Here is a 72,089-nt window from a genome sequence, read left to right on the forward strand (position 1 = left end):
AATTTTGTAGTACTCATATTAATAAAAAGTAAAAAGAAACAGGTGAATTAATTGTAGTAATATGTTTTATGTACAATCTATTACATTCAAAATATTACAACTAATGGTCAATATAAAAATTAATTGATGAGATAGTTTACATTCTGTGTTTTGTACAATCATTAAAATCCAAGATGTATTTTACCCTTACTACACAACACAATTAAGATTAGCCACATTTCAAGTGCTCAATAGCCACGCGTTGAACGGCAGCCATAATAGACACGTAGACGGTGCAGACATAAGAGATCCTGTCATTCCCTGGCTCAAAAGTACTTGCTTCCTACTGCAGGTTCTATCCCTGCCTAGTGTGCATATTTTTAAACTTTTTTTATTGTATACTATAATATATATATACAAAGCAAAGAAAGAAAAAAGCAATAATTTTCAAAGTACTCTACAACAAGTAGTTATGGAACAGATCCCAGAGTTTGTCATGGGCTACCATACCATTATCTCAGATTCCCCCTTGTAGCTGCTCCAGAACATTGGAGGCTGGAAGGAACATATATATATTTTTATCATCACTTTTTAGTGTGCTTTTTTTGTGTGTAAGTTCCGTGAAAGCAGGTGTTTTGATTGTCTCCATCACTTAGTGTTTAGAATAGTGTTTAGCCACTCAGTAAATATTTGCTGAAAGAGCTAATTATTCAATGTGTATGTATGTTCTCTATGAGTGACAGAGCATTGAAAATGGTTTGGAAGAATATACTTCAAATGATAGCAGAGGTTACTTGGAGAAATGGTGAATTGGAGGTTGTAATCGTAAACAACTTCATCAGTTTGTATTATGTCTTCACTTTTATATATGTTTTCATTTTTGTATATATTTTGAGCATTACTTCTGTAATGAAAAATTGATTGAAATACTTTTTAAAAAGAAAATAATGGCTACTTGTAATAAGAAGAGCTAAAGATGAAAAGTCAAGAATTAAAAACAAAAGAACTAGGTTATTGCATTCATTTTCTATTATTACAAAATTAGAAGCTTAGAATAACACCCATTATCTCACAGTTCTGAAGGTCAGAAGCACAAAATGGGTCTCACTAGACTAAAATCAAGTTGTTGGCAGGACTACCTTCCTTCCAACTCGGGGAGAATCCATTCCCTTGCCTTTTCCAGCGTTAGAGGCTGCCCACGTTCCTTCATTCATGGTTCCCTTCCATTTTCAAAGCCAGCTATCACATCATTCTGACTTCCATCCTACATCTCTCTGACATGCCAGCCTCCCTCCTTCGCTTATAAATAAGGACCCTTGTGATTACATTGGACTCACCCATGTAATCCATGATCATCTTCCCATCTGATGATCCTGAACTAAATCCCATCTTCAAATCCTTCTTGCCATGTAAGGCAACCTAAATCACATTTTCTGGGGATTAGGACATAGCCATCTTTGGAGGGTCATGTTTCTGTCTATCACAGTTACCTTGACAGAGTCTACTGACTGGTGGCATGTACATGGAATCAGCTGTGTGCTTTGAAGTTCCACCTGGGTTCTGCGATCACTGAAATGAAGCCCTGGCTCCTGCTGCCAACCTCTGACCCCTGGCCCTCTCTTCAAACTGATCCTTTTCAGAAATCAGTAGAAGTTGATCTTGGAGTTCCTGCTATAATTGTGTGTGTGTGTGTGTGTGTGTGTGTGTGAAATACATATACAAAAAAGCAAAAAATTTCAAAGTACATTGTAACAAGTAGTAATAGAACTGATTTCAGAGTTTGGTATGGGTTACAATGCCACAATTTTAAGTTTTTTCTTCTAGCTGCTCCAAGACACCAGAGACTAAAAGAAATATTGATATAATGATTCAGCAGCCATACTTATTTGTTAAATCCTATCTTCTCTGTTATGACTCCTTCTTCTCCTTTGCTCCTTCTCTTAATCTTTAGGGGTATTTGGACTATGCCCATTCTAACTTTTTCATGTTGGAAGTGGCTGTTGATAATAAGGGAATGGGGGGATGGAACTAGTTGATGATCTGGAGAGGCTGCCCCTCTGGGTTTCAGGATTTATCTAGCCTAGGAACCCATCTGAAGGCTTTAGGTTTTTGGAAAGTAATCACAGTGCGTGGAACTTATGTAGAATCTCAGGTAGAGCCCTAGGTGTTCTTTAGGGTTGGCAGGAACGGTTTTAGTTGGGGGTTGGCAAATCATGGTAATTAGCAATATCTAGCTAAAGCTTGCATAAGGGTAGCCTCCAGAATAGACTCTTGGCTCTATTTGAACACTCTCAGCCACTGATACCTTATTGTGTTATGATTCTTTTCACGCATTTGGTTAGGTAGGCAGTGTTGAGCCCACAGTGCCAGGACAAGACTCATCTCTGGGATTCAGATTCCACGTTGCCAGGGAGATTTGCGCTCCGGGATGACCTGCTGTAATTTTGAGCAATCTTTTCCACTCTTTCTATGAAAGCTGGTTGTATTTCCCAACCTTATGTGTTAAGCTGGTTATATTTCCCAACCTTATGTGGCCCTTGATAATTCCTGACTCCTAGGGTTCATTTCTTCATGTAATCCTCTCTCTTTGAGCAAGAGCTGGACTAACTGACATGCTTCTAATGAATAGAATTTGGCAGAAATGATGAGGTGTCATTCCAGGATTTGGTTACAAAAAGACTGTGGCTTCCATCTCCAGGGTCTTCTCTAGCTCTCTATCATGCTTTGATGGAAGCCAGACACAATTGGCGATCTGCCCTATACAGAGACCCATATGACAAGGAACTGATGTCTCTAGCCAACAACCAGGGGGGCACCTGAGGTCTGCTGACAGTCTCCTGTGTGAGTTTGGAAGCAGATCTTCCCATGATGGGGCCTTGAGATGACTGCACCCCTGGCCTTGGGAGCCTTGAGTCAGAGACACCCAGCTGAGCTGTGCCCGGACTACTGACCCACAGAAATGGGAGAGAATAAATGCGTTGCTTTTAAGCTTCTAGGTTTTGGGGGTAATTTGTAACACTACAATAATAACTAATATAGGTTGTTTTCCCTAAGATATAATTTCCTATAAAGGACTAGATAATAAATATGTCAAGTTTTGCGGGATACGCATGTATCTCTGTCTTATTGTCTTCATTTATATATACTTTGCCAATCGAGGCAAAGTTTAGAAGCAAGTTTTTTGTTTTGTTTGGGGAGTGCTGTTTTTCTCACTACTATAAGCATTGACATTTATACAAGTGCATGGAATTTAGTAGATGCTCAAAAGATATTGGTTGACTAATAACATTTTGAGAATAGTACTGGTCTGAGTTAGAGAAGCTCAAATTTTTCATTTGACTATGCCAACACTCTCTGTGTGGCTTTAGGCAAGTATAAAATGTTAAGCAGAAATTACAATAAATGAATGGGTGCTACCATTGAGCACTAACTTCAGGCCTGGTATTGTGCTACGTGATTTATAAGCATTACTTTATTTAATCCTCATGGCAGGCATTATTATTAGCTCTCTTTCATACATGGGGTTTATTGAGGTTCAATTTCATTGTATGTAAAATGAAAAGGTTGGGGCCAAATAATTCTCAAGGTCTCTTTCCCACTCAAAACTTCCAAGATATCTATGTCTTTCTATTTAAAAGTTCCATTTATTTATCCATGACTTAAAAGAAGAACATAGAATTTCAAAGCCACTGTCACAATTTCAGACCTCTACTTTCAGATATATGACCATTTCCTTTATTATATTCTGAAACGTTCACCTCAGTTTGCTATATCTTGGGTAAATTCTATGGAAACAAATTCTCCACAGCACATTCTTTCCACTTTGAAACAACTTCATATATGCATACTGAAAGTATAAGCTTAACCCTTGCATTTTAAAAGAAAATCCATGGCCAAGTGATTTTTAGAGTACCTGAAAAAAGTTCAATGGTAATTATTGGTTTTCTATTAGTAATGGTATTTAGAGCTGTTGTCACTAAATGTTCTTTGCTTCTAGCCAAATAGTCTTTCTTTAAAAACTTGTCCCAGTAAAATTGGATTAAGGAAAAGTTTTATGAGACTCACTACTTACACCTAGAATCACATCCTTGAAGGCTAGAAAAGGCCAGAGTGGTAACCTGATACAACCTTCTCATTTTGTAGAACAGGGGGAAGAAGGCTCAGAGAAGGTAAGCTGTTTACCCAAGAACACACAGCTAACATGTGGCAGAGTTGGAAATTTGAACACCAGTTTTTTCAATGCCAGAGCCCATGTTCTTTCTACTTTATCAGACTCCTTTCCTGTGCACTTGAAAGACAGGTTCTTCTTTGGGATTTTGTTTGAAATACTCTTGTTTTCCTCCCCTACCACAACAAATATGACAGATGATCTTTCATGTGTGCAATACACTCTCATGGTGTTTTCAGATCATGGTAAAAACCAGACAATATTTTGCATGAACGTACACAAATAGTACCCCAGACCACTTGCAAGTACTGCCATAATTTGTAAGTGACACAATTATGCAAGAGAATATAAGTGACAGATTAAGAGAGCTATAAGCACTTTCCTGAGTTCTAAATATGATAATAATAATAATGAGGTTGAAGAAGAAGTTGCGCTCCAGGAGGGCAGAGATGTTTTTTCTGTTTTGTTCACTATTAAGTGGCATGATTAGACACAAGCTTATAAGCAGCCATACCTGGCACATAGTAGAAACTCAATAAATAATTATTCAATGAATGAACCCTATAACTTGTGTTTCCTTTTCCTCTTCATTTTGTAGATGAGGAAGTCGATGCTTTGTCCCTTTCCTAGGACCACAAAGCTAGATGTGTGACACAATGGCATATAAAATGTGTGATATGGGAACATATCAAAATGCAATTATGGGGCGGGCAATCATGGCTCAGTGGCAGAGCTCTCCCCTGCTATGCCGGAGACTCAGGTTTGATTCTTGGAGCCCGCCCATACCAAAAAAAAAAAAAAAAATTATGTGAGCATGAGGCAGGAGGGATGACCCCAAAACTTTTCTAATTATTTGAATACTTTTATTATTTCCAAATTTGGCTATTCTTGCTATTGTAGAGATATAAGGGATATCTGATTGGGATACACCAGTGTGCTGGCATTAACCTGTCAGCAATGCAGAGGCATCAGGTATGGGGTCCAGCGTGCAAAGGCATTTAAGGCAGCTGAGTGTGGCCCCCGTGTTGCTGGAAGGCCAGGGGCTAGGTATAGAGAGGACTGTATAGCAATAGGATGGGTCAGGAAAATACAGAAACCCCCTCCGAGTTATACAGAACCATTAGATAATTCTGAGAGGTACCCCACCCCCACCCCCCCTTCAAGGATCTCACTCACCAGAATATAATGAGTAGGAAGAAACCCAATCCAGCCTGGCAAGTTCCAAGTGGCCTCCAAGTACCCCCCAGCCCAGGTAAGAAAGGCTATATGGTGAATCTGCCTGACCCCATGGGTATTGATAGGATTCTTTTCAGGGGAAGAGAAAAACTCGATCTGGGATTTACCTGCGGCTGTCAGAGGGGATGGCGTGCACTCATGAATAATCCAGAAGGAATTCAGAACCCTGGAGTGTTTGCTGCTCGGTGCTGGAACTCGCTAAGCTGACAGTGAAGTCAGTGTGGTGGTTGTGACCTGTGGGGTCAGTTTAAACCAAGGTCCCTTTCCTGCTTCTCCTCTGCAGCAGTTCAGCGCCACCATAATGCCCTGCTGGGAAAGACTGGGGCAGAGGGAGAACTGGGGAGAGAGGAAGTGCTAAGGTGAAAGACACCGGAGACAAGGTCTTGCTTTGCAGAGGCCAAGCTACTGGCTGCTGAGCAAGCCAGGACCAGTCATGTCAACTATAGTCTCACTTGCATCCATGAGCACCTAGTACTTCCACCAAGGAGAAACAAATGCAAGTCTAGGGGGACAGGAGCAGGGGCAGGGTGAAGAGAAAGAGAGGACTCTGAAAGTGGGAAGGGCAAGGTTGCCATGAGATGAGATTGGTAAGGAGGGCAGGGGCCCTTGACTACTCTTGGCCACTGTATTGGAATTGCACTCAAGAGGCTATGACCACATCAGGAGATGTACAGAGGCAACGCGCGGAAAAGGAAAAGATTACTGAATCGGTGAGGGTTTAGTCTGAAGGAGGAACTTTTGTGCAGCAGAAAGAGCAGATTTTCAGATTAGAGATACTTGGGTTCAAATCGCATCTCAGCCAGTTTCTGGCTGTCTGACGTGGAGGGGTCACCTCTCTGTGCGCAGTTGTGTCATCTGTATAATGAGGGTGACAATGACGCTAATAAAATATAATGATAGCAAATGTTTTGGAGCATTAAGAAAAGCCAGATTCATAATATGTTATAGCATAATGTATAAAAGTTATATAAGGATTCAAACTGTGTGGGCTTGAGTCCTGCCTCTGTGACTAACTAACAAAGTAAACCTGGGAAAATTGACTTCTCCCACCTCTAATTCCTCATCTGTGAAATGAAAATAGTAGCAGAACCTGATTTTCTACTTAAGAATAATCATCACAAAATAGTGGCTATTATTATTGTTAGTCAATAGGAGTAAGTAGAATAATATGTAAAGTAAGTCACATAACATAAATCCATGTTAATTTACAGCTTTGTGAATTTGATTTCTTTCCTTTTTCAGCTCTGTGAATAACTAACTTTTCAAATCCCTAGCTTACCTAGCATTGAGCTCCATACCGAAATCTCTACAGGCCCAAGTTGTCATGGGTTTGTAAGTCACTGTAAAATCCATCTACCTAATAGAGCTGAGGAAAAGGGCACCAAGTCTGGCACAGTGCCCTGGGTGGCAGCAGATTCTCTCCAGAATCTGCCCAGCTTCCTTCCTACAATGCCATGCTGGTCAGAGCCCCTGTACGTATTGCTGTACCAGACATAGCTGTACCAGAGAGAAGGGAAACTCAGTCCCATTTGTGGGGATTCCCACTGCTTGTGAGAAGACGAAGATCAGGCAGCAAAGTAGACTGCTGAATTGATTCTGTAAAGACATGGTCCACCCCATTCAAAGCCAGAATTTTTTCCCAGACAACATGCTGATTCCCATTACATTCTATGGCCAGCCTTAGAAAACCATTCCCTCCTTTCTAATCAGTTTCAACCCACCCTTCAAAGCCCCATGTTGGTAATACTCTACTCACTGCTTTCCTGCTAATCAACAAAATTCAGGAGTCCTTTTATGCCTGGGACACAGTGGCTCAGGTTACAGCATTTTGCAGTACACAAAGCACTTTGGCATTCTGTGGACTCCCTAGAATGTAGGCTCCTGGAGGCCAGAGAGTTTTGCCTGCTTGGTTTAGCTTCTGTCTCCAGCAACTGGAAGAGGACCTGGCACATAGTTGGTACTCAGCATACAATCTCAGACAGAATGGCTGATGTCACATGATGCTCATCACCACTGTGACTTTGGTAGGGCAGGTGTTGTGACCCTCCACATCTGTAAGAAAGGGAAGAGGTGGCTCAGAGGTGTAAATATCCCAAGGCATGGAGCTGATACACAGTGGAGTGTGCTGGCCTTAATCTATAGCCTCTAAGTCCATGTTCTTTCCCACTAAACCATCCTTTACTCTGTGTTTATTTCCCCAAATGTTTGAAGTTACTCCTCAGCAGAAGCCCCTTGTCATGGTCAGGTTCATATGTCAACTTGGCCAGGTGGTGGTGTCTGGTCACCTGGTAGGGCAAGCACTGGCCTGTCTGTCATTATGAGGACATTTCAAGGACTTAAATCATGATCACGTTGGCTGCATCCACAGCTAATTGCATTTGTAAGTGGAGTGTCTTCTGCAATGAGTGATACTTAATCTAATCACCAGAAAGCTTTTAAGGAGGATTCAGAAGAGACACCCACTCTTCCTGCTTCAGCTGGTGAACCTCTCCTGTGGAGTTCATCTAGACCCTTTATTGGAGTCGCCAGCTTCACAGCCTACTCTACAGATTTTGGACTCTTCCATTCCCATGGCTATTCAGCGAGACTCTTCTGTGGAGTTCACCCAGTCCCTTCATCAGAGTTGCCAGCTTCACAACCTGCCCTACAGATTTTGGACTCTTCCATTCCTATGGTTATCCAGCCAGCCTCCCCTGAGAGTTTGTTGAGGAACTTCATTGAAGTTATCAGCTTACTGCCAGCCCTACAGACCTTGGACTCTACATCCCCATGGTTACGTGAGACACTTTTATAAATTGTATATCTATGGATATCTCCTGCTGATTGTTTTTCTAGAGAACCCTAGCTAATGCACGTCTTGTAAAGGTAGACACTTCCTCCAAGTGGAATTCTTGTTCCAATTTTCCCATGGTGGCTTCTTGACTCAATCTGTGAATCATTTTCAGGCACCAGTCTTGTCTTGGCCTCAGATACCTACTTGGTCCTTAGTTTACCAATCTGCAAACACTCTGAGGTCCACTCCTAGCTTCTGGTTCCAGCATATCCTGCTACCAGTGCTTAGCTGAGGTAGAATTATTGCCAACCCTCCAAACAACACCAGACCCAGTGTACCAGTGCCATTTTCACATAAAGCCTTCAGCATTCAGGCCATGGACAATATACATACCTATATTTTAAATGCAAACACTTTGACACTGATTGTTCAAAGTTGAGGTACAAAGAAGAGGAAATTTACAGAGGAGATTTTACTTTCTACTTTATGTACTTGTGTAGAGAAAAAAACCTTTTTACAATGATAATTACTTTCATAATCAGTAGAAACAGTAAAGATGTCTTCATGAACATTTAAAAGGGAATTTTTTCATCATCTCAACAAGATACCTTCATAAAGCTCTAGCAGACATCCAGGATATACAACCCAAGTCTGGAATTTTCTCAGTTCATTATATTGGATCCACTCTGCCCCCTTTTTGTTTTACTAACTCAGTGGTCCCTTCAAGCTACGAAGCTCTAGCCCAGTTCCCAGCTTCTCTGTTCTCTCTTTGTTCAATATCTCTCTCCCTGAGGACCTAGAACTCAGTTTATGGTCAATGAACCAATGAGCTGTGAAAATGACCTTCATCAAGTCAGGAAGACCTATCTATCCATTTAAGCCCTAAAGGAAAGATGGTTGGAATGGAAAGATCTCCTTTTCTGATTCCACAGGAATTCACATTCTTGCTGTTCAATTAGACACTGGGTTATTATATATACAATTGATTCTGGGTATTTGCCATATTTTTTCAAGAATCTTTTAAATTCCTCAAAGGTAGGTATGTTAAATAATAACTCTCCTTATCCCATCTTGAAGGAACTAAATAAATATGTTTTCTCTGCCCTGAACCCAGATTCCCCTGAAGAACGGCATTTTCCAATAGTATTCTGCAAATGAGTTTTCCCAGGACTGTCAATTGCCAGGGATATCTATCACAGGTTTATTTGATAAGTGATTAAGCTCAAACAATTTATTATGGTTTACAAACTCCTTCATAATTGAACTATGTCACTAGATTGAATTTGCCTCAAGCTTTCACCCCCACACATGCAGCCCAGTTTAAAGTGATACCTGATTTCTTCACCATTTCACAAATACATCACCATCATCATCCTAATTAATAATGCTGTTATGTTTTGATGTCTTTCTCAGGTGTGCCTAGAATGCCCTTCCTCCCCCACCTAATCTGTTATAACATCTGCTCCTTCTTAGATAGCTCCTCTTCTGGAAAAGCCTTCCCTCGTTCCTGAGGCAGAGCTCATTTCTCCCTCATCTGTGCTGCTACAAAGCTTTAACATTTGTCACCTTGACTATGTGATTCTTTCTCTCTGACTACCTTAAGGTAAAACTTGGGCCATTTTCTTTTTTGTGGGTCCCTAGCAGCACTTTTCTACTACCTTACAGAGTTGTCCCTCAATACATATGTGTTGAGTGGATGCATAGTCAAAAGACAGAAATGTTCTCCAGTTAGTTACCACAATGTATGTGAATGCAGAGCGATGGTAAGCAATGAAGGAAAGGAAGGGGGTGGGGGCTCATTTTACTGGAAGTCAAAGGGATTAGCTCTTGCATCACCCAGTATAGCTGACCGCTCCCAGAAGGGAGACGTCCAAATGTAAGATGCAGAACATTAAATATTGAAAGCAAAAGTTAAATATTAAATTTTAATATGAAACATTAATGCCAATAAACAAAGCCAGCCAGAAGGGGACAAAATTAGGACCAGGCGGTGGCCAAAAATGAAAGAATTATGGCTCAGGCTGAAAGCTGACCATGGCCTGGGCTTTCCCAGCAGGGTTTTTTTGGGAACGGTCACACCCCTCAAATTTCCCGAGAGAAGGAGTGGAGGGAAAACAAAAACAAAAACAAAAACCAACCTTTCATAACCCGCAGCCATAAAACTCAAGTCATTCCTACAAAACAAAGCACAGTAAAGTGTTTCAGGACCACCAGGGCTTCAAATCTCATGCTACGCTGGAACAAAAATAGAGGCAGCAGAGAGGAAAATATGAGGTTGCTGAACCCTTGGGGCAGAAAACCTATCTTTGCTTGCATTGTGTGGGACTGGGTTTGTGTGCAGCCAACTTGGGCAGAAATAAATAACAACAAGACTCATAAAAGGAGCAAAAGTAATGGGCCTGCCCCTGTGTGGTGCTAATGGGTGTTTTTCTTGAATGAGGAACAACCCTGGGAACAGAAAATTGAGCCTAGAGCTCAAGATTTTAACTTGTCAGGGTACAACAATTATTCCATGTGGGAGATGAAGAAGCACTTTAGTCTATGGTTCCTGTTACGCGTCAAGGGCTTACCAGCCTTTTAGGATTCAGGCTAAACCTGAAATCTCATCATTTATCAGTTTTCCATCAGAAAGCCAATGGAGTCAGTTGGCAAAAGTCCATCATTAGGTATGGCCTTGCATTAGATGGCAAAACATACTGAATAAATTAGTCCTATGCCTATATTCAAATCATGCTTGGCATCCTTAGTACATGAAAACCTCATATTGTAAACATGAAGGCTGGGAATGCAGGGCCAGCTCATATTCTTTTAGGGCAGCTGTTGTGAGGTCTTAGGAATCCAAACTGTGTCCATCAAAAGGAAATAGCTTGGCGGCATTGGCTTTCAGGGTCAGTATGACACAGAAGACTGTTTGTCTTGTTTTAAGTCTCGGACGTGAGGGGAGAAGTACAGAGTTCTGAGAGCAAGACCCCCCCTCACAGCAAAGGTCTCACATAGTCAGTCCCTAGGTTACAGGAAATTTAAGAGGTCACTGAATTCAAAACCCCTACTTCTGGCCATTCTCTCATTTGATCCAGGAAAAATGCAAAAGTGGGGAGTATATCAAGACAAAGGAAGTGTTCTAGGCAGCCTCCCATTCCCCAAGAACCCTTATGGTTTCCAGGAAAAATATGGATGCAATGATAAAGAATGAGGGTAATTTAGCTGGAAGGATAATCTTCATAAGAAATTAGCAAGCGCAAGAGGGGAAATGAGCATGGATTGGGGGTTTAATTTTAACCATATGGAAGGATTAACTGATAGGTGCTGTTGAGCAACCATATCAAGTGAAAGTCAATCAGGAGACAGGTTGGGGGGAAAATAGATTTTCTTAAAGGAAACAAGGTTTTAAAATGGAAGCTGGAGCCAAGAAATACACAGTCCTCATTATGCCATGTTTTCTTTCCTCAAAGTCTCTTCCTCACTTATGATATATTTCGGTTACTTTCCCTTCTCTCAAAGCTATTTGTGTATTTTTACATGATCTAGTCCCTCTTTTTCCCATTTTTGTCTATTACAACATAGTCACATTACACTAACAAGGTTTAGCCTTAGAAGTTAGGGTACCCTGCTGAATTTCAGAGGATAATGGGGAATTTCAATATGGGTAAGACATACTTGCCTTGATGTATACAACCTCACCTGTGTCCACACCTCGTATGAATTTAATCTGTCCTTCTGGTGAGATAGTGCCTCTTATGGAAATAAATATAGAGTATATTTTATAGAAAAAATGGAAGTTATAGTTTCTGTACTATCAGCAACAACAAATCATTCTTGATGTCTCGCAAAATGCAGAGAGAAGATTAATGAACCAGTCAGTAATAGAATCAAGTTTCATATTAACTCACTGGATGACCCTGAAAAGTTACTTACCTTCATCAGGCTTCAATTTCCATGCCTGGAATAGGATAGAATTAGACCAGTTCAATGGTTCTCAAACTAAAACCCAAGGATTCCTAATGATTCATGGACAAGTGGTGCAGGATCCACCATAAAGGCAAAGAGAATTTGGACAAGTGGTTTGATTCCATGCCTCATTAACCACTTTGACTTGAGTCGATCCATTTTGATCTACTTAGTTATATATTGGATTTTTGCATAGAAGTTTAAAAGATGGAAAACTCATTGGACTATAATATGTGGTCACTTTACCTATTTCCTTTACTATCTCCTTTTAAATTCGTATAGAATTCTCATCTCTGAATATAAAAGTTTGTTAGTTTAATTCCTCTCTTTGACATGTAAGGAACTCGAGGAGCTGCCAAAGATCTCATGGAAAGTTGGTTGAGTGAGTGACTGAAACAAATTTAGTCCACTGCTTCCTCCAATAGATAAGTGATTCCCAAACCTGGAGAACAGAGGAATCACCCAGGATATGTATTTTAATGCTTTTGGAAAATTAATATATGCATTTATTCACAATACACAATCAATTCCAAAGTGTATAATGTAAATAATTACCCCAGCTCTTTAGTGTCCCTTTTCCAGGGACAATGACTTATTTTTCTTCTGCATCTTTCCAGAAAGAGTTGATATATATTCAAACCTATGTCTTTGTGCATCTCCATAGTAAACACTGGGGAGATTTAAAACAAACAAAAACTATCTTCTGGCTCCATCCCAGATTAATTGAATCAGAATCCTGGAGCTTGGGACATAGGATCCAGTATGTCTGGAAAGCCCTCCAAGTCTGCCCAGTGATAAGTAGATTTGGGAAACTGCTCTAGACTCCTGCTACTCAGAGAGTGGTCTGAGGACCAGTGGCTTTAGGATCGTCTAGAAGGTTGTTAGAAATACAGAATATTTAGCTCCATCCCAGACCTACCGATCTGACTCTGTATTTAAAAAGATCCTTTCTTAAGTAATTAAGATGTAGGCGAAACTTGGGAAACTAGGTGACTTTGCTTTTTACTGTAATTTTCTGTTGGCCCTACTACTCAGTGGAGAGTCATACTGAACAGACCCTGCCAGTGAAGAGGAGAATGGGCGAGTGTCTCCATAACTTTGTATGGTGGTCTGTCACTTGAGCCAAAAGTCCTCTGTCTCCAGGTCCCCCAAGAAGAAGAGAAAAGGACAGTTTCAAGAGTTGCTTTGCTGCGCCTTTCTCCTGCAAACTCTCAGTGAGCATTTTGGAAACAGCAGTTCCTGGAAAGCTTACTCCAGATGATTCCAGTTCTGCAATCAGACAATCTTTTGATAGAGAACAAATGGACCCACTGCAAGCTGAAAAATGGACCCATAAACCACAGTGAATACACTGCAGAATTGGCAGTCTGGCATTCCCCTGGCCCAGTGGCAATAAATTGCTGAGGCCATCAACCATGGCAAATGACCTAGCAAGGCTGCCTGGCAGGCTCCAGAGGGAAGGGATGAAGGAGGGAGGTGTCAGCCAGTCAATTAGCCACGGAAACGGCATTCTTTCCTCGAGGGTGAATTTTTCTCTTTTCAGCACTACTAACTCAAATGTCAAACAAGTTGTAACTGCCAGAGAGAACAAGCCCTAGCTACAGTGTTTGCTTTCTGAAAAGAAAGAAAACAACTCACCCATTTCGGCTTTACCTTTGGAGTTCTGGGATTTGGGATGGGGCCAAGCTGAGCTGCTTGTTAGTGACTTTTCTATCTCCACCCAGCATCTATGCCCACTGCTCCTAAAGGGAACCAGTTCTGAATCCCCTAGTGTTGCTTGTAACGGTGAAGGCTGGGGGAGGAGGGGGAGCCAGTACATGAGGAAAGACCCTTCTGGAGTGGCCGTGGCTCCATGTTGTCTCCGGTCAAATGAGATCAAGTTTCCAGCATCTTGAAACCTACCTAGAAAAGAGTTAATGAGGCCTTGGATTCCACCCAACCTCAACATGAACTGAGATGTCCTTCACAATTTTATAATGCCAGGTGTTTGCCTCAAAGAGGCATTTATGGGAGACACCGGTTTTGGCAATTCCCTTTGGCAGCAGCAACTGAGAACTGGGGGAATGTTAAGTGCCAGTAGCTTCTGTGGCTTACCCAAGACCACCTGACATAAACAGTACTGGAGTCACAAACTCCTCAAACTTGGTCTCCCAGAAGGCAGTTGCCATGTTTTGTGAACTGGCCTCATGTGGTGGCTGGTGGGATCTCTGGAATGGGAGGGCTGTGAGAAAGTCTCAACACTAGGCACTGGTGATGGCATCTGGAAGAGGATTCCACCCAATCCTGAAAACATTAGGCCAGACCCTACCTAGGATCTTAAGGCAGGTGGGCACTTCAATTAGGGAAGAGGCAGTTTTCCAAAGTGGTTCTCATTTTCCTCCCTTTCTTGGAATGGGAACGAGGGGGAGTAGTAGTAGATATATAACCCCCACTTCGGGGGACTGTGCAGACCTAGGCAAAATCTGATGCTCAAGGACTAAGAAGGCATGTTCACCAAGGTAGTCAGAAACAGGAGGAAATGTTGAGTGAACAAATGTTGATTCCTTTGAGTAGATCTGAATGGTGAAATCTGAATTCTAAGAGGACAGAGCAGAGTTGGAAACAAAATGGAAAGCTGCACAGTTAAAAGTTGGGAAGAAACAAACAGATTATGGAGTGAGATCAAAAGTAGGACTAGAGCTTGAGGGCTTTCCCCTGCCCCTATTAGAGTATGGATCTATCAGTTTGATTGAAAGAAATGATGTAGGAGAGAATATAGTCTTAGGCACAAAAAACAGTAACCGCACACTCCCTCCACCAGCCATAGCCCAGCTAAGCTGTCTATACGAAGTTGTGGCTAGACAGGTACCTCTGCACAGCTCTGGCTGTTGCATACCAATAATATATATATATTTTTAACTTTTCATTTTGAAATACTTTCAGACTTACAGGACAGTTGCAAAAAATAGTACAACACCATACAGAAACTACAATATACCCCTACTCACCCACATACCCCGATGCACCACTTTTAACATTTTGTCACATTTGCTGTATATACTTTGTATCCATCTATCTATCTATTTATCTATCTGTTATCAATCTATTTTCTTATCTATTTATCAATTCATTTTCTGAACACTTGAGTGTAGTTTGTATATATCATGCTTCTTAAACACTTAATAGTGCCATGTACATTTACTAAGAACAAGGATATTAACTTATGTAATTACTGTGAATATGGTTATCAAATTCAAGAAATTTAACATTGATATAAAACTTATAGCTTATATTCCAGTTTTTTCTTATGTCTCAATTATGTCTCTTTGAGCCTTTTCTCCTCCTTTATTAACTCTGACTCAGGATCATGTAATTTAATTGTCATTGTCTCTTTACTTGCTCCTTTTTAAAAAATTGTGGGAATATATATATATATCACAAACTTTTCCATCTCAACTATTCCCAAGCTTACCATTCAATGGAATTAATCACATTCATAATATTGTGGTATCCTCACCAATGTTCATTACAAAAACTTTCCCTTTTCCCCAAACAGAAATTGTCACCCATTATGCATTACTTCCCCATTTCCCCTGTCTTCTGCCCCCATCTCAGGCAAACTGTAACTCTGTGAGCTTGCACATTCGCTGATACTTTATTTGTAGTTTCCTTAGGGTTTAAATGTAACATCCTAAATCTATAACAACCTCATTTGCTTTGTGTGATGGTTTGAAGCTGTATGAACCCCAGAAAAGATCATGTTCCTTTAATCCATTCCTGTGGGTGTAGACCTATGGTGTGGGCCCTTTTGATTAGGTTATTTCAGTTGAGGAGTGCTGCAGGATGGGTCTCCATCCTTTTACTGGAGTCTTTTATAGGAGGGTAAAAGACAGAAAAATGTCACAGAGAAGCTCAGAGAGGAAATCACTGAAGCCAGAAGCTGAAAGCAATGAAATCCAGGAGAGAAGGAGCAAAAAAGTGGCCATGTACCTTGTCATCTGACAGAGGAGTCCAAACTAGCCAGTAGCCAGCCTTCAGGAGGAGGCATTGCCTATTGATGCCTTCAGTTGGGCATTTCCATGGCCTAAGAACTGTGAGCTTGTAGGTTAATAAATCCTTATTGTAAAGGCCAACCCATTTCTGGTATATTGCACTTCATCAGCTTTAGCAAACCAAAACACTTGGATACAAATTTAACTTCAATAGTACACATACAGTATTTTCCTCTGACTCTCCACATTTATGGAGCTCTTGTTAAAAGTTACATGTTTATATATTATGAATCCAAAACCACTGAGTTATTACAATTTTTGTATTTGCCTTTTAGATCCTGTAGAAAGTAAAAATTGGAGTTACAAAACTAAAAATACAATAATACTAGAATTAATATTTACCTGTGTTGTTATCCTCACGAGAGATCTTTATTTCTGCATGCAACGTTAATCTATTGTCTATTCCCCTTTTCTTTCAATCTGAAGAATTCTCTTCCATATTTCCTGCAGGCCTGGTCTATTGGTGATGAACTACCTTAGCTTTTGTTTATCTGGGAATGTCTTACTCTCTCTCTCACTTTTGAGAAAAAGTTTTGCTGTGTATTAGTTAGGGTTCTCTAGAGAAACAGAACCAACAGGGAACACTTGCAAATATAAAATTTATGAAAGTGTCTCACGTGACCGTAGGAACGCAGAGTCCAAAATCCACAGGGCAGGCTGCGAAGCCGATGACTCCAATGGATGGCCTGGACGAACTCCACAGGAGAGGCTCACCAGCCAAAGCAGGAATGGAACCTGTCTCCTCTGAGACCTCCTTAAAAGGCTTCCCATGATTGGATTTAGCATCACTAATTGTAGAAGGCACTCCCCTTTGGCTGATTACAAATGGAATCAGCTGTGGATGTAGCTGATGTGATCATGACCTAATCCTATGAAATGTCCTCATTGCAACAGACAGGCCAGCGCTTGCCCAATCAGATGAACAGGTACCACAACTTGGCCAAGTTGACACCTGTCCCTAACCATGACATGCTGGGTATAGAACTCTTGGTTAGAAATATTTTGCTTTTAACACTTGAAATACGTCACCCACAGCCTTCTTGTCTCCATGGATTCTGATGAGAAATTGGCACTTAATCTTATTAAGCGTCCCTTGTATATAACACATTGCTTCTCTCTTGTAGTGTTATGAATTTTCTCCTTATTTTTGGCAAATGACAATTTGGGTTTATCCTTTTGGAATTCACTGAACATCTTGGATGTGTACATTCATGTCTTTTGTTAAGTTTGGGAAGTTTTCAGCCATTATTTCTTTGAATATTCTCTCTGCCTCTTTCCTTCTCCTTCTGAGAATCCCAGATGCAAATATTGGTATGTTTGATGGTGTCCCACATGTTCTTCAGGCTTTGTTCACTTTTCTTCATTTTTTTCCTCTTTCTATTTCCCAGGCTGGATGTTTTATCTTCAAGTTCACTGATTCTGTCAGCTTCGATTTGCTGTTGTTATCTCTCTAAGGAATTTTAAATTTCTTCAGTTCTGCTTGCTCCTTTTCATAATTTCTGCCTAATTGATACTCTTTTTTGTGTTCATTTACTGTTTTCCTGATTTCCTTTCATTCCTTTTCCATGTTTTCATTTAGCTCTTTGAGTATATTTAGGCCCATTTTATCAATAATAGGCCCATTTTAAAAAAGTCTTTGTAAGATATGTCCCAGGTCCTTGATTTCTAGGAACTAACAAAAAAAAAAAAAAAAAAAAAAAAAAAAAAAAAGAAGAAGAAGGAAAAAAAGAAAACACCTTTCTCAGTTGTGCTAGTTTGAAACAGTTATGTACCCCCAGAAAAGCCATATCCTTTTATCCTTTTAATCCTAGTGCAATTTTGTAGGGCAGTCCTATTGTTTGGGTGGGACCTTTTGATTAGGTTGTTTCCATGGAGATGCAACACACCCAATTGTGGGTGGGACCTTTTGATTAGATGGAGACGTGACCTTGCCCATTGAAGGTGGGTCTTAATTAGTTTTCTGGAGTCCATATAAGAGCTGACACAGAGAGCAGATGCATATGTTTGGAGATGCAGAAGATGCCAGAAGTCTCAAGAGATGCCAGAAGCTGAGAGAGCAGTTTGAAACCAGAAGCTGGGAGCAAAGAATAGCAGGCATCGTCTTGTGCGTCCCATGTGACAGAGAAACACTTGAGAGAGAAAATTGGCCTTTCTTTGAGAAGGTATCCTCTTGTTGGCACCGTAATTTGAACATTTTCATGGCCTTAGAATAGTAACTTGTAACTTAATGAATCCCCTCTATAATAGGCAACCTACTTCTGGTATATTGCATTCCAGCAGCTTTAGCAAACCAAAACATCAGTCTTTGCAGATTGACCTGTGTGAATGCTTCTCCTTTAGGGCTTATCTATACAATCAGTTTGAAGAATAGCTCCAGGTTAAAGTGTAAGAGTCTCCTTGTCTTTTCTGTTCCTGTGTCTCACCTTGGGCACACATGTGTGGCCCTAGGAATTCCTGTTTACATGGCACAAATGTCCTTTGTTCCCTAGGAAATATTTTCCTCACAGTCCTAGGCATTGCAGTGTATGTCCTATAACCAGAAATCCTCTACTCCAGACAGCACAACTTGACTGCTCTCCCACAGCTTCTGCAGAGAGTTATGTGAGCTGCCTTCTACATGCAGAACAAGTTCTGGGATGGTAAATCTCTCAGGCCACCACCAGGTAGACTGGGCCAGACATACGTGTGCTCAGAATGTGAATAAGGGTTGCTCTGCTCCTTCCAGAACCGCACCAGGAATCACATTTGGAGCACAGGCTGGCTCTGTGCTGAGTTGGAGAAGGGTAAGGGAGGGGCCAGACAGGCTGCCAGAAGATACTACTGCTTTTAAGTAGACTTTTTCTTGATTTGTCATTTGCCTGTTATGGTAGCCCTTTAAGTCTTCTAGACCTTTGAAGAAAGATGTTTCTGCTGGAATTTGCTGGTTGTACAAAACTTCTATAGGGGACAGAGTCCTGAAGCCCAATAATATTTTAAGTGTATCCTTGGGCATGTGTAAAAGGGCTTGCAAAACTCGATTTTAAACCAATCCTTTATCTTCCTGGATATCAGCAGAACATTGATAAATTGTGACCTCCCTTGAGAGCTCATTTCATGGTTTCATCACCTTGGCAATCAAATTAATAGCTAACACAAATTAATGCTCACTGTGTTTCAGCCACTGTTCTAAGTGCCTCAGAACATTTAATTTTATCACAGCAATACTATGAGGTCGGTACTACTATTATTTCCATTTTATAGCTGAGGAAACTGAGGTGGAGGGAGATTAAAGAGCTTTCCCAAGGTCTCTGCTAATGAGTAGTAGAGATAGGATAGAAACCATGACAATCTGTCTCCAGAACTGTGCTTTGAATCTCTACACTGAATTACATCTTGGGCTCATTCTTCTGCTATTCCAATAGACTTTTTATAAAAAAAAACCTTCCTATATCTGGGGAAACTATTCAAGCCAACCATCTCAGCCAGGGCATTTGTGAACCTCATGGATAGGCTTTGGAAAATGCTTTGACTAAGAGGCTTCAAAGCACACTCTCTAATAAATTCAAAGCCAAGCGACAGATACATGATATATGTTTCAAGGAATATTTATGTGTGAATATATATAATAGATAATAAAAACCTAATAGATGATAAAATACTAATAGATAATATATAATAGATAATATAGCACTAACAGATCTGTGGGCCCTTATGACCGAGTCTATATACCAGGAAGTATCAACCAGCAGCCAAAAGTAATTACAAATGAATCTGTATTTTTACTTACTCCTTTCAAAAAATATTAACTAGGATCCATCCCATAGTTCATACGGATTTAGAAAAAAAAAAAATCCTGTTCTCTCTCTTCCCTAATTTATTCATTCCTCAAAATTGTCCCAGTGCCTTCTCTTCCTCAGTTTACACTTTCATTCTCCCTTCCAAAACCTCCCTGACACGCATACGTGTCCTTCTTTCAGGAGTGACCTCTGGAGATGCCCTTTCATGTCTGTCAAGGGACTTGGCACCCTGGGTCATCTTCACTTTGATCAAACCTCAAGGAAGACACAAAACTTTCTAGGAAGTTCAATTCTTTTCCTGCTTTGAGTTTTTATATTTTTCATGTTCTTTTTTATTTTTATTATAGTAACATATATGTAACAAAATTTCCAGTCTTCACCATTTTTAAGTCTACACTTCAATGGTATTAATTACGTTTGCAAATGTTGTGCCACCACCACTGCCGTCCATTACCAGACTTGTTAATGACCCCAAATAGAAATTCTGGAACTATTAAGCAATAGCTCCCCAGCCCCTCGTAACTGCTAATCTACTTTCTGTCTCAATGTTGACTATTTCTTAATGAGGACTTCCACTGAATTTCTGGAAAACACAATTCTGACTTTATACATTAATGAAAATGTTTATGCGCTTACAACATGCAGGTCCCTGTGCTAAGTCCTTCAAACTGGTTTTTCATATACTCTTCACAACAACCCTCCTAGAAATGTATCACAGCTATGCCAATTTGACAGATGAGAAATTTAAGGCTCAGGGAGGTCACAGCTAACAAATGGCAAGGTCATACCCAGGTTTCAAATTCTCAAGTTTCAAAAACTTCTTAAGCCTGCAGAACACTGTGATCAGAATTTATTGGGGTGCTAGATAATAAATGAAGATTATCTGCCCCACCTTAGGCCAAGTTATTTTGGGACGTGATGATAAGGTGTTTTAATAAATTTTAAAATGTACGAACCTCTCACTACACTTTGTTGCCTCACTGACTACAGCTTGGAAAAGGAATTCCTGTTCTCCCCCCAGTCAGGGCTGTGAGACTCAGGATCTGCTAGGCATTTAACTAACCCTTTCCTGCAGATGCAGCCCAGGCCTTTTCCTCTCCTCCCCCTTCCCAAAAGAGCTAGCAGCATGCATTGACTTCCTGCTGGACCTGAACTGGTTTTTCCATTTGCAAAACATTTTCTCCCCTCCCGGACCGTCTGTGGTCTGTGAATAGGGTGTCCAATCTATTAAAAGTGAGAAAACAAACAGGCTCCTGGTAGGAAGGATCCAAGAAGGAAGGGGCTCCAGCTGTCTGGCTGCAGGAAGGAAGGTTCCAGGCTCCATTCCAGGTCTCTTGGGCAGATGACGACTGGAAGGAAGGCCATTTGGCATTATAGAAAGAGCCATGGCTAGGACTGAGCCATTCAGGTTTTAGGTCTTATTCTGCCACTAATTCACCAGCAAGTCACTTGCTTCTCTGAGTTCCATCTGTACAGTAAGTGGCTAAACAACAGTTTCAAGGATCCTGCTTCCCAAAGTCTGTAACCCTAGAAAGTCAGGATGTCAGACTGTCTGGGAGTAATTCCAGAGTAGGTATGGCAGGGTATTGGTATCAGACATTTTAGTTTCAGATAGGGGTCATCTGACCTCAATCACCTCTGACATCAAATCACAGAGCCACTGGCACATCTCCTTAAGCAAGGCCAAAGCCTGGTGTGATGGATGGTGAAGAGTTAACCTAGACATTCATTAAACAAAAGTTACTAAGTGCCTCCTACTTACCAGGTGGAATGCTAGGTACAGGTGATAAAGCAATAATGCTCCAGGTACAGCCCTGATAGCATGAAGTTGACATTCTAGTGCATGAGGCAGAACACAGAAAGCAGCAATTACAGTGCAGTATAAGTAAGCACTAGGAAAAGAGCTGGGATATGAAGGGGACATGGAGCAAGGAGCCCCCCAGGCACTCAAAGCAGTCTTATAGAAGGGAATGGTAGCATGGCAAAGGCTCAAATGGTTGTCACCAGCCCTTTATTCTGAACCTCTAAACTTCAGTCATGAACTTTGGAGAAGAGGTAAAAAGTTACCTCTTTCTCCCTGTCATTCCCACACTCTTGCCCTGAAGGTCAAGCTATAGCTACAAAATGCTGGGATAATGTTAGGTCAAAGGGCTTCACTGGGGTGCTAAGGACAAGCTGCCTGGACTCCCCAGGGATACCCACCCTAGGTCCAGAAGAAGACAGTATGGAGTGGAAAAAAGGTACGGGAAGGCCTGTGGCTGCAAGCCTGAGTGATCTCGGCCATGCTGTCTGTAAATCAGTCCCCTTGCCCTGTGTGGAAGTCAGGGTCAAGTTTAGCCTGGCCTAAGACATTAGCATTCTATTAGTGCCTTTCAAATATTAAGAGGACATTTGTGAAGTATTTATTATATGCTGAGCCTGAGTGTTTCATATGTTCCTCATTTCATCCTGTGAGGTAGGCATAATTTTTTGTCTTCATATTACAGGCAAAGAAATGAATGCCCAGAGCAGGTGCCAGAGCTGGTAAGTGAGGGAGCTAGGGTTTGAATCCAGGTGGTCTGCTCCTAGCGTTGTTGCTCTTCAGCAGTGCATTGCACACTCTGCACTTGTCCAAGGCATCTGCAGCCAGCAAGGCCTCTTTATCCACGGTCTGACCAGGTTCCTGGAATCCCCAGCTCCCTTACCCATAACACACTTCTACATTCAATTGCTGCCCATTACTGCCCTCTCCACCTTACCTCTTGGCTGCATCATCTCCTGCCCCTTCAGACCATAGTCTAGACTCCACCTTCTCTACAGGAGGGCCACAGTCTGCTTGCTGACTTTCGGGGACCCACCTGGCTCCTTCCAATGCACGCTGCCTGACTCATCTTCTACCAGCTCATGGCAACCAGGTCAGTGCAGCTCAGGACCAGCCCCAGCACCATCGCTGTGGCTCCTGTAGCTCTTACACCAAGGGCAAAGCAGACGTTCAAGACCTGCCACACCCTGGACCCACCCGGCTTGGCCCTCACCTCTTAGCACAGTCTGGGGCTGAAGAGAGAGCAGTTCTGTGGGCTTGACATGCCTGATGCCATCCGAGTCACAAAAAAACCCTGCTGCTGTCTTCATTTTCTAGAAATAGAAATAGAGGTTAGGCTTCCCCAAGTTCAGGCAGCTGGTAAACAGCTGGAATCCTAACACAAGTCATCTGCCCCAAACCCCACCATGCCCTGCACTGGTGTTTTCCTAACTTCACTCACTTTTTCTATTTTCATGATTTTTTTTTTTGACATATCCTAATACATTGGCCTTACAATTTAATATATTTCTTTCAAACAGCCCACTTTTCTCTTTTACTTTAATATATCTTGCCTCACCCTAAGTTATAAAAGCCAAAAAAGGTCACAGTTTTGATAGTTCTTTTTTCTAATATGCGTTCAAATAAAATGTTCACACCTTCACCTATGGACCACTGTTGTTTGCTTTCCACGCTGTACCCTACAGATACCACTCTAGTGACAGGCATCATGAGAGGCAGCTGGGGGGCATTGGGACGACCCTGGACCAGGGGATGGAAAATCTTGCTTCATGGCCATCCGACTTTGGGTGAGGAGGTTCCCGGCCACCTCTGAAAAATGAGGTCATCGAATGAAAGGGATCTGTCTCTAGGGTCTGGCTCAACTCTGCCACCCTGTGCCTACCTCCTCTTCAAGGTACATAGTGAGAAACCAGGCAGCTGGACAAGTTCTCCCTGTCTTCCAGGCTGCCATGGGAATTGATGTCTCATCTATGCCAAGCACCCAGGCCTTTGCCTGGCCCAGGTGCCCGGTACCTACTAGCCCATCTCTCCTGGCCAGGGCTGCTGGTCTCAGAGCTCCCTCTGAGAGGGAGTGAGACTGGCAAGGTTAGGGAGTGGTGGAAAAGAGAGAGTTAATCCCTTCCCCCTTTCCTAGTCCTCATTCCTAACTCCTCCTCCACCTGCCAGGTCCAGGGAGGGAAAAGAAACCAGAGAGGAGAGCAGGGTACAGCTGGAGCTGGGGAGGGCTGTAAAATAATCAGAGGACAGCCGGCAGGTATCGCTTTGCAATGATTGTTCTGGGAGGTTGTGTGGGACTGAGGGTCTAAGTTGCAATCATGAAACATTAGCGCGTTGACACACGTGGCCCCAGCCATGCATGCTCTCTGGTTACAAGAAAGCATGACCCCTGCCCTGGCCCCTCAAGGCTCGGTGACTGAGGACCCCACAGCCATCAGGACTGGGGGCCAGCCGGGGTGGGGAGGTGCCACTGCGCTGGAGGAACTCTAAGCTCCTTGCTTCCCTGTGGTCTGTGGCCCCAGGCAAACCCCCCTGCTGGGTAGGTATCAGTTCTCGAATCACAGGCTGAGTGGGTGGTCTGTTGATGTGGAGACAGTTGTAAGCCTGGCTCCAGGCTTAGCCCCCTTGCAGTCAATCAGCCTGAGTTCCACCTCTGAAAGACTGACTTTGAAAAGCCAGTTACTCTGTCTGGGTCTTGGTTTCCTTGCCTATAAAATGGGAATAACAGGGCAGGCCACGGTGGCACAGTGGTAGAGTTCTTGCCTGCCATGCTGGAGACCTGGGTTCAATTCCCAGTGCCTGCCCACGTTTAAAAAAAAAAAAAAAAAAGAGCTAATAAGATCAAGCTCTCAAGGTTAATGTGAAGTTCAAATCAAACATTGTTCATAGTGGCCTCAGAGCAAAATCTCCAGATATAACTAAGGGAAAGCAAAAGACTGTCAGAAAAGTTAGTTTCCCTCTATTTCTCTGTTTCTCTCTCTGCTTTAGAGAATTGGGCCTGTATCTTGGGTTCAGGGCTAAGGCTTTTGGGGAGGATATAGAACAAATTTCTCTTTCATCCAAACAGGGGCTGCAGATCCGAGGCCCTGCCTTCTTAGCTATATGTGCAAAATTGAAGGGCTGATAAACACAGGTTAGGATCCTGTGCGTGATGCCTTAAGCTGATCTGTGTGAGATGGGATTTTCAGAGCACAGAAAGCAGCATGGGTAGGTTGCCTGGCTTCATCTCTTTATTGCCATTCATTGCACCGATACCCACATGTCTCTTGCTAAGGCCTGACCTTTGCAAAACTTCTTCCCCAGGAAGCCTGTTGAAGCCAGTCCCTATCATGACCCCCGGTAAGCCTCACCTCTATTCATTCTCCTTCCACATGGAGCCAGAGCTGATCTGGTGACCAGTACTTAGAGATGCAGGCTCTGACTTCTGAGCCTCGGCCATCTGAGCATTGTGGCTTTCCCCTTGGTCTCTTAGACCTCTTGTTCCAGGGGAGGTGGGGACTGCAGCTGCTCTACTTTGAGGACATTCAGCAGCCCTGTGGAAGGGCCCAGGTGGAGAGGAACTGAGGCTTGAAGACTTCCCACTGACAGCCAGCACCAACCTGCCACCTACCTGAGCGTGCCATTTTGGAAGTGAGTCATGCCGCCCCAGCCAAGCCCTCCCATGACTGCAGCCCAGCCCACATCTTAAATACAATCTCTTAAGGACCCCTTAGTCAGAGCTGCCCACCAAAGCCATGGGTGATAATAAATATCTATTGTAGTTTTAAACCAATAAGTTTGGGGATAAATTGTTACACAACTCGAGCCAACTCCACACATTTGCCCCCAAGCATTTGACATTGAGGGGGCTGCATTTTAAGAATCAGAGTTGTAGCTGGAAAGAGGCCTTAGGAAAATTTAACCCTGTGTTCCCAAACCCTGGTTCACAGATGTGCACCCACATCTCTTTGGGAACTTGTGAAAAGGTGTATTCTTGGGTCCTACCCGGGGAAGTTTGTACTGATGAGGTCTGGAGTCCAGGAATTTATCTTTTTTAAGGTCCCCAGGAATTTATGATGAGCAGAGAATTTAGGATCCAGACCAACATCCTCATTTTACAGATCAGGAAACCAAGGTGCTGAGACGGGAAGTGATCCCAGCCAAGGACACAAAGCAAGACAGACGCTACTAAATTTAAGGCTCTTTTTCCACGTTCAGCTTTCTGAGTGGAGTTCAGAAGTTCAATCAAGAAGGCAGCTGGGGAGCAATTTATCTCAGGTGTGGAGACACGGTGCTGCTTATTTCCTCTTGGGATGCATTGGGTGGGCCTGGCAGGCGGGCAGGCCAGCAACTTTGCCTCCGGCTGAGCTAATCACACCCATCTGTGCACAAATGCCAGGTAATGGCATTATGACGGGTCTGCTGTGCTTTTAAGGCTGCACTGAACACGGCATCTGAGTGAAGGTGGCAGCTGGGTTTGGGATGGACGCCCATCTGCCAGTCCCAGCCAAGTGCCTCACTGACAATCGGGATTGCTGTGACCATATTTACACAAGAATGTGCTTCTGAGATAATGCGTGCATCTGTGCAAAGGCCTACCTGCATGGTTGTGCGCCTATGAAAAACGTGAGTACACACATCTGTTTGTGCATGTGTGTTCATTGCTACCATCACATCCTGTACTCCAGAAAGCACACATGATTTGCAGACCCAGAAAACGTCTTTGATGTTGTGTGCGCTTTGTGTCCTTTCTTGGCACCACGCGTGGTGACTTACAAAGCCGGCGCCCCGTGTTTGATCTGAGCGAGACCCGACATGGAGCCATCAACCTGGTGGCTTTGTAAATATTTTCAGCGCTCCAGTCACAACTGGCACTGAGCGCTTTGGAAAGATCAAAGACCTCACCTCTGCCATGGTATTTGTAAAAGGAAACGAGGCAGCCAAATAGGTGTGAGGGTGTGTGTAGGAACAATGTTTGGGGGCGGGGTGGACACAGAGGCTCACCGCCCAAGACTCCTTGCCTTCCTACCTCCCTTCACTCCCCAGCTTTGAGCTCTGACCCTTCTATCTATGTGCCTGTTTCTAACTGAAGCAGGGAGGGCTGATGCTAAGAGCCCTGTGCACTGTTTGGCAACTTGGCTACTCATCAGTCTCTGACTTTAATGTCCCAGTTCGACAACTCATTGCTGGAGATCCCACAACTGCTCCTCTCACTCTACCTGAGCCTTTCAATATATATGTTTCTGTGAGAGTTATTTATCACGCCATATTACAGATATTTGTTAACGAGCCTGACTCTCCTGCGTCCAGGTCCTGGAGCTCTTCGAGGGCACCAGTCACTTTAGCATGTCCATTGCTATATTCTAACCCTTAGCCCAGTATCTGGAACCCAAGTGGCAACCAGCCAATGTTGGTGGAAAAGGTTCTGATCTGGAGCCTTGCTCCTATAATCAAACCTTCCCTTTAATCCGAGAGCTTTACTATCCAGACTCCTGTCTTATAGCCTCACCCCACCCCTTTGCTGGAGTCCCTGCTCAGTGACCTGTCTGGGAGCCCACGATTTCCATCTGAGCACCAGACAGTGGCTCCCTTATCCTTGCCAGCTCCTGCAGAGGCTGAGATCCTGACCCTGCCTCCCAGTCTCTGCTGGCCAGCAGACCCTGAGTGCCTAAGTAGGTGCCTGCCATCTAGGGGCCTGTATAGTGTGGAAGGATGGGGCTTGTTCTGGGGCCACTGCCCTCTATATACTTGTCCTTTGTCTCCATTGTCATAACTGATTGCTACTTTTTAGCCCTTCAAGTGCCTATGAAGTAGAGGGTTCCTGTTCCGACAAAGGGTAATAAGGGTTATCTTTTGAATTATAATGCTGTGTATATTTGGTGCAAAGTGCTTTTCAAACTTAGTTTAATTCTTACAGAGAAGTTTCCATAATTCTTACAGAGACGGTTCCATCATCCCCACTTTACAGATGAAGAATCTGATGATCAGAGGGGTTAAATAACTTGTTCCAGGTCACAGCTTCTGAAGTCATACCAAGGGAAGATGCACAGTGTGGTTGCTGGGATAGAGGCTCTGGAGCTAGAATAGAAATGGGTCACTAATTGGCTGTTTTACCCTGGACAATGCAACTTGAATCTCTTGGAGCCTTATCTATAGAATAAAGAAAATAGTAGCTACCTCCAGTAGCCTTCTGGCTGGGTTATCGTGACAACCCAGCGAGCTGTGCTACAAAGCTCCAGGTTTGACACTTAGTAGGTGTTCATTGTCACCTGTTCTCTTCTTGGTCTTTTCTAATTCCACCATGAGCTTAGGGGTCCAGGCAAAGAAGAAACACGTTGAAGTAATTTCTGATCAGAACTGTCAAAGCTACCCTTTCCTCTTGTCACCTCTTTATTTCATTGTCTCTAATGGGACATAATGAGAAAGCTGGTATTCACCAGAGTTTTAAAAAATTTCCCCATGACAGTAACTGTATGCCTCACCCCCCCTTAATGCTAGGATCATTGTGAATGTGACAAGAGGGAGTCTTATAGAGAAGCAATTATCCCGGGCAAATGAATTCCACACAGATTCAAAGGGAAAGATTACAATGAGAACAGAGACATACATTATTAGGAAATTAAAGTGGAAATCAAATAAGGATTAGGAGCCCTGAGTCTCAAATATTTAATTGTCATAATTGCCTAATTAAAAACGGTTTTTAAGCACTCCTCCCCCTCGCCCATGAGTGCTAGAAAGGCTCTTTTGCCCGGAAGACAATTGCAGCACTTACACTTATCATAACATGAAGGCTGACCCCTGGCAAACCTTTTTGCGGAAAGAAAAGTTACGCTGCCTATTCATTCATGCCTTCGTTGAGTGCCTTACTACTCCAGTGTTCCGTAGGCTGCCTTGGGGCCCACACACTCGAGGTAAGTGGGTGGAGGAGGTCTCTGAACCGACTGGCATTACCTAAAAAAAAGACTGCTCCTGGTTTAGCCCAGTCAAGAGGACACTGGAACCAGTAGCCCATACAACGAAGCTGGGTGGTGGTCAGGAGGTAGGTCAGAGGGGAGGGGCTGAGAGGGGCACAGGTGGAAGTGAGTCAGGATGTGCAGCAGAGGAAGCTGTGAGAATGGAGCAGGTGAATGGGAGGGGGCGGGAGAGTGAAGAGCTAGGTGTGCAAATGCACGCTTATGCTGTTTGTGCAATGCTGCCTTCTGTCCAACTGATTTTCTGTATCCTCAAAGTCTAGCACACAGTAGGGGCTTTAAAAATGTGTTCTTTAATTGAATTTGTTTCAATTAATTGAATTAATTTAAATTTTACTTCATTTAATTCACTTCAGTTAATTGAATTCTTTTGATGCCGACCTTGATGCGCTTCAGGAGAAAAGGTGTCTTTGAAGGAGCTGAGCCAAGATAGCCAAGTGAACACAACTCATTACAAATGTGTTAAGTGAATGAATGCATGAATGAATGAATGAGTGAACGTCAAGCCCTGTTCTAGACCCTGGAATAGAATAATGATTAATGCATGTCCCTTGCCCTTGAATAGCTCCTAGATGATTGAGAGACACAGATCTGTGACCATTTAATGAGAACTCAACCTAATCTGAGATGAGTCACACCATTCATCAAGCATGAAAACTGGCATCTCATTTTCTTTAATCTAGGGACCGCTGCCAGAATCATTTTTGTGGGTCCAGAGTGTACCTCCTCGACTAAAACGGAAACTTTTTTAAAACAGAGACTTGTATCATAGCAGGCTATCACTTTGTATTTGCTGGATGAAGGCATGAATGAAAAGGCAGCATAACTTTGCTTCACTGGAAGCATTTTCCTGGGGTTACTCTCATATCACGATGAGTGCTTCAACTATCTTCTTGAACAAATCCTATGTATCGTATCCAAGCTGCTCCTTGCCTAACAAGTATTTTTTTTCCTCTATATTCCAGGCACCTCTAAAAATTGAGTTGGAATGCTCTCAATAAGTCTACTTTAGACACAATGCCAGACGCTAAGGGGAAAATTAAGGAAGCATAGGATTTAGTCTCTTCTCTTAAAAGATTTATACTCTAGATGAGAGGGTAAAGCCTTGACCTACCCAAAATATCATGTTGGCAGTACCCAGGTGTAGAAAGTGAGATGCCAAGTCTCCTGTCTGAAATATTACAACCTGTACCCCGCCTGCATCCCACCAGGAACTTCTGCCTGTGTCATCTTTCCCACTCTTAAGGACTACTGCACTGCAAGTAAGTAGGCTAGGCTAGAAACATCGAATTATTGGAGTAAGCTTTTATTTCCATCACTCTCTTAAAAATAAAAAGTGTGGGGGACTAGGACTGTTACAAAAATCCCCAGGGCAGAATGGGAGACAAGGTTCCATGAGATGTGTGCAGAACCGATGTTACAGAATGTTAGAGGCAGGTCAGGGACACTACCAGGAAGTGGTATTTGAACTGTGCCTTGAAGGGCAGATAGAATTCTATATGGGGAAAACTGTGAGCTCATAAAGAAGGGAGAAATACGATTTTTAGATACAAAGCTATGATTTGACATGCATGTGTTATCTTAGTTATCATTATGCATTACCAACAGTCCACTGTAATTTCTTTTTGCATTTGAGGAAACTGCAAGCCAGCAGGTTGAGTCACTTGCTCTCAGACACCCTGCTCAAAAGTGGTCAAGCCAGGCTGGACAGCCAGTTGCAGGTCTTCAAAGCCCACTCTCTTTTTCCCATGCAAGGCATTGCCGATGATGGAATTGGGAAGTAAGTTTGAATTCACGGAAAACAATGAGCTAGCGCATAGAAAAATATAAATGGAATCCTTTTCTAGTTTACTAGGCCTTTCATTTGCTTTCATTTGACTGACTCTTATAGTTATTTTTGCCTTCACTTTGGAAACGAAATCTCTGCAGGTTGAGGAAGTAGTCATATAACAGACAAGTCCAATTGCATTCAAACTCTGTGTCAGCTATTTCCCATTTTTTGACTTCTGAAAGAAAGCAACCTTCTTTGAGGCAAAATTAAGAGAATGTGTAGAAAACTGGGAAACAGGGAGAAAGGGAGAAGGGATGACAGGAAAATATGATAAACATTATTTTCATTTTCTACATGCATGCCAATCATTCACAGAGAATTTCCTGCAGAAACTGGGAGTGGGTGGTCTCTGTCATTTTCTTAAGAGGAACTCAAGTGACAGACATCTCAAAGAATTGCTCCAAGTGCCCAAAATAAAGGACTCTGAGTGGGACTAGAAATAAGGTTCAAATGAAGTAGCCATGATGGTTATCAGAGCAGATACAGAGATGTTTAATAATTTATTTCATTGCAGTAACACTTGAAAGCTTCAATAAATAAGCATAATGGGTTCCCTTTAAAAATGTATTGGTTGGCAATTTATTTACTCATGTATATGCACCTTATAGTATGTGACATGCCGCCCTTCCTCTCTTCGAGGAAAAGTACTTCATAGGAGCTTTAATTAGTGCTGACAGCTAAAGCCAGAAACTTCTTTCCGTACTTACGGTCTCTCATTTTACAGCCTTCTATAGCCTATCTTTCCTTCTCTCTTTTCGTTTCTTCTTTTCTTTCTTTCTTCTTTCTCTCTCTTTCTCACTTTCTCATTCATTCATTCATTCATTCATTCACTCTTCAATAAATTTCAACAAATCTGGTCCCAAGATCTCACAATACCTGGAGAAGACATACAGGAAAATTATAGTATAGTGCTGTGGCATTAAAAATAAGGTAAAAGGTGCATGGGTAGTTCAGTGGTAGAATGCTTGCCTTCCATGCGGGAAACCTAGGTTCGATTCCTGGACCATGCAGAAAAAAAAAAAAAGTAAAAATAAGGTATGTAAGAGGTACGTGTATTAGGGTCAGGCAAAACCCTAAGCACACAACTGATGTAGAAATAAAAATTAGTACAAACTTCCTGGTAAGCAGTTTGATGATACAGAGCCAGAGCTTCAAAAATGGACTTGCCCATTGGTCCAATAATTCCACTTTTGGGAATCTATCCTAAATGATGGGAGAAAATAAATCCCTGAACAGCAACAAAGTTTCATGCAAAAGATGTTTCTCATGACATTATTTATTATGAAAACAAAAACACCAAAACTTGAAAGCAACCTAAATTGTTTAAAAAATAATGGTGCAGGGCGGGCCATGGTGGCTCAGCAGGCAGAGGTGCTCGCCTGCCATGCTGGAGACCTGGGTTTTATTCCAGGTGCCTGCCCACGCAAAATAAATAAATAAATAAATAAATAAAAATAATAGTGCATATGCTCAGACAGGTCAATTCTATCAGAGATAGAGGTGGCAGGATGATTCCAGAAACGCTTCTTGGAAGAGTTGACAAGTCAGCAAAGCCTTTGATCAATAAACAGAAGGTTACTCAGAAATAGAGTCAATAAATACAATTTTGTGCAACTGCCGATTGTCATATAACATGCTAGGTGTTTTGACATTATTATATTTTATTATCCTTTATTGAACACCTATACTATGTGGTAGTTTGCTAGATTTTTAATTTGTGCTTTGACATATATATTATTTAAGCCTCCCAAGATTTCTGAAAGGTTGGTATTATTATCTTTATTTTAAATGTCATGAAGATGAAGCTCAAAGAAGAAAAGCCACTCATTTAAGGTCTAAAAAATAAGTCATAAAACCAGTTGTAAGCACAGGTATCCTTACTCAACATTTGGTGTTCATTTCGTGATGCCTTGGCTGACCTGATAGAGACGTATGAATAAGCAAAGAATGCAGAAATCATGGCCACCCGCATATATGGAAGTGGAGCTGGGGGTTGTTCCTAGGCCATTGTGTTAGTTTGGGAAAAGGCTCTGTACCATTCTTGCTAAGTGAGCAATCCTCCTTTTTGGAAAAGCCACATTAAGACATTAGTTCTTCACAACATCATGGCAATGGCTGCTTGCTGTGGTTAGTCTGAAAGCCTGGTCATGGCCACAGTACCAATAATCTTAATTGAATTGTGTATATCTGCAGTTTGCACCACAGGTAAACTCAACTGCCAGAAGGCAGGTTGTGTTTAGAACACGCTCCCTGCCTCCAGGTGCCATTTGGCTGAATCACGTGCTGTCATCAAAGCCAATTGACTGCAATGGCATTTTATATGGCAGTTTCTAAGGCATGTCCCCATACATTTTGATTCTCACAAAATTGTATGAGGTAGATTGATCAAAATCAAGTAACCTTCCTTGACAGATGAAGAAACTGATGTCTGGTGAATGCAAAGGCTTTGGCGGTACTGTAAAATTGGCACAATCGTTTTGGAAAGCAATCTAAGCACACCTACACAGCAACTTAGAACTACTCATTCCCTTCAACCCCAATAACCACTTTGGAGAAGCTATCCTAAGGAGACAAGCAAGAAATATATTAAAAGTTTAAAATAAAATATATTAAAAGGAGGTGTTTATGGCAATATTATTTACAATAACCGTAATGGGAAACCACCAACATGAACAGACTAGCTGAAGATTAAGGAAACTAAGGCACATCCACTGCATAGACAGTTATAGAGCAAATAAAATGTTCTTTAAACAAGATATTTTTAATGCAATGGGATAATGATAACTTATAACATCAAATGAAAAGATAGAAGATAGATACACCAGCAGTGTAATCGCAACTATGTAAAATTACTGAAAGGAAATATTCCAAAATAATAACACCTCCTACAACTGAACTGTGGTATCCAGGGGGCTACAGGGTATGGAATAGTAATTTCCTAGCAATAATAGCAACAGCAATAATACTTTCCAAAGTAGCATGTGGAATAATTACAATATGTCAGGCACTGTTCAAACTGTTATCTATGCATTCATCCATTTAATTGTCACATCCTTATACGACAGGGACTATTGTTACAGATGAGACTGAGGCACAGAGAGATTAAATAACCATCCATGATCTCACAGGTAGTAAGTGGCAGAACTGGGCTGCAAACCCAGGCATTCCAGACTTTGAGTCCACTGTCATCTAGAAAGCTCTGCTGCCTCAGGAGAAGAGCATGGAGTGTTTACAAAGTTCCAGTTCTTACCTAGATCATCTCATTCAATCTTCTCATTAACTCTATGATTATCTACTATACCTTTTATTTATTACAGGCAAAGAAACTGGTTTTTGAAGAAATTAAGTGCTTTGCTCAAGATCCCACAACACTGACCCAGGCAGACTGACTCCAGAGTCCTTGACCGCTGCAACAAACTGCCTGCTTCTTATTATTCATTTCTGTACTTTCCTTCTGCAATGAAGAAGCTTCGTGTTTGTGATTTAAGTCAGGGCCGACCTACCCATGGCCTGCCCACCTAGTCTGTCCTGCTACTTTTGTGAAGAAAGTTTTATTGTAACATTGTCATGCCTACTGGCTTCCATTTTGTCAATGCCTGCTTTTGCTACAACAGCCCTTTACAGAAAAAGTTTGCTGACCTTTAATTTAAAGAATCACAGAGTTTATAAGGGAACTAGAATGCAGGTCTACAAAATATCAGTTGTTTGTGGGTATTAGGTAGAAGGAGAAATGAGGAACATGCCTCTAAGTACGTTTGTACATTTGTACGTGTGCTATAGTCACGCACCAAATCTGCAGCTAGCCTTCCCTCTTCTCAGACCAGGTCAGACTAGCAAAACAATCTAGCTCAGGGTTTTCACCCTTCCACCCCTCCGTGAAAAGTCTGGCTAGTCACACAAGCAGCAGCAAAGGACTGCAGGAGCCTTTGCAAATTGCCAGCATTAAAACCACTTTGAAAGGTTTGGGTGTGCTCAAAGGATAAAATAATTTGAGCAGACAAGTGAGAATTGAGAGTGTTTTGAAAGAGAATTCCTGTCATTTCAGGAGTTTCCCATCTGAAGAGAAATTCAGTAAATGGCCAGACACACCCTTTAGAACTAAAAGAATCTTTCCACCAAAGTGGGTCTCGGGGCCATTCCAGGTTGGAAGAGAAGAGGACTAATAACACGTCCCGCAACTCAACTGAGGTGCCCAGGGGGCTACAGACCATGGAGTGTCAGGATAGCAAAGCTATGCTACAAGTGATTAGAAAATTGCTGCCAAGTCAGGTTTTGTGCTGGATAAGTATCTGCCTCCTCAGGCTAGGGATGTTCTCATAACTGCAGCATTCTAAAAGTTTAAGGAGATCTGAAGGAGAGGGAAGGGAGAGTGAAAGAGGGAGGGAAGGTGGGAGGGAGATGGAGAAGCATTCATTGAGTTCTGCTATATGTTTTACATACTATGTCACTTTTTTTTTTTCACGCATTATCACACAACATATATTGGTACTATCTCCAATTTACAGGTGACAAAACTGAGGCCCAGAGACCAAAGAATTTGCTTATCATGACACACCTAATAAAAGCAAGACTTACCCAGTGCTGTGTAGTCTACTGGTTTTAGAGAATGGACTCTGGAGCCAAGATCTCCTGGCTTTGGATCTCTACTCTGCCACTTACCCTGTGGCTCATTTCCTTATCTGTAAAGTAGGGATAACAAAGGTACCAACCTCATCGAGATGACATGTAAATGAGTTAATATTTGTAGAGTGCTTGGAACACTGCCTGGCACATAGTAAGTACAATGTACCTGTTTAAGTTAAAATTGAAGTTAAAACTTTGTGCTTGGTAGTGTGTTAAGTATTTTCTATTTATTGTGCATGTAATCCTAATAATGACCCTCTGAGATAGGAACACCTCCCGGTTTATACATGAAAAGCCTGAGGCCCTGGCCCTGAATAAACAAGCAACCTTCTCAGATGTAGAACCAAGGGTCAAATACAAAGAGCCTAAGTCTGAAGCTGGTGCTCTAAACCGTGTCACCATATACCTGGTGAGTGATACAGATCTCTGTGCTTGCAGTGCTCACGGGCTAGATGCTCACTTGGCACTCTGCTTGGTGCTGCAGCTCCCTCCTGGCAGATCCAAAATTGCCCCCATGCCTTACAGTGTGGTTTACCTTCCAGGTCACCTTCCATCTCCTATTTGGGTTTGCCCCATGTCTGGAACTTACTGTTCAGACAAGAATCCAGAAGATTCTCTAACTTTGTCAACCTCAGAGGCTGTGTGCCATTTCTACAGGAACAGTGAGAAATCTTACTCAGAATAGTTTCCATCTGGGGCTTTTTAATGCCTTCAATATGCTCTGAGAAGAGAAGAGGTTAGTCCAGGAAGGAAACTTGGGCAGGGGTCTGTTCAGTAAAAGGGAGAAATCATGGCAATTAAATCTAAGCATGAAGTTCAAGACAAACACCTATACTTTATAGCATATTACTTTGGGCTAGATATATAATTCTTCTGACTTTATTTTTGCTATATCTGTAAAATGGAACAAGAATAGATGTACCTCAGTGGATTGTTGTGAACATCAAAGATGACTCTAAAGTACTATAACAACATTTGGATCCGCAAATTTATCTTGCTTCCCAAGACTATGTAACACAAAGGGATGATGGCAACATACTTGGAATCTCTGTCTAATTTGGGGTATTATGCTTCAAAAGAAACATTGGAAAATGGGGGTAACCAATTTCAGAGGCATCAGAATAGTGAGAGTAGAGAACATAGAAGGAATAGGTGAAGCAGCCAATATATTTAGCTTGAAAAAGAAAAGATGGCAAGAGGCAATGCTGAGAGTGGTCTTAAATATTTATTTACTATTATGGTGAAAAGGGGTAGGATTGGTTTGTTTGTTTTCAGAGGGATGACCCAATGATAACAGATTTATAGGGAGGAATTTTCCAATAAGGAGAGGATTTTCTACTAGTCAGTGAATTTCCTATCTCAGAAGGTATAAGACCCAGGTGCTTTTTTGACCAGCTGTACTTCCAAACATGTCACAGATAGTGGAAGGAAAAGGATCCTGAATTAGGTGGGAGGTTGGGAGAGTGGTCTCTGAAGTCTTCCTAACTCAAGAGTCTCTCTCCTTTCAACTATTTTGCTTATTAGAAAGGGAAACTCACAAGCAAATTTTAGTTAATGAAAGCATAGTTTAAGAAAATGGGGATTCTCACAAAACTTGGGACAAAAAACTATAAATGTCTCACAAAGAGCTGGGACTGGAAACTACAAAGTTTTCAGGGATATAAATAATCCCGATCTCTCTTTTTCAATATGAATAGCTCCCAAAAGGCCCACTTTGCTCAATTTTCAAGTCTAGCACACTCAGCTAACCAACTAGAACTTCTGATTTTCAACTCCAGATGTGCACAGCTTGAATCAGATACCCACCCTTAGTTCAATGAGCTATGGCAAGGGCAGCCTGGGCTAGAGAGCTTAAATGCTTTAGGAAATTGTGAAGTCAAAGCTTTTAGAGCACAAAATGTGGGCTTAGTAGCAACCCAAAATCATATTTGGCATCAGGATTTCTTAAACAACTAGATAGAGATTTTTGGTCCCATACTATCTCAGAGATTCGGACTCAATTATAACAAGGAGTTTAAAAATCTATAATTTTCAATGACTTTCACTGGTAATTGCAACATGAACCATAGTACTACACTGTGATTCTGCACTTCATCTTGCTAACTTCCCCATTTCTCGATCCAGACATGCCGTGTCTCATAGGAATGTGATTACACCTCTCATATGACAGGTACCAAACTATACTCACTCTAGTTTTGTCTTATATCCCCAACCCAGTTATGTGGTCCTGGAGCACAGATTGTCTCTTCATCTTGCCAATTTCTAGAGCATTTACCACAAGGCCTGGCATAGAGTTGATTTCTCAAAGAACCAATATGGTTCTAACAACATACAGAAACAGGATCTTTTCCACCTCTCTGACCCAGGCAGTGAATACCACTCAGAAGATGCCTAATTGCTCCATGATTGGATATGACAGGGTGGTCAGGTGGAGGTGAGGGTGAATAATTAGAGGTAGCACCTGTGCTGCCGGAGAGGCTGGTAGCTTATGTTACACAGTCAATTGGCTACCAGACACAATCATCTATGTTGTTATTTATTACTGGGTTTATCTGAGCAGTGAATCTTGTGGGGGAGAGAACAAGTGAGGAGATCAGTCACTGCAAGCCTCCAGGCAGGAAAACCAGTGAACATGGAGCAGCAACGGGGGCCCCTGAGCAGGACCATCCGCCCCAACTCAAGCAACTGGAGAGGTTCCAAATCCTCCCACCTATAGCTCCCAACACACAAGACGAGGAGGAACTACACAAATCCATTTCAACCAGGGTGTGCAAAGCACCAGGGAGGTCCAGAGGGTAGAAAACACAGAAAAGAATAAGATCCGTGCATGAGACATCTACAAGCTGGTGAATGAGAACAAAAGGATAAAGTAAGAAAAGGCCCTAAAGAGCTTTATCTGGCCACAGTAGACTAGAAATCAAGAGAAACCTCAAGGATGGCATGCAGTGTCATTGTTGGAAGGTCACAGGGGCATGAATGTGACCAAGGTGGGAGGGAGGGAGGTGGAGCTTCAGCCAGACCTTGAGGATAAAGGGGAGAGAGTTGTAGGAAAAAGGAAACAAAAAAGCTTAAGCATTGGAGCCGCCTCCTCTCAGACACCACACTACATACTGTGAGAGGCAGGGCTGCATAGTGGAACCACCACGGACATTGGGGCCAGATTGAACCTGAGATTGAAAATCCTGCTTCTGCCAGTTACCTGGGGCAATATTTTTAACCCATCTGAGTTGTTTCCTAATCCTCAAAAAGGGGGGAAATATATTTATCTCAATACGTGGTTCTTCGGATGGATTGGGATAATCGTGTGTGGAACACCTGGTGTGTGCTTAAAAAGTGGTAGTGCATGTTAGTATCACTCTTATTCAAAACAGACCCACAAATCTGGCTGTTCCATTCTGCAGATGAGAAAACCAAGGCTTTGAGAAATGATGGAATTTATCCAAGATTACATAGCTGGTAAGCAAAAGAGTTAAAAATTAGACTCAAGTTGTATGTTACCAAAGTATATGCATTTTCCAGTACATCTTGAAGAGAATGAAGCAACCTAGGCTTTATTTAACAAAGAATGAGAATAAAATTTTATGAAGAAATGAGAGATTGTGGAGGGAGTATCTCTACTCATGCTAACAAACTGGTCCAGGATGACACTCATCATTGCTTACAATTGCTATAAACTCTCTGCCCACCTCTGTTGTCTCTCTGCCCCATCACTGCTTCCATTGGCTCCCTAACATCCTCATCCATTATTTTTGCATGGTCAGGACAACTTGGCAGGATCTTGGAGAACTTTCCTTCCTTCTTAATAAGAAGAGTCCCACAGGAGAAGTTCCTAGGCCTCAGAAACTAGAGACACAGCTCTGTCACATGGCACTTGGCTCTTTACTCTATAAAAGGGTCCTACTCCAGTGGAGAAGTAGGAAACAGATTTAAGTACCAATGCCCTGTAGGATTCAGAGCCATGGGTCCTCTGCAAAATCCAGTTCCTTAGGCTATACTCCTGCCATTGTGACAAATTGCCTTTCAGGTGTCCAATCACTAACTTTTACTGTTTTGCTCCAAAGAATTCTCCCATCACTGTCCCCATTGGAAATCTGTGCCTGCTTGTGTTTGACCCCAAGATATTCTTCTCTAGGATGATCTTCAATTTAGAAAATTATCACAAATAGATGCCATGGCAAGGCCATTACATAGGTCCACTTTCTAGTCATTTCTGAATGTGGATTGCAGCAGAGCTGGTTTCCCTGTTGCAATATTATTACTGTGTTAGGTGCCAGCTGCACAAGTTGATTTTCTTAGCCAAGAAGTCAGGGTTTTTGTTGTTGCTATTGTTGTTCTAAATAGGATAATTGTATCCCTGGGTCTGCCAGAGATAAATTCCTGCCATTTCCTCCAACGTGATAATGACTTATATGGGGCTAAACAATCTATTCCCTAAGCCAGGAATTTGGAGGAAATTTAGAATTAAACTTCTGAGAGGCCCATTGTGATGGTTAATTTCATGTGTCAACTTGGCTAGGTTATGGTGTCCAATTGTTTGGTTAAGCTAATGCTTGCCTGATTGTTACTATGAGCTTATTTGGTAGAGGGATTAGCATCTATAGGCACTTGATTGCATCTACCACTGATTGCATCTACAATCAACAAAGGAGATTGCCCTCAGCAATGAAGGGAGTCTGCCCATCCAATCAGATGGAGGTCTTAAAGCAAGACCTGAGTAGTTCAGAAGTCAGATAAAAGAACTCTTGCTTCCCCCCCCCACCCCAGAAGTCAGATAGTCAGATAAAAGAACTCCTGCTTCCCCCCCACCCCCACCCCCACCCCCGCCCCGGCCAGCTAGCTTCTCCTAGGGAATTCAACCTCACTTTCACTGGAGTTTCAACTTGCAGTCTGCCGTATAGAATTTGAACTTGCCAGTTCTCATGGTCATGTGAGCCAATTCCCATAATAAATCTCTTAATATTTACATACTCAGAAAAAATACATATATATATGCATATGTATCTCATATATATATGACAATGTATATAGCTTGGTTCTGTTTCTTTGGAAAGCCCTGACCAACACAGACCAACCATCTAGGCAGAAGTATCTTTTAGACTGTGAGGACCGCTGATGTGGAGTGATGGTCAGAGGATCTTCTGCTCAAGCATTGTTTCTCAAAGTCAAGCACACATCAAAACTATCCAGAATTTCTGATTCGTCAGATCTAGCATGGGGTCCAAGAATTTGCATTTCGATCAAGTTTCTCAGTGATGCTTCTGCTGGTCCAGGGACTGTTTTGGGACTCACTGTACTGGAAGACCTCAGTCCTTCTGCATTGCTGAAGTCAGCTGCATGGGGATCCACGCAGCCACCCTCTGCTGTTATTCAGGGCCAGAAAGGGTTTCTAATTGGCCTTTATCGGTTTTGACTTTTCCTCGAATGGCTGAAACAATCTCCCTTTGGACACAACTCAAATGGTAACAGAAAGTGACCCCAAAAGAGCTGACTTCTCAGCCTGAAAAGCTTACTTAAGCTCAATAGCCAGGGGAATGTGAGGTGTGTTAAATTATACTCAAGTCTTGGCTAACAGGGAAGGCCAATATGGAAATACTATTAGAAATGTATTGCTTTCTCCTTTGGGTTATAATGTTAAAAAAAAGGCAGAGTGGGGTACTTTAACTTACTTTGCCACTTCGTATTTATGGTTTAACAATTCTCGCCTCATGTTCTTGATTTGTGCTTGAGTGTGTTTTTACATGGCCGAGGACCAGATGCACACTCTCCTTACCAAATGATCTGGCATATCCATCTTTTAAAAATTCAGCCAGTACTTTGATATGTATTGCTTTTATGTCTATATGCTATTTAAAGAGAAGGTGGGATTTAACAAATGAGTATGACTGCTGAATCATTGTATTGATATTTCTGTTGGTCTCCAGTGTCTTGGAGCAGCTAGAAGAAAAAAATGAAAAATCTTGCAATTGTAACCCATACCAAACTTTAAAATCTGTTCTATAACTACTTGTTAAAATATACTTGAAAATTTTATTGCTTTTTTGTATATAGGTTATATTTCACAATTAACAAATAAAATTCAGCTAGGAATTCTGACCTCTATAGGCAAAGAGGGAGTTGGGAAAGAAAAGAAATTTCTCCCCAAATTTACTCAGAGCTTAAAGTGAAACAACAATTGATTCCTTGTCCGTAGGAGTCAACCTCAAATTAGTTCCTTTGAGCAGGTCCCTTGAGCAGAGCTCTTCATTCAGGAAGAGAGTTTGGGGCAACCCTGGACAGTTCAAAGCCCTGCCACAGTGTTTCCCACCACAGCGTCCACCCCAGGATGTGGACAGGTAATAAATTGGAAGAGGGTGTCAGAGCCCAATATGTTTGGGAAAGTCTAGATTAAATAGTTCAATAGGTTTGTTAATTACAGGACTTCCCAGAGCCTTTATCAGGATTGCATTCTTTGTAGATCTCTTAGAGCAGAAGTAATTCTGTAGAAGTCTTTTATAAATTTGATTTTTTGAATAGGTAATACAGTCACATGGTTCAAAATTCAAAAGGTATAATAGGTATATACTGCAGAATCTCTCTCCTTCCCTCAATCCCCAATCATCCTACTACCTCATCATGGGCAATATTATTATTGTTTTCTTTGTATTTGTCCAGAAATATTTTATTCATAAATACGTAAATACATATATATTCTTTCCACTTCTAAAAAAAATGGTAGCATATTATCGACATTAGCGTATACCTAATTTTTTCTCTTATAAAACCTATTTCCATGTTAATACATAAAAATGCATCTTTGTTCTTTCAATGACTCCATAATTTTCTATTTCATGGCAGGACTAGTTTTTTTTTGTGGATATTTATTTTTTTCTAATTTTCAAGCTATTAAAAATGTTGCTGCAACAAATAATCTCATATAGACATAGTTTCACACTTGTGGGATAAATTCCCAGAAGTGGAATCACTGCATTGAAAGTATTTGCTTTTGTTAGTTGAGAGACATTGCCTCTCCTCCCAGAGTATATGAGTGCACCATATCAAATTTTTAGAGCTTTGGGAAAAAAGAAGGGAAGAATATTTTTTCAGTGTTGAAATAATTTGCATTTTTCTTATTATGTGAGAGATTGAACATTCTTTCATAATTGAGAACCATTTGTATTTCCTTTCTGTCTGCGAACTTTGTCCTTTTCCTTTTGGGTTGTTTTTATTGATTTGTAGGAGCTATTTGTGTATTAGAAGAATCAGCCCTTTGTTTTGTATGAGTTGCATATATTTTTCCCAATTTGTTCTTTGTCTTTTGTATTTGATTATGTTTTTTTTTTTTTTTGCCATTCTGAGTTTTTTTATACATAATCAAAATGTTTAATCCTTTCTTCTAGGCTTTGGATTTTGTATTATAACTAGAGACGTTTTTCTGCTCTGCAGTTATAAAATAATTCTGTATCTTTTAATTTTACATTTAAATATTTGATTCTTTTGATATTTATACCATGGTAAAGTGTGGTTTATACACCCATTTTTTTCCAGATGGTTAACCAGTTGTACCAACAGCAGTTGGATAATTCACCTTGTCTCCAGTGATTTGAACCCACTTTTATTGCATATTAAGTTCCTCTATGTAGTTAGGCCTATTTCAATACTTCTTTATTCTGTAACATGGATCATTCCATTTATGTATCAATAGCACACTATTTTAATAATTAAGGTTTTATAGTATGCTTTAACATTTGTTAAGTCTTGTCACCTTTATCAATCTTCCAGAATTTTTTAGTCTATATATTTTAATTTATTTTTCCAAATTAACTTGAGAACTAACTTGTCTGGTTCTAAAGAAATAAAAATTTTCCATTGGTATTTTTATGGAATTGTGTCAATCTTAAGGATTATTTTCTGAGAATTGACACCTTTTTGAGGTTGAGGCTTCTTTTCCAACAGAAAAAGAATGCTTATGATACTTTTTTTTTATTTACTATGGAATGCTTTTTTTTTATTTTCTCAAAATCTTTTTGAATCCCTCAGAAGAGTTTTAAAACTTTCAACATATAGATCTTACACATTTCTTATTCAATTTATTTCTACGTATTTCATTTGCTGTTACTATTGTAAATGAGGCCTTTTCTGCTATGACACAAAGCTTATGTGAAGGGAATCTTATGGGGCTAGTGGTATGCAGGCCCACTTTGGAAATTCTACTCTGCTTTGCACATCCCCTGTGCGCTAAAAACAAAAGTGTATCCTGGAGACTTTACAGTGAATGCTCAACCTGGAATAGGAAATGACATTTCCATAGAGCATCCAGAGACTGTGGGAGAAAGGAGACAAGAAAGATCACCCTTTTCTCTCAGTACACCTTGAAATCCTTGGGTGGATTTGGTATCATTCTATGCTGTTCAGGAGTACTTGTAGAGAAGTTGAACTGAAAATTCACTAGAAGAGGGGAAAACAAATGATTGAAGAGGAAAGATGACCTGCTAAGGTTGGACATAGTCTGGGCTCCAGTCCAAGTCTGTGGATGCTCAGGGCTTCTTGAAGCTGAGCTTCCTTGCCACCACTCCCTTATTCTGTCCTGAATTTCTTCATGGTTTTTTGAAGGTTGGAGAAAGTATACCCAACATCTATTCTTCCCTTGTCATGTGTCGGACACCATGCTACCTATTAACATGCACTGGTCTTATTGACATTGACACCTCTGTCTCCTTTCCCTGGGCTATGCTAATAATGTGCTTTCCCTTCCCAGCAGAACCCTTATTTCCTTACTAGACCCAGACAAATGTTAGGGTCAATTTATGATTGTACCTGTGCTCAGATTTGGCGACATGGGGATGTGTGAACCACAGGTTAGGTGGAACAGGGACCTGGAACAAGCTCACCTGCTGGCTGCAGCCTGACTTCACTCATCACTGCCCACCTTGGCCAAACTTCTGGAGTTGCTGCTCTAGCTGGATAGGAGCAGAGTCTAGACCCTTACCTACTCTGCCTCCTGCTTGGTATTTCAGCCCCTCCCAATTCAGATAATAGAACTTTGTGGAATTTCTTTCATCTTAATTTAAAATTATAGATGATCTACTTCCCTCTTCTCATTTCCATTATTCTGGTTAAGCAGGAGTTGACTGAAGTTTACCATAAATGACTTTTAGTGATGATAATCGTGTCAACAAGCTTTTTCCAACAATCTGGTGGAAGGAGCACTGACTCGGAGAGTCAAAAAACTTGGATGAAGTTTTGCTCTGATAGTTCCTAGCTGCCCGGCCTATGGATGATCACCTAACCTCTCCAGTCCTGTTTCCTCCTTTGTACAATGGGGATATAATATTAGGTTAAAACATGAAAGTTCCATTTTTTGCAGGTCAAAAGTGGTCTAACCATTCTTTTTTTTTTTTTTTTTTAATGATTCAACCTAACAGTACCTGCTCTATCTACTTCATTTGGAATTGTGAGGTGCAAAGAAAGTATTAGCCATGAGAGACTGCTTTGAAAGTAACCCACAAATGTGTGGGATTACTGTTAATTCCCTCAAAAATTCCCATTTCAAGTAGGCCCCAAACAGTTCAAAGAAAATATCATTAATGGTAGAATTTCAAGTAGATTTAAAGTTAAATATTTGCATATACTCTGTGAGACAGGCTGAATAATGGCCTCCCCAAATATGTCAACATCCCAACTCAGCAAACTTGTAAATGCTACTTTATATGGCAAAAGAAACTTTGCAGATGTTTTTAAATTAAAGATCTCGAAACAGGGAGATTATCTGGGATTAACTGGATGGGATCAAATTAATCACAATGGTCTTCATAAGAGGGATGCAGGAGGAGTCAGAGGAAAAGAAAAGAACATTGTAATGGTGGAAGCCATTGTCTTGTCTTCTAGTCTCCTTCATCTGGAACCGTTCCTCAGTCTTTCTTTGATTTTCATGGCCTTTACACTGTTGAAGATTACAGGAGAATTATTTTCATAATGACTCTCGTTGTGAGTTTGTCTAATGTTTTTCTCATGATCAGATTTAGGTTATGTGTCTTTGGCAAAAATATCCCAGAAGCAATGCTGCGTTCTTTTTGTTTCATTGAATCAGGCACATGGTTTTGATTTGTCTCATTATTGATGAAGTTCACTTTGATCCCTTGATTAAGGTGGTATCTGCAAGGCTTCTCTGTGGTTACCCTTTTTCCCCACTAGTAATATAATATTAAGTAAAAATAGTGAGTCTAGATAGTACAGTGTAATACTCTTTTATCAAGTTAAAAATGACAAATTGTTTTAATGCCTTTTGGGAATACATATAAAGGAGACAAATAATATAAAAAGGAATGGTGAACACAGAATTCAGGTTGGCAACCACTTTAAGTTGAAGGAGGTGGGGAGATGGGAGAATATGTGTAGTATAAAACACAAGGTCCTGGTGTTATATGCTGGGTGGTGGATTCAGGGAAACATTAAATTGTTAGAGACAGAAAAGTTAAGAAATCAAAGAAATTCATTCTTAGACCATGAAACATGAATTATAATTAATCCAATTCTATGCACTTGAGGTCCAATTTTAAAATATTTAAAGATGGACATTTTTAAACTTTCAGATTGTGTGATAGGTTGGTAGTGGAGATATATTGAGGAATGGAAGAGAAGAGCTTCCAGGATCCACTTTCAATAACCACTTGTCCCAACCCCAACCATAGTGATACATCTTGTGTTTTTATGAAAGGAGTCATGTCACTAATTGCCCAAAACTCAACATCCTTCTTCTTGCCTGGTGATGTCTGATTGGTTCAAGCCCAGAGAACAAACGGAAAAGCTATTAAAGCTTAAAGCATTTTGATAATAAAATATGAGAGAATCCATTTCCTTTCTGGGGCAATTTTGCATTCCCAGAACATTTGCATTTTCCCAGCTGGATTTCCCTTTGCAAGAGCATGTACAAACTTCCCAGTAATCCACTGAACCACTGGCTTTGCCATGCATGAGTCTGGCACAGTCAACACAAGAGACCTATATTGGAAAGAGTCCCAGGTTCTAATCCCAATTGTGCCTTTAATTCCTGAGTGACCTGAGGCAAATTATTTCCTTTCCATGTGCTTCAATTTACTCACCTGGAATTATACAACATCTTTGTTTTCTCTCTCTCTCCCCTAGAAATTCTGATTTAATATTTCTAGATGGAGCTCAGGCAAGCATATTTTGAAAAAGAAAAAAAAAAACTGCCGAGATAAGAACCCTTACACTTTCTGACCTTGAAGTCTCATTCACACTCCAATGTTCTTCTAATTCTTTGATGCCACTGTCTTTCTGGTCTGGGATGGCTGCCTGCTGGGTACGGCTTTTCTCTGGGAAATGACCACACCCAGAGGTGGGCACCCGGATTCTTCTCTTGTGACCTCGCCCTTAGCTGTAGCCAGTTAGTCTAGGGGAGGTCACCTGGCTCAAAATGGGTCAACTATATACTTTTCCTGGAATTTGGAATTGGAGCAAAGAGGTTCTAGTCTCAATTTTAGCCACTCTATTGAATCTTAGAAGAGATTTCTCCATTATAAGATGGAGTAACAGAGAAAGCTCTTGGGTACAGAGAAAAGAATGAAAGCGATACACCGGGAGGAGAAGAGAGGAGGGCTGGAAAATGCATGCTGTGTTCCCAATTGTTTTGCATTTCTTGGTTCCAGTCTTCCCTGGATGCTTGGTTTTCTTCCTGCCCTTGGGTAATGAGGGATGAGATAATAAAGTCTCCTTTCTTTTGTTTAAGTTGCCTCTTTAGAGACCATTTGCATATTACATGCTCCCTCCTGTCTACTTCCCATCTCATCCTCTTCCATCCTGGGCTGGAAGATCTCATTCGGGTTGATTAAGTATAGACTGAATAGCTCTTAGTAGAAAATGATCTGCTGAACTGGGGATGGGAGTGGGGGAATCAGAGATACATGAAAGTGTACTAAAGTTCTTACCTTTCAGAGGGTGATCGATTCTTACTAACTCTAGACATTAGAAAAATATGCTTGAATTTGCATGTTAAAGATTTCAGGGTAACCGCTGGAAAGATAGATATAAAGTGTTTATCTTTCTAATATGTACGGTAAAACAAAATGGAAAAAGCAAATTTTAGACCTTTTGATATTATGGATCTATTAGAAAACAGAAACCACAAGTCTTTCTCAATGGAAAGCAACAGTGATAGCAAAACAATAACAAGATACCACTTTCGGCCAACCAAATTGACAAACAAAACAAATAAAATTATAATATCTAGTCTAGTATTGTCTAGTGTGTGGAGAAATGAACTCCCTGTTAAGCTTCTGGTGTGAATATATTTTGCTACAATCTTTCCTGAAGGAAATTTGGCAACATACCCTAAAAGCCTTGATTTATGTATCTGACTTTTGATCCAGAAATTCCACTTCTAGGAATATATCCTGAGGAAATAATTAAGAATATAAATAAAAGTATTCATTCTGGTATGGTTTGTAATCATGAAAACATTAAAATTGCCTAAATATCCAAAATTATGGTATTTATTTTATAATAAATCATTAGCTTTCCATACTTCAGAATATTATGCAGCCATTATCGATTATAGCATATGTTAGTATTTATTGGCATGAAATGGAAAGACATTCACTATAGTTTAAGTTTAAAATAGCAGGATGTAAAGCTGAGTTTTAAAAAAATTAATACGTATCTCTGTATGCATAAGAAAATGTTGGAAAAGATTCATATCATAGCATTAACTAATATGTTTTTCTTAAAGTAATAAGCTTGATTGTTCATTTTCTTCTTTTTGCCTGTTTTCCACAGTTGTGTCTTTTACAATACTACCCTTTTTGATAGTGACTTAAGGATTTTTCCCAGAGTTTTCATACAATTCCATCTGGGCCACATAACAGCCTGGGAAGTTCAACAAGGAAAATATTATCACCCTCTACTTTTACTCACACTCATTCAAAAAGAAACAGCGCGAGGGAGAGGCATAACTGGCATTTGGTATTCTTTCTTCTGAAGCTAGTTCTCTTTCCAGTGCACTGTGAGAGAATGGCAGTGAAGTGACTAAATCCTCAAAAACTGGTTATGCAAATTGAAATATCAGTAAAGAAATCCCAAAAGTATAGGCATATAAATTGTAGCTTGGTAAAAGTATGTGTGTGTGTGTATGCACATGTATGTATTTGTATGTATGTATATGTATATACATGTATGTGCGTTTGTGTGTATGTGTATATAAATATAAAATCATGTTGGGAATACATTTATAGGGATGTTAAAAGAATTTGACAATTTCTGCGTAAAATTTGGCAAACACAAGGACAAGCCAGGGCACTGGAAGTTAGACAAATCTAAGTAGAAAGAAGGGCAAGGGATTCGGATGGAGGGTATAGGGTAGGGTAACCAATCAAATCAGTTTTCCTTGGATGAAGGGGCTACCTAGGCCAGGGACTTTCAGTGCTACAACCAAGAAAGGCCTGGGCAAAATGGGGCGAGTTGGTCCCCCTAGCACTGCAGTTGGTGGAAAGGGGTTAAGGCAGAGCTGCAAAATTCAGACAGCCAGCAAAAAACAGAGTGAGCAGAGCAAAAAGCATGACAGAGGCTGTACCCCCATTTTAGCTTCCTTTATTTGAGGACACAAAAGCTTGCTGTTGGGTATTGGCTGATAGCAGGATATAAGGTGTGGCCTGATATATACGTGGCCTGTAATTACGGTGGGGTCAGAGGAGGAATTTGGCTGGGTTTTCTGGGAGATTTTTTTTACTTCATAATGGGCTCCAGATTCAAATTACAGTAGAACTGGGTGTGTCATGCCCTCAGTTTGCTACTTGGCTCTACTATTGCCTGGCACTTTAACATAGGGCAAGTTATCTAAACCTCTCTTTGTTTCACTTTCTCCTTCTTTAAAATGGGAATAATCATACTCCTGTTTCATAATATTATAATGAGAACCAAATGAAATAATACTTATAATGCTTCAAACATTTTCTGCTTCCCAAATGTGGGCTGTTATTAATATACTCACACTCAACATGGAAACAACTGGAGCCCAAGTGGAGTCAGTGGGCATTTGCATTTATTGTCCAGGCACCAAAGTCATTCCATGTCAAAAATAGTCTCCTGGCTTTTTCTCCGCCGGACCGCCGCGCGGCGCACGCGCCCCGCAGCAGCCGAGCCGCCCGACCTCCCTAACCCCCCTCTTTCTCCGCCGGACCGCCGCGCGGCGCACGCGCCCCGCAGCAGCCGAGCCGCCCGACCTCCCTAACCCCCCTCTTTCTCCGCCGGACCGCCGCGCGGCGCACGCGCCCCGCAGCAGCCGAGCCGCCCGACCTCCCTAACCCCCCTCTTTCTCCGCCGGACCGCCGCGCGGCGCACGCGCCCCGCAGCAGCCGAGCCGCCCGACCTCCCTATCCCCCCTCTTTCTCCGCCGGACCGCCGCGCGGCGCACGCGCCCCGCAGCAGCCGAGCCGCCCGACCTCCCTAACCCCCCTCTTTCTCCGCCGGACCGCCGCGCGGCGCACGCGCCCCGCAGCAGCCGAGCCGCCCGACCTCCCTAACCCCCCTCTTTCTCCGCCGGACCGCCGCGCGGCGCACGCGCCCCGCAGCAGCCGAGCCGCCCGACCTCCCTCACCCCCCTCTTTCTCCGCCGGACCGCCGCGCGGCGCACGCGCCCCGCAGCAGCCGAGCCGCCCGACCTCCCTAACCCCCCTCTTTCTCCGCCGGACCGCCGCGCGGCGCACGCGCCCCGCAGCAGCCGAGCCGCCCGACCTCCCTAACCCCCCTCTTCCCCCTCCTGCTCCGGCTGCTCTCCAACCAACACGGTGCCCTCTTCCCCCGCCTTCACCGTGCTCCTCCGCCACCAGCCTCGACAGCCTTTCCGCCCTCACCTTTCCTCCTCCAGAACAACTACTGGGGGAGTGGAGATAATACAGAGCAGCTCCCGGAGCCACGAGGGAGATCAAAGGGACAGCGTACCCCATCCTGGAACGACTGACTATCTGGGAGAACCAGCTCCGGTGAGATCACCAAGGGGCACGGGCTTTCCTGGGTGGGACAGCAAGCGACCGGAGTCCCTCCCTTCCACCTTCCCAGGCCAGCTGGTAGAATTGGACAGGCGGTCCCCTTAGGCCGCGGCGGCTGGTGCCCCCACCACACGAGGCCCCCCGGAACAACTGAGATAGTTGGGTCGGAAATCCCCAGACTGCGGAGAACAGTGACCGGGGGATCCCTTCCAAACACGTGACTCCCCCGTCGGCTGGGAGCAGTGCACTCTCCCGGGCTGCGACAGCTGGCGCCCTCCCGCCACGCTTGGTGCCCCGGGCCGACTAGCTAATTTGGCCGGACGCTCTCCTGTGCTGCGACAGCCGGCGACCCTCCCCGCGTTTGGAACCCCGGGCCGGCTGGCATTCTTCCAAGACGCTTCGGTTGCCGAACCTCCCCTACGGCGAGAGTTTTCCAGAGTTGAGGGACCCACAGCAACTTTCGCTGGTGGAACCCACAGACAGGCGTGTGCCACGTGCGCCACCTACTGGGCAGGATAGGAAGAACAGAACCCAGAGACTGCGCAGAAAAATCTTTCAACCTGTGGGGTCGAACACCCGGGGAAATCTGACTAAATGCCCAGACGCCAGCAGAAGATAACGGATCACGCTCAGAGAATTGAACATATGGCCCAGTCAAACGAAGAAACCAATAGTTCAAATGAGATACAGGAGCTGAAACAACTAATGCTGAATATACGAACAGAAATGGAAAACCTCTTCAAAAACGAAATCGATAAATTGAGGGAGGACATGAAGAAGACATGGGCTGAACATAAAGAAGAAATAGAAAAACTGAAAAAACAAATCACAGAACTTATGGAAGTGAAAGATAAAGTAGAAAAGATGGAAAAAACAATGGATACCTACAATGACAGATTTAAAGAAACAGAAGATAGAATTAGTGATTTGGAGGATGAAACATCTGAACTCCAAAAAGAAACAGAAACTATCCGGAAAAGAATGGAAAAATTTGAACAAGGTATCAGGGAACTCAAGGACAATGTGAACCGTACAAATATACGTGTAGTGGGTATCCCAGAAGGAGAAGAGAAGGGAAAAGGAGGAGAAAAACTAATGGAAGAAATTATCACTGAAAATTTCCCAACTCTTATGAAAGACCTAAAATTACAGATCCAAGAAGTGCAGCGCACCCCAAAGAGATTAGACACAAATAGGCGTTCCCCAAGACACTTACTAGTTAGAATGTCAGAGGTCAAAGAGAAAGAGAGGATCTTGAAGGCAGCGAGAGAAAAACAATCCGTCACATACAAGGGAAACCCAATAAGACTATGTGTAGATTTCTCAGCAGAAACCATGGAAGCTAGAAGACAGTGGGATGATATATTTAAGTTACTAAAAGAGAAAAACTGCCAGCCAAGACTCCTATATCCAGCAAAATTGTCCTTCAAAAATGAGGGAGAATTTAAAACATTCTCAGACAAAAAGTCACTAAGAGAATTTGTGACCAAGAGACCAGCTTTGCAAGAAATACTAAAGGAAGCACTAGAGTCAGATACAAAAAGACAGAAGAGAGAGACATGGAGAAGAGTGTAGAAAGAAGGAAAGACAGATATGATATATATAATACAAAAGGCAAAATGGTAGAGGAAAATATTATCCAAACAGTAATAACTCTAAATGTCAATGGACTGAATTCCCCAATTAAAAGACATAGACTGGCAGAATGGATTAAAAAACAGGATCCTTCTATATGCTGTCTACAGGAAACACATCTTAGACCCAAAGATAAATATAGGTTGAAAGTGAAAGGTTGGGAAAAGATATTTCATGCAAACAACAACCAGAAAAGAGCAGGAGTGGCTATACTAATATCCAACAAATTAGACTTCAAATGTAAAACAGTTAAAAGAGACAAAGAAGGACACTATATACTAATAAAAGGAACAATTAAACAAGAAGACATAACAATCATAAATATTTACGCACCGAACCAGAATGCCCCAAAATACGTGAGGAATACACTGCAAACACTGAAAAGGGAAATAGACACATATACCATAATAGTTGGAGACTTCAATTCACCACTCTCATCAATGGACAGAACATCTACACAGAGGATCAATAAAGAAATAGAGAACCTGAATATTACTATAAATGAACTTGACTTAACAGACATTTATAGGACATTACATCCCACAACAGCAGGATACACCTTTTTTTCAAGTGCTCATGGATCATTCTCAAAGATAGACCATATGCTGGGTCACAAAGCAAGTCTTAACAAATTTAAAAAGATTGAAATCATACACAACACTTTCTCGGATCATAAAGGAATGAAGTTGGAAATCAATAATAGGCGGAGTGCCAGAAAATTCATAAATACATGGAGGCTCAACAACACACTCTTAAACAACAAGTGGGTCAAAGAAGAAATTGCAAGAGAAATTAGTAAATACCTAGAGGCAAATGAAAAAGAAGACACAACATATCAAAACTTATGGGACGCAGCAAAGGCAGTGCTAAGAGGGAAATTTATTGCCCTAAATGCCTTTATCAGAAAAGAAGAAAAGGCAAAAATGCAGGAATTAACTGTCCACTTGGAAGAACTGGAGAAAGAACAGCAAACTAATCCCAAAGCAAGCAAAAGGAAAGAAATAACAAAGATTAGAGCAGAAATAAATGAAATTGAAAACATGAAAACAATAGAGAAAATCAATAAGACCAGAAGTTGGTTCTATGAGAAAATCAACAAGATTGATGGGCCCTTAGCAAGATTGACAAAAAGAAGAAGAGAGAGGATGCAAATAAATAAGATTAGAAATGAAAGAGGAGACATAACTACTGACCTCACAGAAATAAAGGAGGTAATAACAGGATACTATGAACAACTTTACGCTAATAAATACAACAATTTAGAAGAAATGGACAGGTTCCTGGAAAGACAGGAACAACCAACTTTGACTCAAGAAGAAATAGACGACCTCAACAAACCAATCACAAGTAAAGAGATTGAATTAGTTATTCAAAACCTCCCTAAAAAGAAAAGTCCAGGACCAGACGGCTTCACATGTGAATTCTATCAAACATTCCAGAAAGAATTAGTACCTACGCTCCTCAAACTCTTCAACATAATCGAAGTGGAGGGAAAACTACCTAATTCATTCTATGAAGCCAACATCACCCTCATACCAAAACCAGGCAAAGATATTACAAAAAAAGAAAACTACAGACCAATCTCTCTAATGAATACAGATGCAAAAATCCTCAATAAAATTCTAGCAAATCGTATCCAACAACACATTAAAAGAATTATACATCATGACCAAGTAGGATTCATCCCAGGTATGCAAGGATGGTTCAACATAAGAAAATCAATTAATGTAATACACCATATCAACAAATCAAAGCAGAAAAATCACATGATCATCTCAATTGATGCAGAGAAGGCATTTGACAAGATTCAACATCCTTTCCTGCTGAAAACACTTCAAAAGATAGGAATACAAGGGAACTTCCTTAAAATGATAGAGGGAATATATGAAAAACCCACAGCTAATATCATCCTCAATGGGGAAAAATTGAAAACTTTCCCCCTAAGATCAGGAACAAGACAAGGATGTCCACTATCACCACTATTATTCAACATTGTGTTGGAAGTTCTAGCCAGAGCAATTAGGCAAGAAAAAGAAATACAAGGCATCAAAATTGGAAAGGAAGAAGTAAAACTATCACTGTTTGCAGACGATATGATACTATATGTAGAAAACCCAGAAAAATCCACAACAAAATTACTAGTGCTAATAAATGAGTACAGCAAAGTAGCAGGCTACAAGATCAACATTCAAAAATCTGTAGCTTTTCTATACACTAGTAATGAACAAGCTGAGGTAGAAATCAAGAAACGAATCCCATTTACAATCGCAACTAAAAGAATAAAATACCTAGGAATAAATTTAACCAAAGAAACAAAAAACCTATATAAAGAAAACTACAAAAAACTGTTAAAAGAAATCACAGAAGACCTAAATAGATGGAAGGGCGTACCGTGTTCATGGATTGGAAGACTAAATATAGTTAAGATGTCAATCCTACCTAAATTGATTTACAGATTCAATGCAATACCAATCAAAATCCCAACAACATATTTTTCAGAAATAGAAAAACCAATAAGCAAATTTATCTGGAAGGGCAGGGTACCCCGAATTGCTAAAAACATCTTGAGGAAAAAAAACGAAGCTGGAGGTCTCGCGCTGCCTGACTTTAAGGCATATTATGAAGCCACAGTGGTCAAAACAGCATGGTATTGGCATAAAGATAGATATATCGACCAATGGAATCGAATAGAGTGCTCAGATATAGACCCTCTCATCTATGGACATTTGATCTTTGATAAGGCAGTCAAGCCAACTCACCTGGGACAGAACAGTCTCTTCAATAAATGGTGCCTAGAGAACTGGATATCCATATGCAAAAGAATGAAAGAAGACCCATCTCTCACACCCTATACAAAAGTTAACTCAAAATGGATCAAAGATCTAAACATTAGGTCTAAGACCATAAAACAGTTAGAGGAAAATGTTGGGAGATATCTTATGGATCTTACAACTGGAGGTGGTTTTATGGACCTTAAACCTAAAGCAAGAACACTGAAGAAGGAAATAAATAAATGGGAGCTTCTCAAAATTAAACACTTTTGTGCATCAGAGAACTTCATCAAGAAAGTAGAAAGACAGCCTACACAATGGGAGACAATATTTGGAAATGACATATCAGATAAGGGTCTAGTATCCAGAATTTATAAAGAGATTATTCAACTCAACAACAAAAAGACAGCCAACCCAATTACAAAATGGGAAAAAGACTTAAACAGACTCCTACCAGAAGAAGAAATACGGATGGCCAAGAGGCACATGAAGAGATGCTCAATGTCCCTGGCCATTAGAGAAATGCAAATCAAAACCACAATGAGATATCATCTCACACCCACCAGAATGGCCATTATCAACAAAACAGAAAATGACAAGTGCTGGAGAGGATGCGGAGAAAGAGGCACACTTATTCACTGTTGGTGGGAATGTCAAAGGGTGCAACCACTGTGGAAGGCAGTTTGGCGGTTCCTCAAAAAGCTGAATATAGAATTGCCATACGACCCAGCAATACCATTGCTAGGTATCTACTCAAAGGACTTAAGGGCAAAGACACAAACGGACATTTGCACACCAATGTTTATAGCAGCGTTATTTACAATTGCAAAGAGATGGAAACAGCCAAAATCTCCATCAACAGAAGAGTGGCTAAACAAACTGTGGTATATACATACGATGGAATATTATGCAGCTTTAAGACAAGATAAACTTGTGAACCATGTAATAACATGGATGGACCTAGAGAATATTATGCTGAGTGAATCCAGCCAAAAACTAAAGGACAAATACTGTATGGTCCCACTGTTGTGAACGGACATTCGAGAATAAACTTGAAATATGTCATTGGTAACAGAGTTCAGCAGGAGTTAGAAACAGGGTAAGACAATGGGTAATTGAAGCTGAAGGGATACAGATTGTGCAACAGGACTAGATACAAAAACTCAAAAATGGACAGCACAATAATACCTAATTGTAAAGTAATCATGTTAAAATACTGAATGAAGCTGCATCTGAGCTATAGGGTTTTTTTGTTGTTGTTGTTTGCTTGTTGGTTTGTTTGTTGTTGTTTTTTACTATTACTACTACTTTTATTTCTTTTCTTTATATTAACATTTTATAGCTTTTTCTGTTGTGTTGCTAGTTCCTCTAAACTGATGCAAATGTACTAAGAAACAATGATCATGCATCTATGTGATGATGTTAAGAATTACTGAGTGCATATGTAGAATGGTATGATTTCTAAATGTTATGTTAATTTCTTTTTTTTCTTTCCGTTAATAAAAAAAAAAAAAAAAAAAAAAAATAGTCTCCTGATTTCCGATTTCCATCCCAACCATCTCTGATCTTGTTCACGTTTTACGTTCACTCCCTCCCTCATCCTTATCCCCTCCCTGCCAGGATCCTTCTTTGCATTCTAGCCCTTAAGCGTCCTCGAGTTCCATTCCTTTAAGGAAGTCCCCATCTCACAACTCTCCCCCAGAAGAACAACAACAAAAACAAACAAAAAACACACCAGCTCCAGGGAACATTTCTGTAGTATTTGCAGGGGCCTTCTAGGAAGAAATGTCTAAATTGACAGACACCATAGGGTTTGCAAATTAAGCTTTCCAGGTCCTTTCACTGGTTCCCCAGGCCCCTCTTACTCTTACTCCCATGAAACCTGGGAGGAAGGCTGATCCTGCTTATTTGGCCTGGGACTTGATCTTCAGGTGGCCATGAAATGGAGAGCAAACATAATTGGGTCAAACTTAAATTGGGAACATGTTAGCTATTACTTATAGCCCAAGAGGGAAGGTTCAGGGAAGGGAGGAAGGGAGGTGATTCTTTATCTGACCTTAGGGAACCTCAACTTACAGGTGATTTTTAATTCTTTGGAAATGCCCTAACCTCAAATGCTAATGTTATTTCCAGTGGAAAATAAAGACCTGAGAAATAAATAGCCATGTGGATTTTATTGTAGGAGATTGATTGCCTTGGGACTAGATGGGGGCGTGTTCAGAGAATTTCCCATGAACATTAGTCAGACAAATACCAATAGCTAGAAAATGCTAAAGCCAGCCAATGCAGGTAGAAACTGGATGAGATCTTCCTGGTTTTACTTGATGTTGAAAAATTCCTCCAAGCATTATTATGAGGGGCATTTCCCTGCCAAGTCTAGATCTTTACAATGAGAGTTGGACAACAACACCTGAAGGCATTCCAGACTGCTGACTTTCCAAAGGGCTTTCATTCAATCATTTGTTTATTCAATAAATATTTATTAAGGCATTGGGTTAGCACTGGGGATACAGGGATCAAAGAGATACTGTCCTTCCTATTGAGGGGCTCTCAGTCTAATGTGAGAGACAGATAAGCAAACAGATAATTCTTATTAAAACTACATACAGAAGGTTTGGGAAGATATGAGAAGGAGAGACAGCAGTGGGCCTGGAAGGAGGAGGCATTGAAATTTTTTTCTTTTGGCATGGGCAGGCACTGGGAATCGAACCCTGGTCTCTAGCATGGCAGGCAAAAATTCTGCCACTGACTCACCATCGCACCGCCCATGCATTAAAATTTTAAAGGAAGTTTTTCAGAGAGGAGAACATTTAACTAAACTTTAAATTCAGTCTGTCGATGTAGACAGGGAGAGTGGTGACAGTTTGGTGTAGTAAGAAGTGTCCTTTACGAAGACACCAAACATACAGTATTCATAGAGTAAGAATAAGACACATGTGGGAAAGATAAGAGTGGAGAGATCAGGATGGAATATGGTTATATGAGGCCAGCGAAAGACTGTGTATTTTATTCTCCATGTGATGGAGAGCTGTTGAACGATATTATACAGAAAATATTTCTTTTAGGAAGCTCACTCTGGCAACACGATGAAGGATGAGTTTTATGGGAGCAAAACTGGAGTTAAGATCAGTTATAAGGCATCTGCAAAAAAAGTTAAGAATAATGATGGCCCTAAACTAAGACAATGCCAGTGGACATGAAGAGAGATCTAATCTGAAAATATATTATCATCATCATCATTTTCAAAATAGCTTACAATTTTATAACATTTGCTATAAGGTATTGTTCTAATGTTCAAAACAAATCTATGAAATTGCTGCTATTATTATACATATTTTAAAGATGATGGAACTAAGGCCAGAGAGGTTAATAAACTTGTCCAAGGTTGTTTGTTATTGTATGAATTAGTTTAAATGGCGTCGGGTCAGGAGGTGGGGATGTGATTTTTACCTGCAGTCAAAGCTTCATTCTTGTGGCATGGTTAGGAACCCACAGGGATCTGGAATGAGCACACTACCCCAGTAGAGTTCAGAGATTTGGGCTTCTGCCTAGATTGTCCAGGTAGAAATAATCCATCAGTTGTTGGGTATAAGAAACAAAATTTGAGAAAGAAGTCTGGGCTAGAGGGATAGGTTTAGGTATTACCAGCAAATTATCAATGGTAATTGAAATCTTATGAGTTAAAGAGATTATCTAGGGAAAAGGAATAGAAAGAGAGGGGTTGAGATAAGACTACAGCAAATTGGACAAAGGTTGAAGGATCCGTGGAGATCAACATTTAAGGACTGATACAGGAAGAAGAACGTACAAAGCAGCCAGAGGAAGCATTCAGAGAGGAAGGAATGCTGCTTTTAGAGTATATGTTGATGGAGTCCTAAAATAAGAGACCTTTAAAAAAAAGAGAGAAGACATGAGGGTCAGAGGCTGCTAAGATGGAAAGTACAATAGAGTGTCCAACAGTTTTACAGATAGAAAGATGGTGGAAACCTTAGACCAGGAGCAGGAGTTGTATTTCATAGGGTAAAAGAGGGACTGGGATGAAGTATTGGAGGCTGTGAGTGCAGACCGTGATTTGAAGAAGGGTGTAGCAGACAAAGTTCTGTCAGGAAAACAGAACCCCTGTAAGTAACATGGAAATTAGGAACTCAGTATAGGAACTAGTACTTTTACAAAGCTGTGAGGAGCTGGGGAAGTAAAGGTGTGGAAAGAGGGAGCTGGAGGATCAGAGAAGCAGTCACTGACCAAACTGACTGAAGAAGTGGTATGTAGAGACTAGTTGAGGCTTGCAGAGAAATTGAGAAGCAGATCTGATGTCTAAAATGGGATCACAAAGGGGAATTTCATGGTGGGTTCTGTGGAAACTTCTGATCCTGGGGAAGTTGTTGCCTCTGTGTAGCCATAGCCTCCTGGGTCTAGTGGCAGGCCTGGGGCACTGTAGGTCAGCAGGGCTAACAGTCATGCAGCTGCACTAGATACAGATAGAGGAGCCCTAGAACAAGCTGGGGCCTGCTGAGCACTTCTACCTCTCTTCCTTTGTCAGCATGTTTAACCGTGGGGACCTTCTGAGAGTAATGCCTTCTGCTTCCCTTTGCCTTACAAATCTCATTCTGGTTCCTTCATTGAAAAACAACGACTCAAACTACACATGGGAGAGTGTCCTGGGAAATGTGCTTCCTAGCCTTAACTAAGTTGACAAAACACAGTCCATCATGGAAGAGGAGGAGAAAGAGTATAGCTTTGTTCGCATGGAGGACTCTAGAGAATGCTGAAGAGGGTAAAATACCTCATTGAGGCAATGACCCAGAAGAGGTGGAAAGGGGTGCAATCTAGGACATCTGTGGGAAGAATTGACCTATCACTGGAGAAAGGAGTCTGAATTCTCAGAGAAAGAAGGAAAGGGGGCAATGAAGCATGTGGTCATTGATACTTTCATAAGATGAAAGGGGATAGAAATTACAGAGCCCTCATTGAGAGGGGCAAGGGAGTAAATGAACCCCATAATAAGTAACAGAGTGACTTGTAAGTAAAGCTAAGATCTTGGAATTTTTGTGAAGACCAGGATGAAGAACAGTGGACATAAGTGTGGCTCCAAGAGTACATGACTGCAGACTGAGTAATTAAATAAAGATTGGGAGTTTGGTTGCTAAGAGCTACATGGACAAGGAGAAGCACAGCTTTTATTGATCTGGGAAAAAGAGCTTTTGAAATGCAAGACATGATTTAGGGAAGGGATTGCATCTTTGTCATTTCTGCATCCTGTACAGTGTTCTATTTGTGTTTGATGAATTGAAGTGAAAGGGCAGCAATAAGGAATTATGAACCATGGAGAGCTTCTGACGGACAGCTCACTTGAATTGATAACAACAATTAGACAAATATTTAGAGCAGATTTTCTAAACCTCAGCACTATTGACATTTTTGGCTGAACACTTCTTACTTGTATGGCTGCTGTCCTGTGCATTGTAGGGTATTTAGCAGCATCTCTGGTCTTTACCCACTAGAGGCCAGTGGTAGTCACCCAAACATGGCTTGTAGAGCAGCATTACCCTCAGTTGAGAACTACTGATTTAGGAAACATTTAGGGTGAAGACCAAAAGGGTCTTCCTGAAAATAGGAAACAAAACTTGAATTCCAGTAGAAGCTAGGTCAAATTAATCATGGTATATTTGTACAATGAAATATTATGCAGCCATTGAAATAATAGTGCAAAGTATATCAACATGGAAATATACTCCAGATTAAATGAAGAAAACAAGTATGCATATACGTATATATATTTGGCCTAAGGGGAAAAAAGTATGAAAGGATAATACATCAAAATGTTAGCAGCAAATATATTAGGTGAGAGGAAATACTGGTTTACTTCTCTTCTTTATTTTCTACAAGCACACACAATATGTTAAAAGTGGATTTTGGGGAAGAGTGATATGCCACTTTAAAGTCAAAAGTGTAGGGGGTTGTTTACTATACACCAAAGAGGTGCCTTAATTTGACCTTTACTGGAATGCTTTAGGGACCAAGGATGTTGGTTTTTCTGGCAACATTGGGCAAAGATTGTCTGAAGGCTGAAGGATGGCTAAATTGGGCCATTCCTCCATCCATCAAGGAGTTCAGATAAAGGATCTCCATAGAAGAGTCTAGAAAAAGGGTGTTCAAGACAGTAACCTGGAAGACCTCCTCCCCACTTAAGACCCAATAAAGGGAAAGGCAGCTGAGGCTTCTCTATGGGAACATTCATTTTCCCGCCGAAGTTGGCTGGAGGCCTCTTCCCTGTGATCGTCACTCATTGGGCTGCCTGCATATCTTTAATTACCTGCTGGGTCTGGCAATCAGCTCTTCCTCTTCCCCAGAGGCCATAATTCTGAGGAGGCAAAGCCTTCAGGCTTCAATGAGTCAGCCTTGAAAGGGCAAGAGAAACAAAATGGGGGAGCACAGCTGTTCTAGGAGCGCCTGGGCTCCTGAAAGCTTGGGCAGGTAGGAGGTATGTTCCTCGTCAGCAGGGCCTTGGTTGGAGTTGCTCAGAGTAGAGGCCAGCAGGGAGGTAGAGGAAAAGAAGAATGCTCTCAAAAACTATAGAAGTGATTTCTTCGTGTGTATTTATAAAGGCAAGTTTTTAAAAGTGAGATTTGTTTGATGGTGAGTCAAATCCAACATTTGATGGATATGATTCAGATGACCTTCCCTGACAGCATATTCTGAAAATATGGGCTGAAGTTTCCTGATTGTTCAGAAACCCTCAAAAAGTTCTAAAAGGCAGCATCGTTGGCTTCATTTTTAATCAACCATATTTTTGGCATTGTTCTTGATAGGTTCGAAGCAAGTAACAACAACCTCTCACTTTGCTGGGAGGAATGGATACTTACCTAGAGACTGAACTTAATTAAGATGCCAAAAGATGCAGGGCAGAGAAATAAGGTGGAGTCCAAAGACCTAAGTTCTAAACCCCCTCTGACAATAACCAGTGGAGTGACCTTGAGCAAGACACTTTACCTCTCTTGGTCTTAGTTTGCTCAGATGCAATATGAGGATAGAGTGAGATGACAGTGTCATGGTCCTACCAGCCTTCTTTGATAGCCCAATACTCATCAATGTTAAGTGTCTATCCCCTATGCAGCCTTAGCATCTTGTGTTTATCCCTGTAATAACACTTGGAGACTACTGTCATTGTCTCTCTGGTCCTTAGGCCCTCTTAGACTATATAGAAAATCCCTGCTATATTTACTACTGTATTCCCATTCCTAACTTGACACTTTGTCTATGAAGGCATGCCATATTCCAGCATCCAATCTTATTCTTTCATGTCTATTATTTCCCCTGCCTTCTCTTTGGATCTAAAATAGACATTTTCAACCAAGCATCAGGTACTCTTTGAGCTGCTTTGGAGAACTAGCTACACTAGACATATTTGGGGTATTTACTCTGTTCTCAGTGACCTTCTTGTTGCCATGGGAATATACCTCTCATATCTCCAGCTATGAGAGTGTAATCAACCCAGGACCTAATCTGTTGAGCTCTAAATGGGTCACCATGTTTATTTCAAGGCCATTCCTCCCAAGAGCAGCTTCCAGCCAATGACTGAGCCCAGCAAGGATGGTAAGGCAGACTATTCCTGGTAGACACAGGGTTCCCCTCATGGGCAACTTCGACTTGAGGGCTCCCCAGTTACCTCATCAAAATCTCCTAAGAATTTAGAACTTATTTAGAACAGTCTAAGACAGTTATACCCAAGCTTTCTCCCTGCATTCCTCTTTCCTTCTCTTGGGGTCAGTTTACACGTGATCTGATGACTCTCTTTTGGCTCGCTTCCTATTCTGTCTCACAGGCATTTCTCTTAATAAATTTAATTCACATTTGATCTTGTCTTGGCATCTGCTTCTTGGAAGACCTGAACTAATACAATCACTTTCTCTGAGATTTTTTCTATACCAGCTGACAGGTCCCTTCCCCCAAGTTCCTTCACCCACACCACTAGCAATTTGGAACTGGGGTAGACCAATTCTACTTTCTCTCCAAGGAATTTGGAACTGAGAGTCATGGATAATTAAGTTAATTTTTGTGTGTAGCTATAACTGTTGGAAACAAATGGTTAGCATGGGGGAGCTATCTTCTGACCATCATGTACTTGTAAAAGCAGAGAAAGATAGTCTGGAAAGAAAGAAAATGCCACAAACCTCAGAAACCTACCTAGAGGTAAGACTGCTTGGGAAACTGATAACATTACTGTCCCTTTCCAGGCCCCCAGAGATCTAGCTATCCATAAATTCTGTGAGATACTTTAGCACTTGTCCAATTCATTCCATTTGGGGATTAAGCTAGTTTAACTGAATTCTGTTGCTTGCACAAATCAGAACAACCTAGACTGAGAGTCAGCATTCAGATCTAATGCAAGTTTCAACAACTAAATAAACCCATTGTTAACATGAAATGACAGAAGGTATCTGGAAGCTCCCCTTCTAAGGAGAAACCATACTTGCAATTGTGAGGGTGACCATATAACTTATCATCCAAACTGCAACACTCTGAGAGTGAAAGGGGGATGCTGTTTATTACTACATTGGAACAACAGGCTTAATATGGGATGGTCCTAGACTATTCAAGGTGTATTATTGTCACACTATACCTTTAAGAAGAGTCAGCTGACAGAAGAATTAATCAGGCTGAACACAATTGTGATGAAACACCTGATAGTAAGTATCTCATTGAAATTCCAGTTGTCTCTGGCAAAAATCTTTGAGATAATTTTGTCCATGCCCTCAATTTGCAGATGAGGAAACTGAGATCCAAAAAGAAGCAATAAGCTCAAGGTCACTCAGCTAAAATGTAGAAGAACGACTCAAACCCAGGTCTCCAGTTCCCTAATTCAGTACTCCTCCCTCCATGCAACAACCCTCAGAAGTGTTGATTCCTTTTCAGGGTGAACTGAAGGTGCTACCTGCCTGGAATACTAAGTCCATTCAGACAACATATTCTTAACGAGAATATAATTTGAAAATATTCTTGGGGAGTGAGTCCTTCCTGTCCCAATGTAGCAGGTTGTATTTTCCAAGGATGGTCACATTGGTATCTGCATTCCCACTCTTCTACAATGGATTCTTGCCACTCCTCCAACAAGAAGTAGAGTCTGTTTCTGTATTGCTTTAAATGTGGGTGAATCCTGTAATTGCTTTGACCAAGAAAATGTGGTAGAAATGATGGTAATGTGGTGTGACTTCCTTGCAGCTTCTTCTTGTGATGTTTGGAATGCTTACTCTTAGGAAATTTCCTTTGGAACCTAGTCATCATGTTGTGAGAAGCCCAAGCCATCTGGAGAGGCTCTGGTCTATAGCCTAATTGAATTATCAGTCAATATCCAGTATTAATTACCACCCATGTGAGTGAACCATCTAGGACACCAGCTCCTTTGAGCCTTCAGATGACTGCAGCCCAGCATATGTACAACTGCAGTCTCATGAGAAACACCAAGTGAGAATCACCTGGCTTAGCACAGTCAACCCATGGAATCATGACACATGATAGTAAATTTTGTTTTACACTATTAGGTTTCAAGGGTGGTTTCTTAGGCGGCAGTAGACTACCAGAACATCCATAATGTCCTCTTGAATTTCAAACCAAGTCCATGCTAGGAATGGACCTCCTTTTGGGGTAAAAATAACCCGTAATTACAGCCATTATGGATTTGCTGTTTGTCAAGAGAACTCTTTATGGAGAGCCTGAGGCATCATTCATCTGAGTTTTTATTATTCGACATATGAACTCAGAATTTCATTGAAATCTTTTCATGGAAAGAACAAGGTAAAATCCAAGAATATTTGACACTTCATTCATAACTTAGCCCTCAACTTACCTACCTTATCTTCTAAACTCTGTACTATGATGTTGCAATACCTCCTGGCTTATAGTTCCTCACGAACAGCCTGCTGTTCTTACGTAGTGGCCTCACTCTGGAATTCCTTTCTACCTTGATTCACTTCAATCTAACTTATCCTTGGTCTAATTTGACACTTGGCTATTTTTTCTTCTCAATGAAGCTTCTTTGAATACTTTGCATTTGCCTATATAGGCAGGTAACATATTTGATTGGAATTATGTTTTTATGTGTCCTACTTCTCCAGAGAGATGCAAGCCTCTGGACAAAGACTGTCATGTCTGTCTGTCTGTCTGTCTGCCTATCATTACTTTTTATTTCTTAAATTTGGGTCTTATTTATTTTTGAATCCTCAGCGTTAAGCCAGATGCAGATCTAGAAATGTTTGATGAAGTAAAACCGAGAGGAGTCAATGAAAACAAATTGAACATTTTAAGAATCCCTTTCCTTTTAACCAGTCCCTCTTGCCTACAACTACTCTATCTACCAGTACCGATAACAACAACAACAAATGCAAACGCTTATAAAACATTTATTTGTGCCAGGACTTCTTCTTAGTGCTACAATACTCACAATCTTATCAGGTGGCTATTATTATTGTTCTTATTTTGCAGATAAGGAAGCAGAATCACAGTGAGGTGAAATAGCTCAATGACCCATGTTGTAAATAGGGGGAGGCAAGATTGGGTTTGGAGTCTACATACTCTGGTTCTAAAGCCTGAGTTCTTACATACCCTTCAGCACTGCTTCCCTGGCACTAATTTCCATGGCCAGAAATCCCCGGGAATGCTTGGCTTAAGGTCCCCTGGCATTGCTCTGGCTAGGGCAAGTTGCTAGTAAATCTGCATTCCCATAGGGAGGTGACGTTAATGAAAGAGGAAGAAAGGCAGATAAATAATTTACAACCTGAGCACTGAGAAGAGATTTTTGGATTAAGAGTCAGAAAATTTAAAAGACATGATTTAGACAATAAGGTAATAAATGACACAATTATTATGCAGTTGACTACAAGCTCATTCCAGCTCTGGAGTTTACATTTCACCTGATGTGGCTACTACTTTTATCCCTCTAATATAACCCCTCTGCACACAGAGGCGTATTTTCTTCCCTCAACTCTATCAAAATGAATCTGCTTGTAAAATCTGAATTCTATTTCTTAAAGGGAGTGAATCTCCTGAATGATCATGTGGTGAGCTAGAGTAGGGTTGGAAGAAGAAAATAGAGACAAAAAGAGGAGAAAATAGAAAAAGCTTCAAGGCATCAGCAGAGAGAGACAGAAAGAATCAGAGATGGAAAGAGACAGAGACACAGAGACATCATGCTGCTGTTTAATATAACCTCCTGCTGGTCTGGGTACTTACTTCACTGGGGTCCCTTTGTATTTTCTCTTTATATTTGCTGTTGGGGAAGGAATACTGAATAGTGAATGAAAAGGTGGGCTTTGGAGCCAGATTGTCTGGATGTGCCCCTCATTAGCTATGGGAGTTGAAGTAGGTTTCTTGATCTTTCTGTGCCTCACTTTTGTCTTCAGTAAGGTGAGGTTAGTAATAGCACCTAATTCAGAGGTGCTGTGATGAACATGTGTGTGAAACACTGAGAGCATTGCCTGGACATTGGAAGTTCTTGATAAATATTAATAACAGCAGCAAAAAGTCGGTGTTAACAACGTATGTGATACCCAGACTTCATGTCATCTTTAATGAGCCAGGATTCTGCAGGTTGTGACTCTCTGCTGACAAAAGTTATGGTTCAGGAAACAGGGTCCCACCTGATGGGGTGGCAAGCAAGGGAAAAAACTGTTGAGGCTAGTGGGTCATCATTGGATCAATGCCCACCCATATGTCTAGTCATTCATTTATTAAATATGAATAATTGTGCATTCTTCCTAGCAGGTCTTGTGCCAGGAGCTAAGAGTGGAGAAATCTTGAAGAGAGACTTGAAACTATCATAATCCAGGGAAGAATGTCAGCAGATGTAAAATTAACATGAATACAATGAATTCTCAATAAGATCTACATTCAAATCCTTACTCCAACCACTTATGAGCTGTGTGACCTTACCTATATGATTTCTCTAAATTTCAAATTCCTCTCCTCTAAAATGTGAACAATACTAATACTAATACTAACAGTATTAGTATTAGCTATGTTTGAAGATTAAATGAGAAAATTCACGTTAGGTGCTTAACGCAGAGCTTGGCACATTTTGCACACTCAGTAATGATAGTTTTTAAAGAAAAGTGATTACAATAGGAGTGTGAATAAAGAGCGATAGGGAGCAAGAAGAGTGTAGTTATTAATATAATGGTGGAGTAGAAGGTGGGCTAAGTGGGAAAGCTTCAGAGTGGAGGAAATGTTAGAACTGGTTTTCAAAAATGATTAGAAGTTTATCCAGAGAGAAAGGAGAGGCATTCCAGGCAGAGGGAATGTCAGAAGCAAAGGTACAAAGAAGAGAAACGGAATGGCTAGTTCAAAGAGGGGAAATTCAGTGAGGCAAGGAAAGGAGACAGTAGTCAGAGCTAATATGGAAAGATGAATAAGACTAGATCATAAAGGAGACCTTGCTTAACAAAATATGGAGTCTAGATTTTATGCTGTAGACCAGCATTTCCCAAGGTCTGTACTGTGAAACACTCACCTTGCAAGATGTTAACAGTCTCTGTGTGAACAAGATGTGCACTCTTGCAAATTTGCGAAATGCTGGGTTGAACTAAGGTGAGATCTTTACCCCAGACTCCCCAAGACCTTTACCATCCTAAGGGGCCTCTCCCCCAGGAAGAAAAAAGGGTATTTCCTGTAAATATTTTTCCATGTTTAATCAGATCATGTTGGCAGGAGTTTAGAAAATGGGTGGGAAGTGGTAAGCCTGGAGGCAGGAAGACCAGCGAGGAGGTAGTACAATGGTGCATTTCACAGAAGTTGATGGTCCAGGACAATGTCGGTTGAAAAAGGGGAGGCAGCTTAAAGTAGTAGCAAAGCCTATGGATTCTGCAGGTTTGAATCCCAGCTTTGACCATTGAAAAACTAGCTAATGACCTTGGACAGAAGACTTCACTGCTTGTGCCTCAGTCTCCTTCTTTGTAAAATGAGAGTAATAATACGCTCATGAGAATGAATGAGAATTGAAAGAGGTGATATTTATAAAGCACTTAGAATAGTGCTTGGCACATATTAACACTGCAAGAGCATTTTGTTGATTAAAAGGAGAGGACAGGATAGAATTCTCAGAGGGGTTTTGTTGGAGCAAGTCAGAAAGAAGAGTGTGTTCTACAGAAAGCACATCTCTCCTCTCTTGTCCCATGCTGGTTCCTTTTATATTTCTCAGGGTTCCTTTTTTCCCCTTCTTTGTTTTGTTTTCAGACTGGAGCAGTCAAATCTGCTTGACAAAGAAGCAAACAGGGGGCTTCAGATGGACATTTAACTTAAAGGAATTCAAATAAAATAAAATAATTTAAATGGTAATAAACACATATTACATAAATACATATAAAATATGTAGTAAAATAACAGAACTCTAAAAATAAATTAAGTGGTGTGGGTCATTCTGCCCACCGTTGCATTCAGGGACCTGCCGGGGGGGCTCTGGCTTTTGCTGTTGGCTCAGAGGGTCTTGTTTTCCCATGTGCTGCTCAGGCAACTTGCCAAGCTGAAGATGAGTTTATGGCTTCCAGCTAAGTATTTTTTCTTATAACAGGTCCCCTAAATGCAAGCCAACTTGGTCTGATGCTCAGTTGGAGAAATAGAGATCTCTTTCTGGAAGAGACACTGGCTATGGTGGTTTTACTGGAGGCAACTTTATAAAGATTTTCAAGGGTAATTCTGATTGTGTTATTTTTACCTAATAATCTTTAGAACATCACTGCCACGTAAGCTGAGATTTTCTTGGAATGCAGAACTAAGACTATGTCTTCCTGACTTCAAAGTCCTTGTTTTTACCACCAGTTGGACTTCTACAGAGAGGACTTGTGATTCATCCGCTCATTAATTCAGCACCAGCTGATTTCTTTGGAACAGTGGTACTGGGTATGAGACATGAATGTTATGCCATGATGAAGAAATGATCCACATCTTATGAAGCTGGTCTCAGCACCTACTGATTGGGTGCCTGCAACATGCTACGAGCTGTGCCAGATGCTGGGAATAGCATGGAGAGCAAGTAGACACAGTCCCTGTTTTCTTCGGTCTTCCAGACTCTGGGGAAGGTGTGGAGGGAGAAGAGGGTTAATGTGGAGCAGGATGGTGAGAAAGACTCATCCACTCATATGGCAGTCACAGCCCTCTGCTGTAACCTATATGGTAAACCAGCACCCTAAGCTAGGGTCCGGGATGTCATAATGATCTCAAGTCAAAACCATGGCTAACTCCTGGAATGCAGGGAACATGGCTTGGAATATAAAAACATGACTTAGCCAGTAAGCTTCAATCCTGGCTGCCCATTAGAGTCATTTGGAAGGCATATAGTCTCAGGTTCCATCCCGGATAAATGTTATAAAAATCTCTGTTTAAGGAAAAGACTGAAAAGCTTAAAATTAACCTAAAGTCTGCATAGATGCTTGGCCTCCACACACATCTGCCCATGTGCTCCTGTACAGTTACCCAAGATTTTAGAGACAGAGTTGAGATATTCTGAGACAGTATGGAATGAAGGTAAAGCATACAAACTCTGGAGTTCCAGCTCTGTTCCTTGCTAGCTGTGTGGTCTTGGGCATGATATTTAACCTCTTTGGGTCCCAATTTTCAATTAAGAAGATTAAATAAGTTTATAGATGTAAATCTCTTAAAACAGAAAATGACACACAGTGAATGATAAATGTTAGGTTTTATTGTTTCTCTCACTGTGAAAAAAATCACACAGATCAACATGCAGCATTGGGGATGAGTCCTTTAACTTCACTTTTCTTGGGCTCCTGATATATCCTTTTGTCTGTGCTTCGGGTCTTCTCATTATTTAAGCATCTTCTCACTCTGGGTTTCTAAATCACCACATTCTGTAAACTAATGTATCTTTTAATTGATACTCTACTTGGGCTTTGGGGTATTGTGGCATATTAAAAATGACTTGAAATTCTTTGCTGTTCATCCTACTGAGAATGCCATGAATCTGGGCTAACCTTAGTGTCTGGCTTAATCAAAAGAATGCAGTGGAAATGACATTCTAAAATTCTGAGGCTAAGTAATAAGAAGTTTTGCAGTTTTTGCCTGGGCATCTTTGAACACTTGCTCTCGAAAAGCCAGTTGTCATGTAAGAAGTCTACCCACTCTGGAGTCACCATGTTTGAAAGAGCCAATGATGAGACCACATGGAGAAGTCCTGAGACTGCATAGAGAGAGAGAAACATCTGGCCAGCCCCCAGCTGCTCCAAGCCCCAGCCACTCTCTCAGCTAATGCCCCAGAATTATGTGGAGCAAGATGAACCATTCTATAGAGCTTACCTCAATTGCAGATTCATGAATGAAGAAATGATTCAGGTTTAGGGAGGTGGTTAATAATTTCTTTATAAATAAATTATTCAGGTTTAGGGGCAATGATAACTGGAATGGAAATTTGTAAACTCAAAGTCTGGGAGTAGCTTCTTTAGAAGAGTGGTAGCGGGTATGAGACATGACATGAGATATCATGATGAAGGAATGATACATGTCTTGTGAGGCTGGACTCGAACTCTATTGTCCTCCTGTATGTTACTGATATAACTAAAGTTAAACCTCAAGATTCTTCCCACTGCTATAAAGTTTGTTCTTGCCTTCTTTACAGCCAAAACTACATTCCGGAAAAAGGATGCTGAGGATAACTGAGAGGCAGAGCTGATTCACAAAGCTGAGGTTAAAAGAGGAAATGATTCATATGTTAAGGATATGAAATTTCATTCAACAAAACTTTATTAAGATGAAATCTCCATGGGTGCATTGCTGGGGTGTGGGATGGGACATGCCAGTAAATCCCTTCCATTGTGTTAAGAGCTATACCAGAAACCATGTGATTGTGAAAACCTTGTGTCTGATACTCCTTTTATCCAGGGTATTGATAGATGAAGTGAAAAAGCATAATAATAAGGATAAAAAATAAATAAATAATAAGGGGGATAAATGGGGTAAAACAATGGGTAAATTAAAATACTAGTGATCAATGAGAGAGAGGGGTGACAGCTATGGGATGCATGAGTTTTTTCTTTTTATTTCTTTTTCTGGAGGATGCAAATGTTCTAAAAATGATCATGGTGATGAATACACAGCTATGTGATGATATTGTGCGCCACTGATTGTATGCTGTGGATGGACTGTGTGTATGCGAAGATATCTCAATAAAATATTTTTTTAAACAAAAAGCTATACCATAGGTTATGTGCAAGGCACAGTGGAATGCAAAAGAAGATATGCTCAACTGTACCCAAAGAGATCAGAAAAAACTTCATGGAGGTGGAGGTATCTGAATGGAGTACTAAACACTGAATAGCAGTTCACCAGGAAGCCACAGAGCAAGCAACCTAAAGCACAGTGGTGAAACGAAAGCAATATGGAGGCAAGCTACACACATCCAATTCCTGGCCCTATCACCACCAGCTTTGTGATATGGGACAAATGACTTAACTTCTCTGAGCTTTAGTTCACTTTTTATACATAGGAGCAGCAATTGTGGTTGTTCTACAGATTGAAAGAGTTGAAATATATAAAACACTTAGAATCTAGTACTTTGTAAGGACTTGATAAATATTGGCTCAAATGGTAGAAATGGCATATGCAAAAATATAGAGGCAAGAAACAGCATGACAGGGTGGGTGAACTGCTAGCATTTCACAATGACTCACAATGAATTTATGGGAACATGGGCTGAGGTTAACAAGAGCCAGGTTATGAAAAATCTTATATGCAATGGATGGATTTTATCTACTAAGGCAGTAATTCTTCATCATGATATGCCCCAAGACATAAATATCGGAGTCATTGATGGGCAGCATATTTTTAAAGCATTTTCAATATTCTAAAGCCCTATTGTATTTTCAGCTGTGAAAAGTAAAGGCAGGCAAACTCTGTGACACACAGGTACTGTCTTTAGGGGGCTGATAGTCTGCCACTTCACAGAAAGAGAAAAGGAGGTCCCACTGTGGGGCAGGTCTGAAAATTGGCAGATATAAGATTTTTAAAAAGTTGGGGGTATAATGGAGCCCAGAATGGGAATAAGGGCTTGTAATTTAGTGTAGATTAATGTAATACCCAGATACATCCCAGAATATGCTGGGAAGATAATTAAAAAGTATTGGCAAAGTACCTTGAGGGACTAGAGAAAAAATATGAAACTAGTAAACTTTCCAACCCGGGAAACCCCTGATACTCTCTCCAATGCTAAGGACTCCCAAGTTAATAGGCCAAGGTCAAGATCTTAAGACTTGCTCTTAAGAAACTTTTTCCTGCAGTGGAGAAGCTAAGTCTACTTATTATTATGCCTAAGAGTAACTTCCAGAGCACCTGTTTGGTCGCTCAAATGTGGCCTCTCTCTCTCTCTGTCTGTCTAAGCCCAACTCTGCAAGTAAAATCATTACCCGCCTCCTTACATGAGACATGACGTCCAGGGATATGAGTCTCCCTGGCAACGTGGGACATGAGTCCCAGGAAGGAGCCTGGTCCTGCACCAGTTACATCCCCCTATCCCATATTTTTGACATCCCTTTTCAACATGAAAAAAGGTTAGAATGGGCATAACCCAAATAGTCCTGAAGATTGGGAGAAGGATCA

General features: G+C 41.3%; 1 long non-coding RNA gene across 1 annotated transcript; it reads left to right on the plus strand.

Moving 5' to 3' along the window:
- The first annotated feature begins 26,158 nt into the window (after positions 1–26,158).
- On the plus strand, positions 26,159–33,933 carry LOC143643715 (uncharacterized). Its single transcript, XR_013156344.1, has 4 exons — positions 26,159–26,314; positions 29,625–29,921; positions 30,296–30,439; positions 33,808–33,933. It is a non-coding gene; the product is annotated as an uncharacterized LOC143643715 (long non-coding RNA).
- The last annotated feature ends 38,156 nt before the right edge of the window (positions 33,934–72,089 follow it).

This window comes from Tamandua tetradactyla, chromosome 8 (assembly GCF_023851605.1).
Source record: "Tamandua tetradactyla isolate mTamTet1 chromosome 8, mTamTet1.pri, whole genome shotgun sequence".
In the NCBI taxonomy this organism is placed as follows: Eukaryota; Metazoa; Chordata; class Mammalia; order Pilosa; family Myrmecophagidae; genus Tamandua; species Tamandua tetradactyla.